Below are 72089 nucleotides of genomic sequence, written 5' to 3' on the forward strand. Positions count from 1 at the left end.
AGGGAAGAATGATTTTCGCTTTGCCTTATAAGAGAAGGACGATCATGAATAAAAGAATTGATATTTTTGTCAAACAGGATTTTGACCAAGACTTGACTTAGTCTAGGTCGGGTTTAGGTTCATGACTAGACTCGGTGTTCTCTATTCAAGAAGTTGATTCCCGAAGTTTGGAAAAAATATTCAAAACATGTTTTTATGAAATTTGGGACGTCTACAGATCTGCACCAGATCCAAGTCTAGTTGTCATCCCTATGACTGGAACTGGACAGACCTGGCTAAGTGTTCTTTTGAACCAAAAACCTTTGGTTTTGAAACCAGTTCACACAGAGGTGTTTTAAGCCCCCAAACTTGACAAAAACCCTGGATTTTGCTCAATAACCTTCCAAAATCCAAACTTAGCCCCACCAACCCACTAAATCTATCCTTCTAAGCTAGAACTTTAGCTAATCAGATTGTGACACCTAATTCTTCTGGCCGACCTGCCCCTCATAGTCCAACATTTATTATCTACAAAAAAAAATTATTATACTGTACGACAAAAATGATGCATTTTTCCAAAAAACCTATAATTTGCCAAAATCTACAAGTGTTCAAAATTACAAATGTTGGGCATTAAAATAACTATTTTAGTTTTTGCATGTGCAGACTTCTCGAGGATATGCATACTTCCTTTGTGATAGACTTTATTATTGATTTTTTGATTTAAAAATTGAAGGATGAGAAAGATGTATTCTATCAGAAAGAGAAAGTCTGTAAATATTTTACGCGAGGATGAGAAAGTCCGCATATATTTTATAAGGAAGAGAAAATACGCATATATTTTATGAGAAAGTCCACATTTTATGAGGATGAGAAAGTCCACATATATTTTATAAGAAAGTTCTCACATCCTCATCCTGTTCCTCTTCCTCATAAAATATATGCGAACTTTCACATCCATCAATTTCTAGATAAAAAATCAGTAGCAAAGTCTGTCATGGAGGAAATCTACATATCCTCAAGAGATTTGCACATGTGAAGGTTAAAATGATCATTTTAACACTCAATATTTACAATTTTGGACATCAATGAATTTTGGCAAATTGTAGAGTTTTTTTTTAAAAAATACATCATTTTTGTCATATAGTACAATCATTTTTTCATATTATTTAATTACCTCAACGCTCAGACTATCGGTTTGACGCTAGCCTAGTGCACCCATACTTTGTTGGAGTCTGCACCCAACCTAGATGTAGTTTTTTGTCTCACCCACTCTCCAGAACCTTTGCCTAGTCGAAGCTGTATATACCCATTCATCGTTGTGCTTGTCATTATCGTAGAAAAGTCTACCTAAACTAGAAGTGAAATTCATATCCTCCACATTGTTGTTATATTTTAATTATTATTTATTTAATTCAAGTGGCTTTTTCTAATGGATACCATGTTTGCTTTTTTTTTTAATCTTTTTGAGCCTTGATAGTGTCTCTGCAACAAGCTATTTTTTTCATATAATTGCATTCGAGGTATGTTGTGTTACATGCCAAAGCCAAAATTGAGGGGGCTAAAGTTCTTGACAAGGTTGTTCCCTCTTTAATGGAAGAGGAAAGATGATCATCTTACAAGCACGGATCCTACTTTTTCTTCAACAAATTTAGATCCAGTCCAAATCAAGTCTTCATCCAAAAACTCTTTGGACCCAAGTGTTTGCAAACAAAATCCTACCCATTAACAGACATAGGCCTCACTATCATCATCATCTAGATTGTGTTACATGCAACTTATGATTGGCTAAATCATCCTCTAGATCACTTGTAGGGCATTTGAGGATCTCAGATTTAAGGTGGCATGGGGTGAACACCAAGATCCAAGGTTTCTCAAAAACAAGATCTCATAACTAAGATTTGAGATCTCTCATATTAAAGGGATTGAGAGACAGTTCTTGAATCTGAGAACATATGAGGGGGTTATGTTCTCAGATTCTTGGATCTCAAATCAAAGGATAATCCAAGGAACTACGGTTGACAGCCTTGGATCTCATGTGAGGCTGCTAATATGGTGTGCGAAGCTGGAGCTCAGGCCTAGGTCTGAGGCATTCAAGCGGCCTTTGAGGGTCTAAGATCCATACTTTTAACAGAAATACAATTGTACTTAACTTTTTTTTGTCCAAATGACCCCGTGGATGTGATCTACATAGCATTTTTAGCAAGAACCTGCTTTTGAAACACCAGAATCTAACTTGTGTATACGTTATTCCAACCATGAAAAAATCAACGGGAAACGATATGCTGTTTTTTGCCATTAAAAAAACATATTTCATGAAAAAACATGGTGCAAGTGTTGTTTTCCACTAAATTGACCCCCACTAAATGGACCAAGCTGAACACATCTACAAAGTCAGATTCAGTCAAAACAACTTACATCATGAGATACATACAATCTACTGTATTATTATGACGGCATTGAATACATCTAGCATGAAGACGCTGCGGCGTAGATAAATCTTGAACAGTTTCTGTTCTTTATTTCTTACACCGCAAAGAGATGCATGGATTTATTTATTATGGGGTTCTATTCTTTTTATGGAGACCAGCAAGACTTTTCATATCTCCCCATCCCAGAATTCCTCAAGGGATTTGTACGGACCATTAGGGGATACAAAAAGCGAACATATTCTTTCATCGCACAGTCGACCCTGTGGAAGAGAGTGAATGGTGCCTATCTCTTCTTCATTCAGCTCCCAATCAAAAATACCAAGATTTTCCTTCATCCTCTCCTTGTTGAAGCTTTTCACTACCAAACTCACGCCTTGCTGAAATCCCCACCTCAAGCAAACCTGCAACAGCATCACAAGCATCAGTTTTAACTATTATCAATAAGAGAAAAGGATAGAGAGTTCGAAAAAGATGACTGAATTGATTAGTCATACTATTTTAACTGAGACATCTCAAGTTGGCATGAAAAGGCATTACAATCATCCAGTCCCGAAAGATGGCTCATGTTACTCTGTTTCTTACTGTGCTCGGCCTTCCAAATGATACCCTATGTCACAGGTATGGGTACGGATAGGAGAGTGGCAATGTGGCACTTTAAAAAAAACTTGGGTGCAGGAGTTCAGGGGTATATATAATATTTTTTTTATTAAAATAAAATTCATAAAAAAAACTGACCTAACTCAGAACCCAACCCAAGCTTGTGTTTGGTTCAAGTGAACCTAGGCTTGAGCTCTTTGGAGCAGGCTGGGTTCGGTTCTGCTGAAGAAAGAGAGGAGGAGAAGAAAGAAGAAAAAAGACAGGAAGAGGAGGAGAAGTAGAACGAAGAAGAAAGAAAAGAGGAGTAGGAGGCAGAGAAGGAAGAAGAAGAAAGAAAAAGAAAAAGGAAAAAGAAAGAGAGGAAGAAGAGCCAGAAGAGAAGGAACAAAAAGAGTGAAACGTACCATAGTCGCCGTCAGAAGAAGAGGATGCCATGTTCGTTGAAAGAGCAGAGTTGTCACCACCATCGAAAAAGGAGTCAATGAGGGAGGAGAGTCGGAGTCGAGGGGGAGGCGTCTCAGTAGAGGGGGGAGGGGATGAGAGGTGCCCTACCCCTAAATTTTTAATGGACCAAAATAAACTTGGTCAAAGTTGACCATGTTCATTTTTGACAAAAATAATCCTAAGTGCAGGTTGACTGCACCCAGGGCTATTGACCGCACCGAGTGCCACACCCACGTTGTGTTGCGTTAACACCTATTAGGCGAGTCCATGTGACATAGATGATACCTCATCATTTGGTCAGCCTATGTTCATTTACTCAATTAATGATATTCAAATGGACTTGAAAAAAGTTGCAACAAACCTTAATTGCATACTGTAATACAGAAGATTGCTCAGTTGGTTTTTAAGAGAAAAGAAAAAAATAGATTTTACAAATAGATAAAACAATAAAAACTTTCAAAGGTGACCACCAAAACAAAACCTATCTCAAAAGCAAGAAAAGCATAGGCAGCTAGATTGACACAAGGATTTTTCTTGTTCCCGGTGAATCATGTAAATCTCTTTCTTGTTTGTGGTTTTGAATTTTCACATTAGTTTGCATTGTTAGCAATCAGTTTGGTTTTAGGCTACATTTATGCATTATGGATCCAACCTTATTAGTACATAGAAAGTTCACACAAAATGAACAATTTATACTTCATCAACTGCCTTACATATTATAACTATTTCCTCATCCTTCTGCTTCATGAAATTAAAATATGGAATGTGAGAGGCCTAGGATGTGCCTCCGATAGGAAGGAAATTGAAAAGATGCATGAAAAACATAAAATTGATGTGGTGAGCATTGTATTAAAGTCATTGATAACTAGGAGCCAGCCAGATCTAGTGAATAGGGACGTGCCAGAATTTTTCAATAAATTTGTGGATTTTCGATGTAAATGGATTCCTAAAGAGTACATCTAGGTTCCATGTCATTTAGCTATGTTAGGAGTCCTGGGTTGTGACAGGGTGTGGAAGGACAAACCACCAGACTGGTTTTCTTTAGAGTGAATTGTGATTACTTCGTACTGGTGGGGGGTCTGCCCTAACACCAGCTTGCCAATCCAAAAAAAAGGAACTAGTATGATAGGGGGTGCCCACAATTTGCAGCTATCATCTTCCAACCCAAATTAGAGTTTTCCATAGTGGGCAGTACAAGGTGCTGATACTGGTATGTGAGGTTGAAAAAGTTTCTGTTGCATTTTTAGTTGAAAAGCATATTGATGCAGCTTCAAAAACTTCAGATAATGGTTTGTTATAAAAATTGTTATTGTTTTTAAAAGTTTCCTAAATTATTGATACACTTCTGTCCATATTTTCATGAAGATGCCCTTGCATTAAAATAATTTAATATGCATATTTAATCGGTCATTTATACATTTTAATTTCTTTAAAAATCATAATAGTTAGGTCTTAATTAAATATGGTGTCTTTGCAGTAATGACTTCGTTATTTGCTTGTAATTTTAATAGAAACGAGTTGATACTCAATAATAATGTAATAGAAGCAAGTTTCTATGAGAGATGATGCTAGTTTTTCAAATCATTGATACTTTAATTTATCATTTCTTAAGCTAGTTCTTTTATTGGTATTTGGTGCAGGTATGCCTGATACATAATAAGATATGGTATGAGTACCATTGCAATTCTACAGAATCACTTTTAGAGCAAGTTTGATGCGGTGGGCACAACAGTGTACTCGACTGTTGCATCCCAAAAGGCATGGGGTGACCATCAAACATGGAATAAATTTGGACGCTGCCAAATTGTCAAAACCTAAGGGGTCTGAAAATTTGTCCTGGATGCACTCTTCCAAGACAAGTTGTCTTGGAGGAGTATGTCCAGTAGGGTATTTTTTTCATAATTTCCCTCATCTTATGGGGCTATACACAAATCCACCTTAACTTTTTGCATAATAGTTAAATGATGGGATCCGTACTCGTCTCTGACTTGGTCTGATTGATATTTCCCCTCATAATTTGTTTCTTTTCTTGGATAAAACTAGGCATAGTAGAATAGCAACAGAATCATACTTCAATGTTACCTGAGCCACTGTCTTGCCTCTGTTTTGAGCTATGCCTTTGAGAGCTTGGTCGTCAAGAACCACATTTGAACCCCAAGGATTTCCTTTTCCCCCCAAGGGAGACCAAGCAGACACATGGACACCTTTGCTTGCGCAGAACTCCCTCAACTTAAGTTGTTGCCACATCGGATGCATTTCCACCTGTTTGGATGAGAAAAGAAAATCATTCATAAAGCTTAGTGCACAGTGACTACCTTCGTTTCTGTTTTGTCAAGTGAAACAACTAATGATGAACCTGATTCACGGCAGGAGGTATCTTGGCAGTGAGAAGCAAATCACTGAGCTTCTTGCTTGAGAAGTTACTAACGCCAATAGACTTGGTAAGGCCTAGCCTTTGGCACTCCTCCATGCCTGCCCATGTCCCACTCATATCCAATGGAAGCACGTCACTGCTGGCTTCAGATGTTATTTCTCCCCTCTTTCTTGCTGGGAAATGTATCAAGTAAAGGTCCAGATACTTCAACTGCAAATGCCTGAAAAAGAAAAAGAAAAAGAAGACTGCGTTCGCCATGAGTGGAATATATAAGTAACTATAGTGTGGCGCTTTTAGTTCCACATCCACAAACCATTTGTGGTTTTTCAAGTTTACATGTCAAAGAAAAATTACTAACATAAATTGCTATGGAAAAACCATATCATTTAAACATAACTTTGGCTTTGTTTCGTAGCTGGCAGCTGCCACCTCTAGGTGGTTGTAGTTATCAAATGTTGTTTTAAGTGCAAATACAATGAGTGAATGTCTCATCCATAATTACCAGAAAGCGAAATGGGTGCAAGAAGTGAATCTTAAAAAAGTAGATGCTCGAAGTGGGATAGTTTTTTCAAGTGACTATAGTATAGAAGCATATGAGAACCATACAAAGAAACATGAAGAGAGATAAAAACAAATAGGAAACAACATGGAAACAAATATGAAACAATAAAAAATCACTGGGGAAGGGGACATAAGACTTGTTATAACAAAAATTAATGTATTTTTTAATTACGTAGGAAACCACCCAGTAAGCATTAAGATTTAAACTCTAAACTTACTCATTGCATGCCAAACACTTCAAATATATTGCATTTATTAATTTATGATAAAAAGCCTATATGAGACAAGATGCCCACCCCTACAGTCACTGGCTTACCCCTCGCCCACAGGCAAACTTGGTCCAGCAAAAACATTTAAGTTCTCAAACCTTATGCTTGCTTCACGTCAATCACACATATATGTGCATAAAGAGGCCTGCAATCGAAACTTACTCCAATGTCTTCTTGAGGGCAGGGAGGACTCCATCAGGGTGAGCATCAGTGCACCAGAGCTTGGAGGTGATGAAGAATTGGTCCCTGCTGCCAATGTGGCTGTGTTCAAGTGCGTGGGTTATGGCTTTGCCCAAGGGGACTTCAGAACCATAGTTGGAAGCCGTGTCAAAGTGCCGGTAGCCGATCTCAATGGCATCAAGAATAGCTTTGTACACAACATCAGTTGGGGGGATAGGGTGCATGGCAGTGCCCATGCTTGCCAATGGCATCGGAAAGCCAGAGTTCAACATTACCTCTGGGATGCTGTGATGCTCCATTGCTTTCTAATTTTCTATACAGTTGAACTTTTCACTGACTTCCAGGAACACTTTCACTATTGAAGGCCAGCCAATGTGTGGTTGGTGATTGGGGGGGAGGTTAGATAAGATTCCTTGGATTATCTGAACTCAGAATAAAAAAAACTAGTGGTTGAATTATTTTAAGTAGGGGAAGTCTCATTTTAGAGTCCCACCTTACCCAATTTTTTTGTTGAAATTGTCAAGTAGATACTCATGAGGTGGAGTAACATCCGAGGGCTATGCATGTTAGAATTACTAAACTACCCTTGTCACATAATAAAATACAAAATGTACCTTTTAAAACCAAAGGTGATCCACTAAAACAATTTTGATATTTAGCGATGGTCAAAACTGTCGCTAAAATCCACAAAAGCCATTGGTGTAGCTCTAATGACCATCGCTATCACTTTCGTCACTAAAACATCTAACGACAGCAACTGACTGTCACTATCGTATAGCTTTAGTGATGGTACTTTTCATTGATATTATCTGTCACCTTTAGTGACAACATTAACTGTCACAAGATCCCTTTATTCAGTAGTGCTGGCTTAGACTGTCACTAAAGGTGTTTCATTAAGAAAAAATAAAGATCATTAGTGACAGCTTAATCCGTCACTAATAGACATATGCTAATCAATATATAAAATATTAGTTTATATATATAATATAATCTGTGAGATAGAGAAGGAGAAGCATTTCTCATAATGTGGGAATTGAAATGTGCAGCTTCATTTCCTCAAATCTCTGATTTAATCACCAGAGATCAATCTGGTATTCATGTGGCTGGTACTTAAAGCCCTCAAAGTAACTCAGCCAACCCAAAACTAAAAAAAGAAATCGGTAAGGTCAAGATGAAACATACAAAGGAAAAATCCCTGCAGCAGCGCCGGGGACAAACCACAAACAATTCAATCAAATCACAGAAATGCAGTTGGGATCCTCAATGATCTTTGGCAAAGTCTGCAGGAATGCAGCCAAATCAGCACCATATATTACTCGATGATGAGCAGTGACATTCAACTATAAAAAATGAAATAACTGTCACCTCAGCGTAACCAGTTAATTATTTTTCTCATGTCTGGTCAAGTTGCTGACAGACCAAGCAATTCCCAGTCCCAACTGGAAGCTAGTCCATGTGGGGCTTGAGCGATGGGGTCATGCTGAGCAGCTAACTGACTTGATGAAAAGGGATAGCTCATAGTCATATGGTATTGGGTGGAGTCCCCAATTAGTCTTTAGAGCTTAAAGACTACTATGTGGAGATATTCTATTGGAGAATTAACTCCATGCAATGAAGATTATCTCACCTACATCTGGCATTTCACACCAATCCGGCCATCCTTGGTTTGCAACAACAGCAGGCTCAGATGCTCTCCCACTGCCATGATTGCTCCCTGAAATCAATCAAATTCAGTTTACTGGTCAAAAATTCTAAAATATTACAAATGAATCATGTTAATGACTTAAGGCACGTTTGGTTGTGTTTTTGAATAGTGCAAATACTGTTCAAAAGAGATTCAATTTCAAAATCTCATGAGACCTCATAAGAAAGTAAATCTCACACAAACGAGATTCACTTTCTAAATCTCACTTTTGGGGTTCGTGCCAACTCAATTTTTATGAGGCTTGCTTTTGGGTTTCTATGCCACAAAAAAACTTATGTTTGATTGATTTTGGATACTATTTAAATGAGATTAACTTTCTACATCTCATGAGATTCCAAATCACATGAGATGCAACCAATCGCACCCTTAATGAACAGATAAGCAAGCAGAATTATGAAGGGCTTACAGTTCCAGGAGGCAATATTGCATCACAATGATCTACACCAAACATACCAAGGTTTGGGATAGTGAAAGTCCTTGCAAGAGCAGCAGAACATAATCATCAGCATAGTAGGCACATAGGTAGTTAAAGCTATTTGACAAAAAGAGCAATAATAAAGACTTAAAACAGAAAGGTCCATGGATCAGTAAGGTTCTCCATGTCTTCATTTCTGAATGGTTTGTTCACAAACAACTTATACTTCAGAAATCAAAACTCTTTCCTTGTTTTACTTCAGTAGCAGGTGAGTCAATTGTTAGTTAAGCAGTCGCAAAATTGAGTCCTTTGTCAAAAGTTGACCAAATCCAAGTAGGATTTAACAGGAAAACATATATCAACCTTGGCTTGTGCTCATTCTAATTCAGGTCAGACTGATAGGTCCCATATTAGCAATATATGAGACTTAGCCCATAAGTCTGCATTTATCCATGACACGATGTTTCCTGCCTTCACATTCTAAAACATCACCAAGATCTACAACATTGATTACTTTACGTACAAAAGAAAAGCAACAAATGTTTTTTTTCTAGAGAACAGATCCAGATTGTCTGTAAATGAAGGAAAGAGCACAAATAGTATCAGCTGAAACATCTTTTTTAAGAAAACCAAGAACAAGTCTATGAATCCTCAATGCAAGTGCACTTGAACCTAAGAATGGAAAAATACTTTGGATCATTGAAAGATCGGACAGAAGCCGAAACCTGCAGAAACATGCATAAATGAGGACCACTTTCAGCAAGGCTGGTATTGAACATTCTGAAACCACATCCAAGTCCTGCTGATGTTTATTTGCTGAGAATTTTCCTGATGATTTTCTCTCTGTATTATCTTCCTCTTGGTTAGGTGGCTACATCATGAATTGGATGCAAAGGAGGACATGATAATGTCGGTGGAAAGTTTTCCTAACAAAGGAATTTTAGAACATGATATAAATCGTACTACAGAAACCCTGAAAGCGTTCTCAAGCATCAACTGACATAGTTAGGAATGCCATGAGGCCAACAGCCAATTGCTTTACGATGCAACTTAACAATATAATAATTCATGCAGGTAGTTTTAGTCTAAGGGTGCAGCATTCATAAATTTGTTTCACAGGTTATTTTTTCTTTGAGAGCTTACAGAATTGTTTCATTGGATACTTCTCCCTTTTGAGTCTTTTATAACTCCACATTGAAACTTCTTGCTTTTTATGACATCCCACTTTCTAATAATTTACAAAAGCATTTTTCTCTTTTTTTTTCAAAATGTACAAAGTAAATAAGACTTTTCAATGTCAAGAAGCATGGATTGAAGATGCCAAGTCATTAGTACCAATTTTGACTTTACTATTCCAAGTGAGTTCACCTGCTTCAAGAAAGCTTCTAAAACATATGCCATCTTCTTGCCTCCACTATCCATTCCCATGGATCTCTCATATTATTGGAGGTTTGTTCTAAGTTCGAACAATTTCAATCAAACTCGATACTCATTGTCTTGAGAAAACAATTGGCTCAAGCCTCAACCAAAAAGACTCCTTTTACCCTAACCTTCTGTAAAAAAGGTTTTAGGTCGTATGATATTTCTTTAAGAAAATATAAACAACTAAAGTAATCAAAGATGAGAAATTCATATTTTTATTTTGAATCAAATATATGATGAATATATTTATTACAAAAAGAAAACCCATAAAGACCGAGATATGGTCATCAAAGAGTAAATAGTGAAATACAATAGTAGAAACCCAACAGCAAGCCATAAGGTAATGAACATGTAGAAAACTAAATATCATGAGGTCCACAAACTAATTAGAAAATCAAATCTGCTATACTGACAGAAAATTAAGAAGTCTATGTAATGAAAAGGGGGGCTGCAGAAGCACCAATAAAGCAAATCACTCTTTAAGAGTGATTCCAAGAGCCAAGAACACAAACACTAAAAGTGTATACAAAAACCCACTAAAGGGAAAAATGACCAAAAGTCATAAGTTGGATATTATAGAAGAAAGAAAGAAGAGGGTGAACAACCCTTACAATACAAGAGGAAGCCTCCTCTTTTTATAGAGGAGGAAGCCTTGAAGAAGGGACCACAAGGGGCTCCCATGTAGTCGTTGGGAGCCCCAACGGTCATAAATATGACCGTTGGGGCCCCAACGACTACATGAGTGGGGCCCTTGTGGTCTTACAAAAAGGTAAAAGAAAAAGAAAAAAGGAAAAAGAGAAGAAAGGAAAAATAAAAAAGGAAAAAGGGTTTACATGGAGATTTACTAAAATACCCCTATCGGGTATTTTGAGAATAAAAAGAAAGACTGTATATATATACATATATGTATATATATACTTATATATATACGTATGTATATATATATAAGTACATGTATATATATACATAATTTAACACGCCCCTTCAAACTTTACGGAGAGAAACCGAAAGTTTGCTAAGAAGAAACATAAATTGTGGAGTGGGGAGCGCTTTGGTGAAGAAGTCAGTCAGTTGATATTCTGAATGGTAATGTGATAGTTCCTCTGAGGTATTCATCTCGAACGTAGTGGCAATCCATCTCGATATGCTTGGTCCGTTCGTGAAACGTATGATTGCTTGCAATGTAGATCGCACTTTTGTTATCACAACAGAGCTTGGTGGAAGAGGAAATGAGGACACCCATGTCACCAAGTAGCCCTCTGAGCCACACAATTTCCATTGTTGTCATTGCCATAGCCCGATATTCAGCTTCAGTAGATGATAGTGAGACCTTTTGTTGCTTCTTGCATCTCCACGAGATGAGAGATTCACCTAAAAAAATGCAAAGACCAGTAGTTGAGATACGATCATTGAGATTTTCTCCCTAGTCAGCATCAGTAAAAGCAGTTAATTCAAGAGATGGGGAAGAAGATAAGAAGAGTCCCTTGGAGATGGTATTTTTGATGTATCGCACAATTCTCATCACAGCCGCCATATGAACTGTAGTAGGTGCATGCTGAAACTGGTTTGCAGCATGAACCGCATGAGCTATATTTGGACGAGTGATGGATAAATAGGTGAGAGATCCAATTAATTGACGATAGGGGGTTGGATCCTCAAGAAGAACACCATCTTCAAGTCTTAGTTTTGCCAATTTCATTTGAGATAAAATGTATCCTCGTGGGGAGTAAGCCACTTCAATTCCTAAAAAATATCTCAAGAATCCAAGGTCAGACATATCAAAAGTTTCTTTTAACACAGACTTCACATCCTTTACCCCCTTTTTGTCATTCCCGGTGATGATCATATCATCAACATATAACAGAAAAATAGCAATGAGATTACCTGTTTTCTTAACAAAAAGAGCAGTGTCAGTATAGCAAGAAGTAAATCCTAAATTGATTAATACATTATTAAACTTATCATACCAAGCTTTAGGAACTTGCTTAAGTCCATATAAGGCCTTTTTTAATTTCAAAATTTTACCATTTAAATTCATACCCGGTGGTGGTTCCATGTAAACTTCTTCATTTAAATTTCCATTTAAAAAGACATTTTTGACATCTACTTGAAAAATTGACCATTTTTTAGTAGAGGCTATTGCAATAAGAACTCGAACACTAGTCATTCGAGCAACAGGGGCAAAAAATTTATCATAATCTACCCCATACTCTTGGGCATATCCCTTGGCCACTAACCTGACCTTATATCTTTCTAAAGATCCATCGCTCCTAGTTTTTACTTTAAAAACCCATCGACATCCAATGGGTTTCTTGCCATTGGGTGGATCAACGATTTCCCAAGTTTGAGCCTTCTTAAGTGCATTAAGTTCCAGTTCCATTGCTTCATTCCAATGGGCATATTGTCTAGCATCATTATAATGAGACGGTTCATGAATTGAGTGAAGAGCAAGCAGACATGCCCGAAAATTTGGAGAAAAAGAATCATAAGATACATATATAATTGGTATTTTTGAAATACGATTTGATCTTCTATGAGAGGATTCTTCAGTTGACTCATTTTGAGAGAATTTTTCAAGGGCACAAGGAGGATTACTTTCATTTCTTCTAGAGTAGACTTGTATTTGCCTTTGTACATTTTCTTCTAAATTTTGGTCATCATTTAGAGATTCAATAAAATCATTTATGAGTGATTCGCTAGATTCAACATTATCATTGATGACCTTTTCTTGAGGTAACAAGTCAAATAAAAAGGAATAATCAATATCTTCATTTGATTTATGCGAAAAACCATTTTCTTCTTCTAAGAATGTGGCATCTTTTGAGATATAAAGTTTATTATTGAATATGTCAAAGCATCGATAACCTTTTTGTTTTTCGCCATATCCTAAGAAAATGCATTCAATAGCTCTAGAAGAAAGTTTATCATTTTTGTAAGTTAAAACAAAGCATTTACATCCGAAAATTCTTAGTCTTTTATAATCGGGAGACATATTGTAAAGTTTCTCAAATGGAGAAAAATTATTTAAAGAAGATGAAGGAGTTCTATTGATAAGATATGTTGAGGTTAGAACCGCTTCGGCCCAAAAGGATTTTGAAATATTTTTTGAGATTAACAAGGTTCTTGTGGTTTCTATTATGTGCCTATGCTTTCTTTCTGCAAGACCATTTTGTTGCGGAGTGTTTGGACAAGAACGTTGATGGCAAATTTTGTTTTCCTTTAAATAGTTTTGAAATTCATTTGACATGTATTCACCTCCCGAGTCGGACCTAAGAATTGATAGATTTCCCAAAAATTGATTTTTAACCATCGCATGGAATTCTTTAAAGAAGGAAAACACTTCGGATTTGCGACTTAAGAAGTAAATCCATGTAAATCGAGTGAAGTCATCAATAAAGACCGCATAGTACGAAAAACCTCCTTTGGACAAAATAGGGGAAGGTCCCCATACATCGGAATAAACAAGTTCAAAAGGCCGAGTGGTCAAGTAATTTCTTTGAGAAAATGAAGTAGCTTTAGATTTCCCAAAAATGCAATCTTTACAAGTCATGTGATTGTCTTTACAAGTATTGTTCAAAAAAGGAAAAAGAGACATTTTTACAAAATTTGGATGACCAAGTCTCTCATGCCAAATACCAATACTTTTGTCCTTTACAAGATTGCAAGATGACTTAGATGGAAGAGTCAAAAAGTCCATAAAATAGAGATCACCCCTTCTATGGCCTTGCCCAATCAGCTTCCCTGACTGGAGATCCTGCACGGTGCAATCTTTAGGTGAGAAAGAGACTTGGCATCCATGATCGGTGATTTGGGAAATGGAAAAAAAATTTAGATTAATTTTTGGAACGACTCTTACTTTAGGAACAAAGAAGGTTTGAGAAGTTTTAAAATCAAGTGTTCCAATACTCTCAATTTTTAAAGATGTCCCATCGGCCGTTGAAACATAAGAAGATGGGGTTCGGAAAGCACATTAGAAAGCGAGTTTTTATGTGATGTCATGTGAAAAGAAGCACCAGAGTCTAGTATCCACATACCTGGAGGTAATGAAGAGTAGGCGATGGCGGCTCCGGATGTTGAAGATGAAGAAGTCTTGAGAAGATGTTGGAGAACTTCGAAAATATGATTAAGAGTTTATTTGATATCTCCCTCTTTGACACTTTCTTCTTCCTTCTTTGGAGAATTCTCTCCAACCGCAGCCACTTTTCCTTTAAGCTTTGGGCAAACCGGTTTAATGTGACCCGGTTCATTACAATAGTGACAAATTACTCCCTTTCTATATCCATTATTTTTGTTAAAGTGGGGAGGTCTATATGCTTTTACATTTGATCCGAGCCTAGTAACGGCCAAAACTTCATCACTCTTGATACTTAGGCCAAGTCGAGTTTCTTCTTGGCATACTTCGGCAAGGGCGTCTTCAATGGGTAAGGCTTTACTTCTATGGAGAAGGGATGTCCTAACTTGTTCATATTCCGATCGTAGACCATGAAGAAATTGAAAAAAGTGCTCCTTTTCAATTTGTTCTCTTCTTAGGTCAATATCTTTCGGAGCCACCCATTTAGGCTCAAGAAGAGCGAGCTCATCCCAAAGAGGGGTTAAAGAGCTAAAGTAGTCACGGACACTCATATCCGCTTATCTAGTGGAACAAATTTTCTCTTGACAAAAAAATTGTCTAGCAAGATCTTTTTGGGTATACATACCCTTAAGAAAGAACCATGCCTCATTGGCTCTTCTAAATTTTGCAATATTTGCACAATTTTTGAGGTCCACATTGTTCATAAACCATGCCAAAATTTTGGCATGATTACTTTCCCAATCCTCAATTTTGGATTGATGGTCATTGATAGCTTTGATGTGTTCATCGCCATCCAAAGCTTTTTCAACCTCATTTTCAATTTTAGTGAGAACAAGAGAGGGTTCGGGAGTAATTCCCATAACAAAACCCCAAAGTTTCTTACCTCTTAGATGATTTTCCATGGCGGAGGCCCACATAAGATAATTGGATCCATTGAGCTTGAAAGAAAGCTCAACTTTAGAATCACGTTCCATCGGAGCCGAATGGTCTTCTTTCTTCAAAAGCTTGAGAGGCACGCGTCCCAAGACAACAAAGAAAAGGATAGAAGCCCGATAACCACCCTTGCTTTGATACCATGTAATGAAAAGGGGGGCTGCGGAAGCACCAATAAAGCAAATCACTCTTTAAGAGTGATTCCAAGAGCCAAGAACACAAACACTAAAAGTGTATACAAAAACCCACTAAAGAGAAAAATGACCAAAAGTCATAAGTTGGATATTATAGAAGAAAGAAAGAAGAGGGTGAACAACCCTTACAATACAAGAGGAAGCCTCCTCTTTTTATAGAGGAGGAAGCCTTGAAGAAGGGACCACAAGGGGCTCCCATGTAGTCGTTGGGAGCCCCAACGGTCATATGACCGTTGGGGCCCCAACGACTACATGAGTGGGGCCCTTGTGGTCTTACAAAAAGGTAAAAGAAAAAGAAAAAAAGAAAAAGGGAAAAAAGGAAAAAGAGAAGAAAGGAAAAATAAAAAAGGAAAAAGGGTTTACATGGGGATTTACTAAAATACCCCTATCGGGTATTTTGAGAATAAAAACAAAGACTGTATATATATACATATATGTATATATATACTTATATATATACGTATGTATATATATATATATACATAATTTAACAGTCTAGGCATTTCATAACACTTGCTCGGGTCAACCTTCATTAAGAACAAGTTTTAATTTCCTAATGGTGAAGGATATTAAAAAATACTCAATTCAGATGGGTATCACTTCAAAAAAGGACAAGTTCAATTATTTAGATGAAAATATTTGAAAGAACTGGTAAGTTCAAAAATTGATAATTCATCCTTTAATCAAAAAATAATTCTAGGATTTATCTACAATCACAAACATATTAAACCACAAAGGTTTCTAGGATTTTTAGCCAAAAAAATAATTATTATCTTTAGGTAAAGGCACAACCTTGCCAACTACAAGCACAAATTATCTCCCACCAAAACATACACAATGCTAGCAAAATTACAGCAACTTTTAGCGGCAAGATTATATTTCTAAAGTTAACTGAACATTTAAAGACAAGCCCCAAATATCATATCCACTAATTTAAATAAACTACTAGCAGAAAGCATGAAAGTGTGATTGGTAAAATAAATTCACGCATAACATATAGTTAAAAGGATCTACAGATACCATTGGATGTTGAAGGTGATGGATTAACTTTTTAAATATTGATTGACACATACAATACAGCCACATACTTATTTCACATAATTTATTATCACAGGTTTCATTGTTCTCCATGTGCAATTATATTAACTGCATGTGTTTCAATGAACCTCTCTAAAAACTAGCTACTGGATATGACTCATTTGTGTGTTGAAGTTGTCCATTGGAGAATGATATCAGCAAATCAAGAATATCAAAGTCAAAACTAAAAGACAAAGGAAAATAAGAGGAAAACAAATACAAGAGTGTTAAATTTTCAAATGCAAAAATTCATCTTCCAGATTGAAAACAGTGGAAACACCAAATAAAATCTGTGATTGTAAGTTCAAGCAAAGCAGCATGCTAAAGCAGAGCAAACTCACAAATTAATTTATAAACAAAATTTACTTGTAGCTCTAGCTTTTCCCCAGATTGTGTTTTCACAGAAATGGGGATAAAAATGAACATCTGATAATGGAAAGACAGAGACAAATTACTTATATCTCCACGTCCATAGATAAATATAGATTTTCACTGAAATCGGAAGCTTAATTTCTTTTTATTTCTAAAACTGTACAACAGCCCAAGAAATGTAGCAAATATATATGCAACCATAAAATTTTCAAACTCTGACAGAAAAAACTATGAGCAACATGAACATATAATCAAATCCATCACCTAACAAGAAATTCAATGAAGAAAAATCGACAGAATGTAAGTTTTAGAAAAGAATGACTGCATAACTCATGCATGTATATAGTCAACCATAATCTTGCAGAGCTTTAATGAAGTTTCTAAGAGAATTACTGCTGCAGTTTTAATTGTAGAATGATAGAATCAAATGCATATAGAATACCCAAATTCAGAGATAGGGGAAAATGTCATACCAGCAAGGACTTTGATTTAGGGCTGCATGCAAGCTAGATCAAGTCCAAGCATGAGTCAGGCTGTTGGAGCTCGGAGATGAGAGGGACGATAGACTTCATAACCATGGAATTCAACTACATATGCAGGAGGAGGATGTTGTGAAATCTGCAGATAACAACACCCACTACCATCACCCCTCCAATAATATCCCTCCCGACACTGGCTCCCAAACAGAGCCTTAGAGCCTAAAAGAGAACTGCAGCAACTTCTAGAGCTGGCCAGTTCAGTATCTCCCAATAACCTGGTTCCATGTGCACCAAGCTGGGCTTGAGCAGGATTAATGTGCATTGTGCACATAGCCAATTGATAATCTCAATGACAGAATTAACAACTCTCAGTGGTTGAAGTCATCACACGTAAGATATATATTTATTTATTTGTTCTTCATAAGCCAGGCTGGGGATAACTTAACTGGAAACCGGACACCCCTTTGTTTATCCAATGTCATACCTAGTCACACTATTGTTATGTCCCTCCATAAAAATTGATGGCCTACAGGAAATCCTTTAAATGTTTAAGGATCCAAAAATAGTGCAGTTAGCAGCAACCAATTCTGAATTAAGTATTCTGTTTCTCTTTCATTCAAGGATGGTTCTGTTTCCAGCATAAGAAAATGGCCATGCACATGAACACGTTTGCCTTTAGTATTTAGCTACTGAGATAATTCTTTCTATAAACAAAATATGCAAATGTAACAAATTGCAAATTCAATGAGCACATGATCAAACATGCACTAAATTTTGACCATTCGCAACAAGGACAAGTAATACATTGGTGCCTCCACCCATGCACAAAAACTCCATGAAATCTGTATTGCCATGAAGCATTTTCCTTCAATGGATCAATAAAGAAGTCTATCCAAAAAACATGACTCAGTAAGAAATGGGGGAGAAAGAAAGGAAAAACTAAACAGAAGATTATGAAAAAGAAACACTGGAAAATATCAGACAGATTAGAAAATGGCTAAAGTTGTGTAGAACAGTGAATTTTTAGGAAACGATCACAGCCAATAAAGTGAGAATATTTCAAAATGGTTAACATATACCAAAGATAAATTAATTATAAAATAAAATCAGAAATATATATAAACATCATTAACAAAAAGGTAGTAACAAGTTCAATACTAGTGAGCTGGAAAACAGAAAATGGAATGAATTGCAGCATCAAACACAACTTCATTTGTTGTAATAGCGTATAATGCACAAAACAACAACACCAGGATCTAACAAAATTTTCTTTTCTTCAAGTTACCAAATCGCATAAACTTACATCGTACTAATTACCAAACTTGAAAAATGAAAAAACAAATAATGAGAGGGGGTCAAATAAGATGGAAAGTTATTAGTATAAAAACATGAGAAAAAAGGGAGAATATTAAAAATACCAAATACATATTTTTCTAAGTTCTCATAAAATAAAAGGCAAAGAAAGGAAAAAGCATCAAAACAAGACATGAAACAGAATGGAACAAAAGACAAAGACTAGAACAGAAATCTATATGCAACAGTGATCACAGTTATTTCAACATAAACTAATTAAAAGTTCAAATAGAGGAGCACGAGAGAAGGAGATATGGACTTACATAAAAATCTGAGACAAAAAATGCAAACTCAACTTAATCTGGCCCCCAGACCCCCTAGATCAAACTCTAGGGGTTGATTCTACCAAAGTTACACGCAAAAAAAAGAGGAAACATCAAAATCAGCACAAAATCCCTCAAAATCAAACAAAAAAATAAGAAAATACTGTCGATCATGCAAGTATACAGGAACTCATGGTAAATTTCTACAAACAAAAAGGGAAGTAACACAAAGAAAAAGATAGAAAAAATCAAAATCAGTACAAAATCCCTCAAAAATAAAACAAAACAGGAAGAAAATGTTGTCTATCAAGCAACTATAACACAAAGAAAAAGATAGAAAAAATCAAAATCAGTACAAAATCCCTCAAAAAATAAAACAAAACAAGAAGAAAATGTTGTCTATCAAGCAACTATACAACTGACAGTGAATTTCTAGAAACAGAAAAGGGAAAACACGTCTGTTCATGCTTTTCTATAGGATTTCTATAAGTTTTATTACACGAAAAAGGGGGAAACAAAAAGGTGGGAAAATCCATCACAATTAAATGAAAAAATGAAGAAAAAGAAGAAGAAGACGATGCTCTTTGCCGAAAAACGTACCAAAAGACGATGCTCTTTGCCGAAAGACGACCCCTGATCTCTTGCTTCATTTGCTTTGTCAAAAGGGATATGCACAAGGTCTTCAAGGGATTCCACTCTGTAAGCTTCACCAAGGTATTGGTGTGTACATGTGTGAGGGGAAAGGGGGGGATGCAGCGGTGTTTTCAGCTGAGGCTTTTACAATTGTTTTTTTTTTTGTCCTTGCGGGAAACTCTCTTCACACGGTACCTGTTTGACGAAATGCCTCAAAGACTGCGACCAGTAAAAAAAACCATGGTTTTAAAACTCAGTGCCTTGTCACTGCGTGACTCGGCCATTAACTTTATATTTTATATACTATATATATATATATACATTATAGTATTATATCAATATATTATATATAATATAAATTATATGATATTTTTATAATATATTTAATATATATAATCTTATTTTTAGATATAATATACATAAAACACACACACATATATATATATATATATATATTATATGATGGCTGAGTCGCTCATGACTCGACTGACCCATACTTGGTCGGATCAACTCAGTGACTCGACCGAGCTTTGCTTGTTTTTTATCCAGTGATTGAGCAATCCGGGCCGAGTCACTGGGTTGACCTGAGAATGAGGATACATAAATTTTAAACTTTTCTTCTAGAGATTTATATCTGCATTTGATTTTGGGTATTCGGATGTTTTAGCATGACTGTATGATCAATCTGCCTCTACCATCTTTACTTGATGATGTATAAATTTTGTGCACCTTTTCATATGGGCTTTGTAGATGGGTAATATTTGCTTATAGTTTGATATTTCGTATCATTATCTCAGCTGCATTACCTACTACACACAATCATATGTATGGAGAAATAATTTTGGGTGCTGGTCAGCAACCATGTTGGTACTAAAGGTTTCCAGAAAGCCTCAGTCCAAGGGGAATAGATGATGGATAATAGTCATCTGGGGTTTTCAGATGGAAGCTACAATAATGAAGATATGAACATATCAATGCTGTAAAATCATTATATGTTATTGGAAAATTTTCAAATGCCCCAAAACGTTTCCCCCATATTCATACGTATAACAAACTTTTCAGAGTTTGCCAATGCCCACCAAAGTTTTTACGTGAGATCAAATGACCCCAATTCAATTATAATTTTTTTAAATGAGCATTTTAGCCAAATGTCTTGCTACCGGAAAGCCTAAGTTGTAAGAAACTTCCTTTTATTTTAGTAAATTTTCTTTTTCACTTGTCATAAATCGTGAGTCTCGCTCTTTGGTTTATTTGCTCTTCTTCTTATCCATTATCATTCCTACCCTGCCCCTAAGACTTTTTTTATTCATCATATTTGCATAAGGTTGAATTCCTTACAAATGCCTTTGACTCTCATATTTGCACATGTTTGACTTTCATGTATTTAGAGCCTGTAGTCACCATCATGGCAATAGTTAATTGATCTTGATTCTTGAAATAATAAAACTTTTGGTTCAAGATATTTTTGGGATCAACTATTGAGGAACCAAACGAAACCAGTTGTGCTATCAGTGGGCCTAGTGATTGTTGGGTTGATTGGCTTATTGTAATTTAAGATATATATATATATATATATATATATATATATATATATATATATATATATATATATATATATATATATATATATATATATATATATATATATATATATATATATATATATATATATATATATATATATATATAAAGAAACCCTAACAAATAAAAACTCACTCGTGGGTCTTCAATAGTCTTTTGCACGGTACCGATAGGAGAGAGAGACACAAGGAGAATGAGAAGAGAGAAAGAGACTCACTCTTGGGCCTCCGTCCTGTTAGAAAATGCTCAAGCAAGAAAACGAAGAAACAAGAACAATCAAATCATAAAGAAGAGAATCACACAAATTTACGTAGAAAAACTTTCCTCAAATTAGAGAGAGTAAAAAACCACGGCCACTCAAAGAGAAATCTTATTGCTTTTTTTTTATTGTTACAAGAGAGAAAAAAAAAAGAATTTATAAGGCAAGGGCGACAACCCTAAACCTAAACAAGTCAAATCTGATCCATAAGAAAATGGGTCTCAAACATAAGCCCCCCCCCCCCAAAAAAAAAAATTCTTTCGGGGGGGGGGGGCGCTGCCCCCCCCGCCAAGGGCGGCCCCCTTGAACCCCGCCTGTTGACCGCACAACGGGACCCACACCGGGGGAGCCCTGAGACCCCCTTCTTGCAAGGGCAAAAACATTGAATCAGGCTCCACAACTCATCACGTCCAACCATCTTTGGTATGTGATGACAAGTGTTGCGTGCATCATTTGAGTTCTACATCTGTGTGCAGTCAAGTTTCTCCAGTGGTTAGGCAGAATGTGCCTTGTCGATAGCAGTATAGTCAAATCAATGCAGTAGCGTGTAGATGACTGAGGTATACAAGAATCTTGGATTTGTTCATGAATAATAATGTATTGTATCGAAGGTGAACTTAATGAAAGACAATTCATTGTTGGCATGGATGTCTCACGTGGAGCTTGTGCAAACTTGCAAGTTTTAAGCTTATTTTCAAAAAAACCTTATCTGTTATTGATAGGAGGGCAAACATATTGTTCGCTTGTCAAGCCAAGGTGCAGTTGAAACTGCTCAAGTTAATTGAACCTCTTAAGCCTCGTTTGTTTTATCCATTTTACACATGAAACAAACATGTCAACTCCATTTTTTGGGAGGGCACAATAAGAGATGGAGCCAGAAATCCAAATTAGGGTGGGCACAAATCTTCACACACACACACACACACACACACATATATATATATATATATATATATATATATATATTCATTCATTTTACACATGAAACAAACATGTCAACTCCATTCTTTTTTAGGATACAATCAGAGACGAGAGCCAGAAATCCAAATTAGGGTGGGCACAAATGTGCACATATATATATATATTCATCCATTTTACACATCAAACAAACATGCTAACTCTATTTTTTTTTTGACACAATCAAATCCAAATTAAGGTGGGCACACACACTGTTCCCTTGCGACTTACAGTGTACAGTTGCGCTAGAGTCTGTTTTGCTTTTGTTGAGTCTGATGTAAGCTGCCCGGTTCAGGTGAATTAATACCCCGAAGGGGCAGCCCGTATACTTGAACTGTAATAGCCTGCGGGCAAAATTGTGAATGAATTAAATGCGTTGAGCTTTCTTTTGTTCACCCTCGTTGTGATTGCTTCTTGTGATTGCAACTTCTCTCCCTCTATTCTCTCTTGCTCTCTTGCACTCTGATCATAAGCTTCCGCGACCGGCAAGCGAGCTGACGAGTAGGCTTGCGGCGGTAAGGAAGGACCGTCGCGCCGCGCTGGCCCATTGAAGGAAATAGGCCCGTGACAAGTGGTACCAGAGCCCGTTCTCGTGCTGGGGAAGGGACTCCGGAGTCGGTGTCGACAGACACGCCGACAGGCTGCGATTTGTGAGCAAGACATCGTGGCGCCTTATCAACACTTGCGCAACACCAGAGGCAAGGCAGTTGCCGAAGCTGAGGAGATGGGTTCACCTCGGGGCCAAGAAGAGTTGGCTGCAACTGTTAACAAGTTGGTGGAAGATGTGACTTCGCATGATGAAGCGATTTCACGCGCATGTGAATCATTCAATGGATTGAATGATGTGGTGGCGAGCCTGCAAGAGCAGGTGAACTTACTAATGGGGCAGGTCACTTCGTTGACGACTACAGTGACCGATCTTGAGTTGAGGAACCGTACGTTGCAGCGGACGGTGACCCTGAATGGCGGAAATGGTGAGAGACCATCAAGGATTGATGTACCTAGACCCGCAAAATTCAATGGTTCTCGCGACAGCAAGGCCATTGAGAACTTCTTGTTCCAAGTAGAAGACTACTTGGATATCCAAAATGTGACCCTTGAAGATCTGAGGATCAAGGCTGCAGCGGCCTTACTTGATGGTGATGTGATCGCTTGGTGGAGGCGGAAGCGCAATGACATGGAGAGGGGTCAATGTGTGATAGACACCTTCGACGACTTCAAAGTAGAGTTGCGCAACTACTTCATGCCAAGAAATGCGCAGAGACAGGCTTACCGAATGGTTTGTGAACTCAAACATACTGGTTCGTTGCAGGACTATGTCCGAACGTTCCAGAAGCTTATGCTGGAGATACCTAACATGCCAGAAGACGACATGCTCAACTGGTTCATTGTGGGACTTCAACCATGGGCACAGTCCGAAGTGGAAAGGAGCAACCCCCGTATTTTGGAAGATGCATACGTGGCGGCTGAGCGCTTAGTTGATACTCAGCGCAAACCTTTCACCCCATCAACCAAAGTTGGGAAGAAGCCTGACCACGGAGGCAAGAAGGATGAGCAGCGCAACGATAAAGGTGAGGCGTCGACACGCCATCAATCCGAAAAGAAACAGAACTACACAAAGCATAACAACAGCAACAAGGGTGCGGTTGTGACATGTTGGTTCTGTGGTGATAGACATATCGCCCGGCAATGCCCAAAGCGCCTTGTAAAGGACGACGGGCAAGCCAATGCTGCACAGGAAGAATGCAGCGATACTGAAGGCAGTGACACTGAGACCATGCAACCGAGGATGGGCGCCATGCGATCGATTAACGCAGCTAGAAGTTGCGCAGCTAAGAACATGCAGGTCAGTAAGGAACTTATGTACGTAGAAGTCATTATGAATGAAAAGTCTACTTCGGCAATGGTAGACTCCGGGGCCACACACAACTTTGTCTCGCGGGAAGAGGCAGAGCGGTTGGGCTTGAAAACAGGGCCAAAGCAGAGGACTATCAAAACAGTAAACTCTGTGGCCAAACCCATTCTTGGTGAAGCAAGAGATGTGGCTACTCAAGTGGGGAGTTGGGTCGGCAAAGCGAACTTCTCTGTGGTGCCCCTGGACGATTTCAAGGTGATTCTGGGTATGGAGTTTCTGCGAAGCCAGAATGTGATGATGCTGCCAAAGTTTAACACGTTGACGATCATGGGATCGGACTTGTCCCACACAGTGCAGTGCCTTACGCAGAAATGCAAGTCTTCAGTGTTATCAGCAATGCAACTGAAGAAGGGTGTCAAGCATGGGGAGCAGACATTCTTAGTTGCAGTGCGTGCAGATGAAGGGAAGGTAGAAGCAGCAGTGCCGCCGACCCTAGCCCCTCTATTGGAGGAGTTTCGGGGGGTGATGCCTCCGGAATTGCCAAAGCGTCTTCCGCCAAGACGCGAGGTCGACCACAAGATTGAGTTGACCCCGGGAGCAAAGCCTCCCGCAATGGTTCCATACCGTATGGGGCCAGCAGAGTTGAAGGAGCTGCGCAGGCAGCTAGACGAGATGTTGGACGCAGGCATTGTTCGTCCATCAAAAGCCCCATTTGGTGCCCCGGTCCTTTTTCAGATGAAACATGATGGCTCTAAACGGTTATGTGTGGATTACCGGGCCTTGAACAAGGTCACGGTGAAGAACAAGTACCCATTGCCATTGATAGCAGACTTGTTCGATCAGCTAGGCAGTGCCCGTATCTTTTCCAAGCTAGATCTGCGATCGGGTTACTGGCAGGTGAGGATTGCCGAAGGTGATGAGCCAAAAACAACTTGTGTCACCCGCTATGGTGCTTACGAATTTCTAGTAATGCCATTCGGGTTGACAAATGCTCCAGCCACGTTCACGACTTTAATGAACCAGATTTTCTACCCTTACTTAGACAAGTTTGTGGTAGTCTATCTGGATGATATCGTGATCTACAGCAGTAACATGGAGGAACATGTCGGGCACTTGCGAACAGTGTTTCAGGTGCTGAAGGAGAATGACCTCTGTGTTAAACGAGAGAAGTGTCTCTTCGGGCAGGAGGAGATCAGCTTCCTTGGCCACGTTGTGGGGCGTGGTGTGCTGCGTATGGATGGGCAGAAGATAAGGGCCATCCAGGAATGGGTTCCGCCAAGCAAAGTGCCAGAATTGCGGTCATTCCTCGGCTTGGCAAATTATTATCGGCGTTTCATCAAAGGTTATTCCCTCATTGCTACGCCCCTCACAGATTTGTTGAAGAAGAATCGGGTATGGCTCTGGACAGGAGCGTGCCAAGATGCCTTCGAGGGCTTGAAGAAAGCCTTAGTGAGAGAGCCAGTGCTGCGACTGCCTGATCATTCGAGACCCTTCGAAGTCCACACTGATGCCTCAGACTTTGCCATTGGCGGGGTTATTATGCAAGACGGGCATCCGATCGCATATGAGAGTCGTAAGCTGAAGGATGCAGAGAGGCGGTACATAGTGCACGAACGTGAGATGACCGCCATTGTGTATTGCCTCAGGACCTGGCGGCACTACCTTTTGGGTGCCGAGTTCGTCGTCAAGACGGACAATGTGGCCACGAGCTATTTTCAGACGCAAAAGAAGTTGACGCCCAAGCAAGCTCGATGGCAGATGTTTTTGGCTGAGTTCGACTTTGCCTTAGAGTACAAGGTTGGAAAAACCAATGTTGTGGTGGATGCTTTGAGCCGTAGGGCTGAATTAGCTGCTGCGCGCGCAGAGCCTTCTGAAGTGCATTTGGAGGGTGCATTGCTGATTCGCATCCGCGAGGGTACACAGCAGGATCCGACCGCACAACATCTTGTTTCTCTGGCGCAGGCAGGGAAGACTCGACGATTTTGGCTACAGGATGGCATCCTGGTAACAAAAGGGGGACGCATCTTTGTACCACGGTGGGGAAGCCTTCGCCGAGAGCTACTCAAGGAGTGCCATGATACACTATGGGCCGGCCATCCTGGTCAGGAGCGGACCTTAGCACTCCTTGAGCGCGGCTACTATTGGCCGCAGATGAGAGACGATGTTGAGGGGTATGTGCGGACATGCCTCATCTGCCAGCAAGATAAGGGGACAAATCAGAAGGCTGCCGGTCTCTTTGAGCCTCTACCAATTCCAGAACGTCCTTGGGAAAGCATCTCTATGGACTTCATCGTTAGTCTGCCAAAGGTAGAGGGCCTCAGTTCCATTTTAGTCGTGGTGGATCGTTTCTCAAAGTATGCCACCTTCATCTCAGCTTCCAAGGAGTGCCCTGCAGAGAAGACTGCAGAGTTGTTCGTAAAGCATGTGGTGAAGCACTGGGGCATACCAAAGAGCATTGTGAGCGATCGCGATGCTCGCTTCACGGGCAAGTTCTGGCGTGAAGTATTTCGGTTACTTGGCTCTGATTTGCTGTTTTCAACAAGCTTCCATCCGCAGACAGATGGGCAGACAGAGCGCATCAACGGGATACTGGAGCAGTACCTTAGGCACTTTGTTAGTGCCAATCAGAAAAATTGGGTGAAGCTCCTTGATGTGGCACAGTTTTGCTATAATCTGCAGAAGAGCGAATCTTCAGGCCACAGCCCGTTTGAGATAGCCACGGGGCAGCAGCCACTGACCCCGCACACTCTTGCCGCACAAGAAAAATGAAGGCCATTCTTCGCCTATCAGTTTGTTCGCGACTGGCACGAGCAGAATGAGTTGGCGAAGGCATTCTTACACAAAGCGGCGAAGAGAATGAAGAAGTGGGCGGACAAACACCGTCGGCCCGCAGGGTTCTAAGTTGGGGACCAAGTGTTGGTGAAGTTATATCCTAGTCGCACAGGCATCTTCCGCGGGCGGCACCGCGGACTACTCAGAAAGTATGAGGGACCCTTCACCATTACAAAGAAGGTGGGCAAGCTGGCATATAAGCTGGAGTTGCCCCCAGACTTCAAGGTGCACCCGGTGTTCCACGTGTGCAACCTCAAGCAGTTCCATCCAGATGATGGAGACCCGGAACGCAATGTACCGCAACGCGCTCCCATCATGCAGAGGGCCCCGGCAGCACAACGGGCCGAGAAGCACCTCAGTCAGATCCTTCGCCACAAGGTCAACTACTTGGGACAAGCGAAGAAATACTTGGTGCAGTGGGAGGAAACAGCGGAACCAACGTGGGAGCCTGCATTTCGAATGAACAGCCGCTACCCGGCCGAAGTCAGGGCTTACCACGAAACAGATGGCGCCGAGGACGGCGCATGATTTGAAGGGGGGAGCATGTTCCCTTGCGACTTACAGTGTACAGTTGTGCTAGAGTCTGTTTTGCTTTTGTTGAGTCTGATGTAAGCTGCCCGGTTCAGGTGAATTAATACCCCGAAGGGGCAGCCCGTATACTTGAACTGTAATAGCCTGCGGGCAAAATTGTGAATGAATTAAATGCGTTGAGCTTTCTTTTGTTCACCCTCGTTGTGATTGCTTCTTGTGATTGCAACTTCTCTCCCTCTATTCTCTCTTGCTCTCTTGCACTCTGATCATAAGCTTCCGCGACCGGCAAGCGAGCTGACGAGTAGGCTTGCGGCGATAAGGAAGGACCGTCGCGCCGCGCTGGCCCATTGAAGGAAATAGGCCCGTGACACACACACACATATATATATATATATATATATATATATATATATATATATATATATATATATATATATATAAGAAGGAGAAAAAGAAAGATAAAGAGAGGTTAGGTTTTGAAGATGCACAATATTCGGGTTAGAGTGTTGGCACTGCCCACCCTGACACAAACCTCTTTATTGGGGATTTTAGGGTCATGCTCACCCTAGCCAATATGTGGCTCCCCCCACTAGGCACATTTCATGCGGGCCTGCACTAACGAGAAGGATTTCTTTACACATTAACCATGCATTTAACGAGAAGAAATCGAGAGAGCGGCTAAGTGCCATGGCCATTTGACACAATCAATCACATGACCACATTTCATGTGAGGCCTGCACTATATAACTGTGTGCCCCATGCAATGCAGTGATGTTATTGGCTAGTGTCACGTAGCCATGGCACTTAGCCACTCCTTTGATCTCAACTCGCATTTAACACGCAAATCCATTCCCACCACCACCCCAACTAATGGATTTATGTATGAATTTTTTCACACATGAGATATTCCCAACATGAGATGACTTTCCCATTAGAGGTCTCTTCTTGTTGATGGGAATAAAACAAACGGAGCCTAGTGAAATCCTCTATGCATCATCGAACAAATTATAGCATCTACTTCTCAACTCAACCCAGACCCAGTGATTAAATGGGCCAACCCTTATTCTGAGACTAGGTCAAGAGAAGCTCATCACAACTGGGATGGCTCAGATGCCATCCTTTTTAAGTCTTTGAAGATTGAAACTCTGCCATGAGTGAACACATGCAACAAGGGCATGAGCATCCAAGGCCTACCAACACCATCAAATATGGCAACAAATGCTTTGCCTATGCACCTGCGGCATACCTGGTCCATAAAATCTAGTAGTGAAATAAAAGAAAGCTATGAATTTGTAACTAAGCGAAGTGAATTCCATTATTAATCAAAGTTCACCATTCATTCCAACTTTCTTTACAATGAAGCTGAGTTGCACCAACAGCTCTAAAGCGAAAAAAGAAAATCATAACCACCCATTCAACTCAAACTTAACCATCAAAGGGCCAAAAAATAAATGTTGGATATGCACAAGGGCCTTTTCTCATCGGGTGCTAAGATAAGGATATGTTCAAGGTTGTTAGTAGTGATAGGCATTATCAGTTTTTTTAAAAACAAGGGTTATCTTTCCAAATGCATGTGTAACTCTTCCTGATATATAGTTGTACATGTGCTCCCCTATACTTAATAACAAGTGGGCTTTCATATGTCGATTTAGGTCTCTTATGGTCGAACCACATTATTGTTGTTTTTCTTTATCTCCCTCTATCTATGTCTGTCTCTTTCGATTTATGTTCTTAGATTTTTCATGATCAGAGCACACCTGGACATCTCTATCCGCCCAATGACAACAGTGGGTTCACTCTATAGCTGTAACCAGAGTCGTTTGTGAGCATCATTACGACTGTGATCAGGTTGCCGCCCAATGTGCGATACAGTGATCACCTCGTTGCGATTGTGACCATCTCTGCCTGCCCAGCTCCAACCATGTTACAGGCTGGAGTGACTTCTGGCATCAATCTCCCGCCATGTGTTGTTGTTCTCATGCACATTGCAATTCCTGCTGAGTGTGGCGTCGTCCCATCTACCTCTCTTATTTGCTCATGGCTACCAATGAAAAAGAGACCAACATCCCAACTGGATCTTAAGCCACCAAGACCCTTGCACAGGACCAGATCAACTCGAGCATAAAGATCACCTCCATTCCCTTGAATGACACCAACTATCTCTCATGGTCCAAATCTGCTTGGTTGTACCTGAAAGCTAGGTCATGTTAATAGAAAAAAATGAGCCCCTGCTACCTCGGATCCAACCTTTAAGGAATGGGTATCCTTAGACCATCTCGTCATGTCTTGGCTGTTAAACTCGATGGAGTGGAGAATCGCCGAGGGGTTCCTATTTTTGAACTCTGTCGCCATTGTTTGGTCCGCTGCCAAAGAAATCTACGGGGAGCAATACAATCTCACTAGATGATATCAACTCTCTCAGGACATCAACAATCATAAGAAACTTAATTGTCCGTTCAGTGAATACTTGGGCTCTCTCAGGGCTATGTGGGATGAGCTCTACTTGTACTCTCCCACCACCTATGATCTTGTTATGGTTCAAAAATGGTGTGAGTAGGAGAAGATGTTTCAGATGCTCGCAAGCCTCGATTGTGATTATGAGGTTGTGAGGAGTCAAATCCTTATGTCTGAGGAACCCCTATCTCTCAATGTTGTTTGCTCTACCATCCTGAGAGAAGAAGCCAACAGAAAGGTGATGAATGACACTAAGCCCAACTCCTAAGACCTCGGAGAAAAATTTGCCTTCACCGTCGAGAAAGAAGAGCAAGACCATCTGCTTGACAAGAATCATCCCAACATATCAAAGTTCAAAAACAAGAAAATTTCCTGCACCTACTGTAAAAAGGATGAGCACACCAGGGGTCAATGCTGAAAAATCATAGGCAGACCTGGGACGTCCAAAAATAACTCGGACAAGGGGACCCACATGGAAACCAACTCCCACAGAAGCTCGGTGACCATTGCTAATGGGTCTCATATTGTTGTTCATGGGGTTGGAAAAATCCAATTCTTTGATAAAGGCACAACTGGAGAAGTCCTCTACATGCCCTCTCTTGCTTCAAACCTCATGTCCATCAGCAAAATAACCAAATCCCATAATTGCAAGCCGATTTTCTCCCCTACTAACATGATTTTTCAAAATCGCTTGACGAGGAGGATGATTGGTGAAGGTAAGGAATCTCGTGGGCTCTATATCTTGGACCCAGGATATAGAGCACTCATTTCCAACAATGAATCTCTGGATGGAGATAAATGGCACAAACATCTTGGTCACCCATCAGATGGTGATTTGAAAACTCTATTTCCTAATGTTGTTTGTTATTCTAAGTCTTGTGATATATGTCGCTATGCTAAGATGACTCGCCCACCTTTTCCTTTATCAGAAAGAATCTCAGACTCTCCTTTTGAACTTGTCCATTCAGACGTGTGGGGTCTAAGCCCCTGATGACTCTTATTGGGTTTTAAATATTATATCACTTTCATAAACATTTTTTTCTAAAACTGCGTGAGTTTATTTCATGAAGTCCAAAGATGAGGTTTTAGCTCACTTCAGAGACTTTTATGTTGTGGTGGAAGTCCAATTCAATGCCAAGATAAAAGTTTTGCGGACCAATAATAGGACTGAATACCTCAATAGGGACTTTGATAGCTTTGAGAGAATTCACGAAATCACTCACCAAACCACTTGTGTCGGTACTCCTCAATAAAATGGAGTGTCTAAAAGAAAAAACATACACCTTATGGAGGTTTCACAGAGTCTTCTATTTCAAATGAATGTTCCTAGGGAATATTGAAATGAGGTCATGACTACAACCTACTATGTGATCAACCGGTTACCCAAAAAGAAACTCAAAAATAAATCTCCCTTAGAAGTTCTAAAAGGCAGAAAGATCTCTCTCGACCATCTAAAAAACCTTTGGGTGTGTAGCATATAAATGGGTCCTACCCCAAAATCGTGATAAGTTTAATCATAGGGCAATCAAATGCATATTTCTTGGCTACTCTAGTACTAAAAAGGGGTACAAATACTACAACATAAAAAGCAAGAAGTTGTATATATCTTGAGACGTTAATTTCAATGAAAAAACACCCTACTTCCCTAGCACATCCCCCACTCTCAGTCAGGAGGAGACTATTAAGGACTTCATCCTGCCAAACTTGAGCTCCGCAAATGATGTCACTACCCCAACTACATCCCAAAACCATGTCGTCACTGAGAGCACTAATATCACTTATGAGCATGAAGACAGGGACAATCATAGTCCCTCATCTAGTTCTCAAGAGCTTACTCTCAAAAGATCAAAAAGGACCTCAATACCCCCATCCAGATACGATGACTTCGCCATATATAGTGCCTATTGCCATCCCATAGAGGATTGGGTCACCGACGACCATTTGCCAAAACAGTTTGTGGCCTTCCTTTCCTCCATCTTAACTCACCAAGAGCCCAAAAGTTTTAAAGAGGCGTGTAACTCAACTGAATGGAACAAAGCCATGGATGAGGAGCTTCAAGCCCTGGACAAAAACTAAACATGGGAGATATGACCACTTTTCAGAGGAAAGAAACTCGTTAGATGCCGATGGACTTACAAAATAAAATACAAAAGCGATGGTTCTATAGAAGGCTAAGTTGTAGCAAAAGGGTTTACTCAAAACCAAGGGGTTGACTACCAAGAAACCTTGGCTCTTGTTGCCAAAATGAGCTCCCTTCGTATACTTCTCTCTATTGCCAATAATTATAATTGAAATCTCTCTCAGCTTGACGTTAAAAATGTCTTTCTATAGGGTGACCTTGAAGAGAAAATTTACATGAATTTGCCACCTGAGCATCCCCGAGAAGGTAACCTCAACCTCGTGTGCAAACTCAAGAAGGTTATCTATGGCTTGAATCAATCACCTCGGGCATGGTACTCAAAATTGCACTCTGCCCTCATCAAGAAAGGCTTTCAATGCTCTGTCGTTGAACTCCATCGACTCCAAAATATACATGCCGGTCTATGTGGATGACATCATGATAATAGCCAATGACCCTAAGAGAATTCAAGATATCAAATGTTATTTACATCAGGTATTCGACATCAAAGACCTTGGAAAACTTATATATTTCCTAATAATAGAGGTGGCTCACTCCAAGCAAGGTATATTTCTCTCCCAGAGAAAGCACGCCTTAGACCTCTTAAAAGAAATCGGGAAACTAGGGTCAAACCAACTAACACTCCTATAAAGGCAAACACTAAAATTGATGATGGAGGCGAAACTATCAAAGATGTCGAAAGGTATCAAAAACTTGTGAAAAAACTCATTTATCTCACTGTCACTATACCTGACATCACCTATGTTGTGAGCTTGGTTAGCCAATTTATGCACGCTCCCAAGAAACAACACCAACTGGCAGTCGATCAAAACTTAATATATATCAATAAGACTCTTGGGCAAGGAATCTGGATGAAAAGAAATGGGCATCATTGCATAGAGATACTCTGACGCTGATTGGGTAGGAAGTCATACTGATAGAAAATCCACCATGAGATTTTGTGTCCTTATTGGTAGCAACTTAATCTCTTAGAAAAGTAAAAAACAAAGCATTATTTCTAGATCCAGTGTCGAAGCAAAGTATCGGGCCATGGTCACCACTGCTAGCAAGCTCACTTGAAACAAATCTCTCCTTACTGAATTGGGCCTCACAGTGGACACTCCCATTAAGATGCACTGCGGCAACCAAGCTGCAATCCACATTGCTGCCAACTCTGTTTTTCATAAGAGAACAATGCACATCAAGCTAGACTATCAAGCTAGATTGTCACTTCATCAGGGGAAAGATTCAGCCCAAGGAGATATGAGTAAGCTTTCATTCATGGATGTAGGTCTCTTATGGCTTAACCACGATTAATGCTATCTCTTTTTATCTCCCTCTCTTCCTACTTCTCTCTATATCTATCTCCTTCGATTTATGTTCTAAGATTCTCCAAAAAGAGAGAATTGGAGGAGCAATCAAAATGAAGCCTCCATCAAGACGTTTTGCTTACAACTCAAGTCAGTTTTCCAACTCCACTAAACCGAGACAACAACTTAAACTAAATATGGAGAGTCACTACTATCTCTATCATCATTGGAAGTGCCATTAGTGCTACAACTACATACTTTCGTTACTTTCAGCTTGTCCCTGAAGTCATTTTAGGGAGCATTCTCTTCTCTGAAAAACCTCTCCAGCTTTGGGCGCATCTTCAAAGATTTTTTTTTTATGTTTTTTTTAATGACGAGGAACCCTCGTCGAATCAAGGAAAACCCGGGCGAGGCCCCAAGACCACCATGTCTTATGTGGCCCATCTCTGAAAACTTCCAACACAACCTTCATCATCCTCACAACCACCCTGTTGGACACACATGTTTAGAAGGTGTCATATCTATATAAGGCAGATAGTTACAAAATGTTTAAAATAGTAAGACATTCCATCTTTTCCCTTGTGAGAATTTGAAAATTTTCATATTTCATGATTTTTATGGGCAAAAACAACAACAACAACAACAACTACTATGCCTTCACCCCAAAACAATTAGGGTCGGCGATATGAACCAAAAAAGAAAATCATTCTGTGTCTTCCACATGAATCCTTCTCCTCCAATCATTTCTATCCAATGCCATGTCCTCGGTGAGGTTCAAAGCATTCATATCCTTTCCTATCACCTCCATCCATGTCTTCCTAGGCCTACCCCGACCTCTCTTAACTAATATATTTTCCCATTTCTCCATCCTTCTAACTGGAGCATCATTAGGCCTTTGCCGAATATGTCCAAACCACCGTAAACGATTCTTTCTCATCTTATTTTCAATGGGTGCAACGCCTACCTTCTTACGTATCTCCTCGTTCTGAATCTTATCTTTTATTGTATTTCCACATATCCATCTCAGCATACGCATCTCAGCTACACTAATTTTTTGAATATGATGTCTCTTGGCAGCCCAACATTCTATATCATATAGTAAATTGGGCCTAATAGTCATCCTATAAAACTTTCTCTTCAACCGCAATGACATTCTATGATCACACAACACTCCAGTTGCACTCTTCCATTTCATCCACCCAACCTTTATCCTATGATTTACATCTCCATCAATTTCTCTATACTTTTGAATGATAGATCTCAAATATTTGAAACAATCATCCACCGGTATTTCTTGCTCACCAAGCTTCACTACACTCCCATCACTACTTTGTTGCTTACTAAACCGACATTCCATGTATTCTGTCTTACTCTTACTCAACTTAAAACCTCTTGCTTCCAATGTCTGTCTTCATAATTCTAACTTAGCATTAACCCCAGCTTTAGACTCATAAATCAAAATAATATCATCAGCAAACAACATACACCATGGCACATTTTCTTGAATTGATCTCGTAAGCTCATCCATCACTATAGCAAATAGGAAAGGGCTTAAAGCAGATCCTTGATGTAACCCAACCATTATAGGAAAATTGGTTGTCACCCCTCCATAAGTGCGGACATTGGTTACTACTCCTTCATACATATCTTTAATTATACTAATGTACTTGAGAGGAACACCTTTCTTCATCATTGTCCACCAGAGAACGTCCCAAGGTACTCTATCGTATGCCTTCTCCAAATCAATAAAAACCATATGCAAATCTTTGTTCATCTCTCTATTTCTCTCAATATGTGCATATGCTATTGTCTGAAACTCGACTGCCCTTTGGTTTCTGATACTGACCCTGACCATGTTGCGGTCACTGCGGTTGTAGAGTGGAAAAAAAAATACAGTATATGTCGTGGTTGCATACTGTTGGCTCTGTCCAACACGTTGTTTGATGTGTACTGTTCCTCGTCTACCACTCCTAAGGGCCTATGGGATCAACTTGACACAAAGTATAATACCGAAGACCAAGGTCTTGAAAATTACTCAGTTGCCAAGTTTCTGAAATAACAGATGGTTCAGGGCAAGTCGGTCACTGAGCAGGCACACGAGTTTCTATTGTTTCTCCATAGTTTGGCTGAGGCTGATATGAAACTTCCTGAGAAGTTTCAAGTAATGACCATCGTGGAGAAATTTTCTAAGTCTTGGGTAGACTTCGATGTGTCTCTCAAGCACTGTAGATGGAAGATTTCCCTGAATGATCTTATGGTTGCCATTGCCATTGAAGAAGAGCATAAGAGCCAGAAACAAATCGTGATGCCAATCGAACAGCCTAAGGTGAACATGATGACCAGATCTTTTAAAGGAAAGGGACAAAAACCAAAATCTGCAATGAAAAACCAGTTTAAACCTAAGGCCAAAATCCAGAAAAATGCAAAGAACAAACTGTGTTGGAACTGTGGGCAGATTGGGCACTGAGCTAAGGAATGTCCTTCCAAGAAGGCCAAAGCTCATGGGACCACAAATGGAACGCCTCAAGTCAACATAGTGACTGAGGTCGTTGAGACTAGTACTGGGTACATTTCTGTTAACCCGCAAATCTTTCACGTTTATGAGCCAACTGAGTGACTGGTTGACACTAGGGCTAATGTGCACGTTTGTACTGATAAGTCTGTCTTTGTCTCATACCAGGTTGTTGCAGGCAGATCCGTGACTATGGGCAATTCAACAGTTGCAAAGGTGTTAGGGATTGGATGCGTAGATCTGAAGTTTCCTTCAGGACGAGTTCCAAAACAGACAACACTCCTATCGTTAATGACATCTAAGCTAGGTTTAACTTATCTTGTGAGTTTTGGCAATGTGACCGTTTGTCGCCCCTACTCTTTATCATCATAATGGAGGCTCTCACCTGCATGATTGACTCGACCATTGAGGGTGGTATGTTTCATGGTATGGACTTGCCAGACTATCCTAATTTCTCACATATTCTCTCTTCGTCGATGATGTCCTCATATTTGGCTGTGCAAGCGAGGCCAACATCATAAACTTATGGGTTTTGCTATGTTTTATGAGCTTTTTGGATTATCCATCAATGGCTTCAAAACCAACTTTGTCTCACTCAATGATGAAAGTCACATTGCATCAACTTTCTTTGGTTGCCAAATTAAAATTCTCTCACTCAAATACCTTGGTGTGCCCCTTCACCAAGGGATAACAAGAGACCGATTTTAGAAGAATGTTGAGGACAAAGTTTTATCAAAAATCAACTCTTGGACAGGCTCAACCTTGCCATCGTGGGTATGGTGACGCTAGTCGAGCTTGTTCTAGCTAGCTACCTACTATACTTTTGTGCAATTTTTTTTTTTGATTAAGACTGAACCTCAACCCATTTTTCCCTAATTCTCTAAGGCCAAACTATGCAAATGATGTTTAACTTTGAAAACACTCTTCTAATGATGAATTCAAAGTCAAATCGTGTTATCAGATGCTTGGTACACCATCTTGTGCTCTTCTAATGATGAATTTAGCGTCAGATCGTGTTATATATCTGATGCTTGGAGCACCATCTGTGCAATGGTTGATACTTTGTGGGATGCAACTTATCCTATTCAGGGATTCATTACTGTATGGTTGATACTTCAAAATAAGCTGTTGACACACCATATTTTAAAAAAAGCAGGGATTCTACGTTCCAAGCATGTGCCCCTTGTGTTGAAGAGCGGAGGAGTCGTCCCTTAGTGCGATAATGACTCGTAATAGTAGTTTGGCGTGACGCTGCCCAGAAATGTACTACATCGAATAACTTGGATGACATTATTTTCAGCAAAGGGACAAAAGGTTAGCTTTGATTGGTGGTGTTGCTTCATACTCGTCCCACACAGCAGGTTATATGTCCCCCCCCCCCCCGAACAGGGCAGTTAGCTACATCTCATGTTCGGGGGTCCCAAAGAGCACCACGTATGTAAGCATGTGTGTCTCGTATCCCCATGTTTTGTCAGCATTAATTAGCATTGGAGTTTGATGCGATTGCAAAGACTTAAGTACCCTCTCCTCCATTGGTGTCAAAAAAATAACGATTCTTGAAAAGGAATGGTTGTAAAGACTTAAGTGCCCCGAAGATGATTATTTAAGACCCAATCTCTGCACTGCAGGATTATCCGAGAAAGAAATCTCCCCTGGAAGAGGCCATGAACATCAACTCTCTCACTCTCTCACTCTCCCTTCTCTTTCTGCTTCTGTGCACATCCATTAGAAGATCATACATTGCTCCATCAAGCACCGACTGACCTGCACATTGACTGTTGTGGAGCCTGATTCAGAGTTTTTACCATTACAGGAGGAGGGTTTGGGGGCTCATCCCAGCGTGGGTAGCATCATTCAACTAAATAAGTTGTAGATCCTGATTCAGAGTTTTTACCCTTACAGAAGAGGGGTCTGGGGGCTCCTCCCAGTGTGGCTAGCATCATTCAACTTGAAGAGTTGTGGAGTCTGATTTAAAGTTTTTACCCTTACAGAAAGGGGGGTCTGAGAGCTCCTCCCAGTGTGGGTAGCATCATTCAACTTGAAGAGTTATGGAGTCTGATTCAGAGTTTTTACCCTTACAGAAGGGGGGTCTGAGGGCTCCTCCCAGCGTGTTCATGGCCTTTTGCCCTTACAGGAGGGGTGTTCGAAGGCTCATCAACCCTCTCACTCTCTCTCTCCCTTCTATTTCTGCTTCTGTGCACATCCATCAGAAGATCCTACATTGCTCCATCAAGCACCGACTGACCTGCACATTGACTGTTGTGGGTCCTTACTGATGAGTTGCCTCTAAATTTATTCGACTCTGGGTCCTTACTGCACTTGAAGTTGAGTCGTTGTATTTTTTGTTGTTCGGTGGGTGGTGAGGCCCTCCTCTACTCTCTCAAGACTCTTAGCTTGGGCAATCTTTCTTTTGATGATTGTGGTTGTAATGTATCGTTGAAGTTAAAATGGGGAATGAAATGACAATAGAAATCGCTGAAAATTTTCAGAAATAAACTAGACTCAATAACGAAGACACCACTTTTTACAGATTTGGAATATGACCTCCGGTTAGGGAGATATGACCCTGACAAGTTGGTCCTAATTCGGGTAGCGTTTTACAACGATTTGCTTACTGAATAACACTACAAATCGCTATAGCGATTTGCGGAAGACACTACAAATCGCTATAGCCCTGTTCGTGGGAGAACGTATAAGATGCAGACCGGCATGTATCCCCATGTGTGTCCGCATCATATTGCATCGTAATTTGGTGCCGCAGCAAAGACTTAAGTATTCTTTACTGCCATTCGCTTTCTCTTCCTCGAACGGACATAAATGCCCTCCTTCTAGAAAACTGAATCGTCGGTTCGTGAAAAGGACAAAACTACCCTCCATCGTTATCGCGCCAAAACGTTCCGCAAAGTTTGCGTATGTAGCAAGCCTTATGTTGTAGGATTTAAATAGTTCAAAACAATCCATTCTCGCTCTAAGCAGAAAACTCTACCGGAGCATACTCTGCTTTCATCAGTTGTCGCCGGAGCATCATTTCCTTTGTTCCAGAGCATCCGTTTCCGTCTTACGCGCAGTCACAACATCGTTGCCACCTTCTGTTGCATATTAGTTGTTACTGTTGCTTAGTCTACAGTTGAAATATCCAAAATCCCATCGTTTCGGTGAGTTTCGTGTAAGGTTTCGTTATTCAATCTGTAGGTTTCTTCTTATACAAGGACTTCTGAACCCAAATGTTGCGATGATTTGTAATCATGATGATCATTTAATTTGTTGTGCAGGTTAACAATGTCTGCTCCTCATCAGAGAAGAGATGCCCCGTCGTTCTATGGTTTGTGTATTAGAGAAGTGATCCGCCAGTCTCATCTATCCAAGGTTCTTGAGAGGTACCAAAATATACTTAACATTGAGAACGACGAAGACAGGGAGAAAGCCTTGGAATTGTATTATGCGGAGAATTATCCCTCAGATATCGAGGCTGCGGACCAAAGGAATAATGCTGAAGAACGAAAGATGCAGAAGAAGGATAACGAAGAGAAGGCAAAGCAAAGAAATACGGAGGATAATGAAAAGAGAAGGCGGAGGAAGATGGCAGAGCTTAGGGAAAGGCAAAGAAAGAATGAGGAGGAGATAGAAAGGTATTTTAACCAGGTAATGATGGAGGCTAGGGCAGAATTGGATAAGGGGATCTTGGAGAATAAAGCAAGGCGAAACAAGGCAAAGCTACTGAAGGAGGCAGAAGAGAGGCAAAGACAAATGAATAAGGAGGAATTGCAACGGAAGGAGAAGGAGGATGAGGAGAAGAAGGAAACGCAACGGAAGGAGAAGGAGGTTCAAAAGCAAAGAGAAAGGAAGAAGCAGAAAGAGGAAGTGCTGGAAAGAATAAAACACTATTTGGAAGCGGAAGAAAGCCGACTGAAGGAGAAGGAGGAGGAGGAACAGAAGCAAAGGAAAAGGAAAAAGCAGGAGGAAGAAAGGCGGCATGCGGAAGAAAGACGGCGGAAGGAGAAGGAGGAGAAGGAAGAAAGGCAGCGGAAGGAGAAGGAGGAGCAGGAAGAAAAGGAAAGTGAAAGGAAGAAGCAGTTGGAAGAAAGGCGGCATGCGGAAGAAAGGCGCTGGAAGGAGAAGGAGAAGGAGGAAGAAAGGCGCTGGAAGGAGAAGGAGAAGGAGGAGGAGGAGGAGGAAGAAAAGGAAAGAGAAAGGAAGAAGCAGGAGGAAGTGCGACGTAAGGAGGCAGACGAGAAAAAGGAGAGAGAAAGGAAGGAGAAGGCGCAGAAGGCGAGAGAAAGGAAGGAGAAGGAGGCGAGAGAAAGGAAGGAGGAGGAGGAGGAGGAGGAGAGAAAGCAGAGAGAAAGGAAGGAGAGGGAGCACGAGAAAAGAAAGGAGAGAATAAGGAAGAAGAAGGAGGACGAGGAAAGGAAGGAGAAGGAGCTGGAGAAAAGGAAGGAGAGAATAATGAAGGAGAAGAAGGACAAGGAAAGGAAGGAGAGAGAAAGGAAGGCGACGGTGGAGCCGGAAGTGAAGGAAAGGGAAAGGCAGTTGGAGGCAGTGGACCCACCAGAAAGGCCTAGGTTGGAGAGAGAACAAGAGAACAGAGTGACCAAGGTAAATAAATCTGGCCTGTCTTTGAAGATTTAATAATATGTTAAGCGATTTTGGTACAACGATTACTGTGTTAGGTATTAATATCTATAGCGATTACTGCGATAGTCTGTGTGCAAACAATATTATTTATAGCAGTTAGTAGAATAGTATTTATAAGTACAAATGGAACTAATTGACAATTGGTATGAATAATATGTTATTTTTTGTTATAGGGAGGTCACAGGAGAAGGAGAGCACCTGGTGAAAAGCTCGGAGGCCGGTGTCAATGGCCTGTAGTTCTGTCATGGTATGGTCAGCTGAGTGCATATCAGAAGGACCGATTACGAAATATGCACTTCGGTGCCCTTTTGGACCAGCAATATTTTGAAACTTGCTGGAATACCATGACCCACCTGGTAAATAAGTGGAATGATAAGACTAACACATTCCAGTTTGATTCTTTTGAGATGACCATGACTCTAGAAGATGTGGCGAGAATAACTGGCCTTAAGTGCGATGGCAGTGTTGTCCTATTACGGCATTCAAACTATAACGCAAGGGAAGAATGCACGGCCCTTTTGGGAATGTCGACGGGCAAATATAGTCAATGTATTTCTGGTGGAATGAAGTCCACATCAATGAAAGTGTCATTTATCCGTAATAAATGGGAAGGTCGCTCAGCTACTTGTGCATCTGAAACAGCTGACCAAGAGTTGCGCGGCTTCCTTCTTTATTTTTTTGCTCTTACATTATTTTCTGATTGTTCTGGTTCGAGAATAAGTTCCATGTGGCTGCAATACCTGGCAGACTTAGACGAAGTCGACAACTATGCCTGGGGTGCCGCTATGCTCGCACACTTGTATAGTCAACTCTACCGTGCGAGTAATGGTACGAAAACAGTTGGGGGATTTTGGCCATTTATTCAGGTATTTGTTGATTGCATAGTTAGTAATTGTAGGCTAATTTCATTGAAGGTTGTAGTGTTACTAATAATATTGTTTTTGTTAGGCTTGGGCGTGGGAACATATTATCCCATTGCATCCACGTGCTGCCACTGCGAGTTGTGGTTTTCCAAAGATCAGTCGGTGGGCTAGAATAAACGTCACAGTGCATAATGCTAAGTCCATTTTAGATGGGTTGCAACTGAATGAGGTAGACATTCTAAAATTGTGTACTTATCATTGAGTATTATAAATCGTTGTAATGTTTAACTTTCTTAAGTAATCATCGTTGCAGGAATGTTTTCCGTAGTATATATTGTTGTCGCCATATCATGCTTAAGTAAATTGTAATATATTTGTCACTCGTTATTTTAAAAGAATTAGCAATGTACAGGTTTTGTGGAGACCTTATGGAGATGGGGAGGCCGATGACCAAGACGTTGTTGCAGAGGCTGCTAGATTGTCTGACCGCGATTTATGGCTGTTTTGTAATTATGAAGCCGAGTTGCAGCATGGTAGTCGAGTTATCCTACAATTTGGCTTAGGGCAGTCCATACCAAATATGCCTTTGGAAGTGAGAAGGAAGTTGAATAGTGGTGGGTGCAGGAACGTGGATTGGCGCGAACTCTACAGGGATGAATTATTCATTTGGAACTCGGGTGGTGTCCCTGCCGTATCGTATGATTCTAACGGACGACAATTTGATCCCTTCTATTTCGAACGCTATTGGGAACCAATGCACCGAAATCTGTCCATTGATAAAATTGGGAACCCATGCATCCCAACTGCCCCCTCTCATGTTCCAGCCCAGCCTCTACAACGAAAACATCGTTTCTCTTCTGTTACAACAACGATGCCCTTACCAACAAATGGCGATGAGGAGCGAACAATTGCTACAAAAGAGCACATTGTCTCTGCCTCAAGGTTCGATCTTATGGAGAGGGAGAATAAGAAATTAAGGACAAAAGTTAGCAATATGGGGATACAATTGAACTCAGTTGTGGAGATGATGACCAGCTTTTTTAGTATGATGCACGCAACCCAGAGGCCACCCAGGATAGAGGGTCCACCAATAAAAACAGAGAGACAAGTGTATGATATTTCATCTGATTCGTCAAGTACCTAGTAATAAACCGTGGGCATTCTTTTTTATCACGATAGCTATTTGTTGTAATTGTATAATTAATTGTCGTAACTTGACATTCTTTTATTGTTTAATACTTTATTATTATATGTAACAAACACGTTTCGTCTGTGGCTGTCGTAAATAAATAAATTTTAATCGAAGATAGATGTCTGTCCGACGAAATCGCGTGGCATTGAATTGAATAAGGTCGCCATCGTTATGATAGAGCATTTCTGCCCAACAATCGCTGTATTTGTCTGAAAAAAAAAATTAACGAGTTCTTACGTTGTAATTGACATCAGTGAATAACGATCAGAGAAGATCGATGCGACAAAATCTCTACTGATGATCATAAGTAAACTGTAAGTAGATTGCAATCGCGCAATAGTATGCCAGCCAAACAAAACAAAAACGCTACGATATTGTTCTCTGCCAGAAGTCGCTCATTTGCGAGGATTTCAATTCATGAGGTTAACAACACAAACGACAATGGCTTGTCCCTTTGTAAACGTTGTAAGTCAACAAGGATTTGCTGTGTTAAATGATACTATTATAAAGCCACAATGAACGTTTTTAAAAAACCGACTACGGCTACGATAATTGGCATGAATATATCGTTGTATCCATGTTTGATAATCAATTGAGTAATCGTCAAAGATTATTCATACCTGGAAAATGGGTTTGTTCGGGTCGGGTCAATCTCCCATTGAACCATTGCTATAATATGAAGTCGAAATGACGATTTTTTAATTATTTAAAACCCAATCATTTAAGTTGGGGGTTGTCTTCGATAAATTTTGATCATGTTGGTTGAGCAGTAGAACTTTTTGGTCATAAATAGTCGCATAAGTACTCGACGGTGTGATTATCTTCAACTTCGTGAATCAGCAACAATCAAACCGATGGTTCCTTCATAAACCTGGAATCCACCCCCCCCCCCCCCCCCCGAACATAAAAAATTGTGGTTGGTGAGGCAGACGAAGACAACTACACGACCAACAATGGCGAATCATGCGTATATTGCGTAAATTGTGGTTTGTGTTGTGTACTATGTAATGTAATTTCCATATCGTTCATTGCAATGTCCTTATTCATTTCAGTAGTACATCCACCGACGAAGTTGGGCGAAAACTTAGTCAATCACTCGCGGAGGACATCAAACGAATGCGCAAAGAATTCTCAGAATGCAACATGATCAGTAATTTTGTACATATGAAACTTGTAGGAGTTGTCTATATACTTAAGCCATGTGTACGTGCGTTAACAACACCATATTTGTTTCAAACAGATTATATCCGATTTCGTCAGTTATATTAAAAACAACGCACCAAGCCAGACTATAAGCATCGTCAGCCCGTATTTCATGGTATATCGGTTGTATTTTACATTGCTTTTGGTTATTGATTAAGTCCGATTGATTCGTATGTTAACCTTGCTGTTAGCAATGTTTCGGTATGCAGACAATCTTACGGCGGTTGCCATATTCCAGTGGATTTAAAGACGACCTACCTTATTGAGTTAACGATAATCATTGCATAGACCTTTTATCAAGTGAAAAGGTAAGCAAACAAACCTAGAATGCAAGGTTACAGCATGACAGTGCTAACATCATTTTTTCGATCCATTTGCAGATATTGATTCCTACACTCTGGCAATCAGAAAAGCATTGGGTCTTATACGTGATGAATTTACACAAAAAACAACTCTGGTGTTACAATTCTTTGGAAGTTGACAGTGGTTTACGGCTAGACATTTCCCATCTCGTAAGATTCCATCTTTATGAGTACCGTGTCCTGTACTGGGGTCATGAATTTACTTTGTGTCGCATTCATCTTAGATCGGTTTCGTCAAAGCCATTTTGGGAGTCTATGTTAGCGAGTGGATCTATCCCACGACATACCATGCTCCATTACAAGAAAATGGCGTTGATTGCGGGTTATTTGTAATGAAGTACATTGAAGCGATATACAATGGTGCATAACCCCGTTTCGACGCTGTATGCCATTTCTTGTCCTATGTTATTAGTAATTAAATGCATGTCTATTGGTTCCACATTACAATTTTTATTTTGCAGGTTAATATACCTGGATTCCGTGAAGAACTCTGCCAAATATTGACGACCTTCCTAATTGCGGAGGCGAAATTAGCAGAGACGCCACGAGGATGTAAAAGGCAGCGACCAACGGTGCCCAACACGCATGATTGACAGTCGCAGAAATAGATAGCGATGTATGCAATGAACGAAGACTTGTAATGTTCAAAATGATAATAGTCAACATCGTTATGAAATGTTTGATGTGTAAACATGGCGTTATTGCTGACACGCACAGAATGAAAATCGCAGAAGAGACTCGAGATGAATGCGGTGAAGCCAAAAATGTCGATTTGTTGTTCACAAATGGTGGTCTAACGTCAGCTACACTACTACTACCATGAAATGTTGTGTAATAATTTGTAAATATTTTTAATTTCAAATGACTATTTACTTTAATTATGATATTGCATACATATGAAAAAGGTCTACATCGATACAACAACCGCGTCGCTTTTGCATGAATTGTCTTTTTGTGGGTTCTTTATTCGCGAAGCAAATTGAAACACATCCTTAACCTGTGCGATGTGTCATTCATATATTAATGAAACGTCCTATCACCCTACGTCAGTTTTCAAATTAATACGCCTGTTTTAATAAACAATTACCAAATCTCATATAAAATACACTCCGCGTTAATGAATTTGAACAATGGCATGTCAGAGAGCTATTCTCAAAACTAATCAATGCGATGGGACCTGGTAGTTCAAATCACGGTAGCACGTAGCGGTTACTAGAAATCGCGGTTACTAGAAATCGCAGTAATCCATTTCCACACATTTCGTTCACGAGTTGCGATCTATACAACGATTTCGGAACAACAACAAAATATCACTAGCTGTACATTATTTTTAATTACCGAAGAAAAGCATTACATTTAGGAATCGCGGTAATCCATTTCCACACAATTAAGTGCCCGCGACTGCACCGCTGGCAGTTCCACGTCAACCAACTCCACCTACGCCGACCGCTCCTCACCATGTTGCGACTGCACAACCGTAGTTGGGCGACAACGGTGATGGCGGTGCTCGTTAGGTAATACAAAGCGAGCAATCAATAGGTTTCACATTACATATTTTATCTCCCGATCTTTTTGAACTCAATCAAATTTCCGCATATTTCCAGGCGTAAATCCGGTATATCTTCCTGCAACAAAAATATGTAATATGAAACCAATATATAACAGGAATCCTCAATATCAGCGGATGCAAAGTTCATACAGCGATGAAAACAGCTTCTTCTCCTTTGTATATTGCTTCAATGTGCTTCATTACGAATATGCCACAATCGATCCCATTAGTTTGTACAGGAGCATCGTCAGCACAGAGCAACATCCACTCGGAAATGTCGACACCCAAATAGTCCTTCAGGAATCCCGCATGTGATAAAGGGAAAATATAGTACAGTCCGGTCCATCAGAAATAGCTACGCTTCACCTATGGGCAGAAGCTTACTAAATGCATAGCGTCACGTTCTACACCACTGTAGCAGTCCAATGAGTTGTAGCACCATAGTTGTTTTTCCACAAAATTCATCTCGTATAAGACCCAATATTTTGGAGTTTGCCACAGCGTAGGAAGTAAAATCTGCGAATTGATACAATAATTTATAATTCTATAGTCAGATCCTAATGGGGATGTAACGACTAAACCTTGGAGAAGAGGTTTGTTAACTTACCTTATCAAAATTCGCAAAGTCTACGAACTCTTCACCGTTGTTCCAACAAGGTAGTGCATCTGCGAATCCACTGGTGTATGGTTTTCGCCGGACGTACATCTGTTGCACGAAATAATAAGGTTTAACCAGCAAGAAATTTGAGTAAGTCATAAAAGCAAATAAAACAATGGCAGACCACACATACCATGAAATAAGAGGTGATGATGCATACTGTATTGCTCGTTGCGTTGCTTTGAATATAATTGACAAAATCACACATAGTCTGGTTGCAAAAATGTACAAACTTCAAAACATAAAAACCGAAGACCTAGTAAATGATAGTGGTTGCGTACGTACAAAATTACTGATAGTGTTCCCGTCTGCAAATTCATCTTGCATCTGCTCGATGTCATCTAGGACATCGTTAGGGAATTGCCGCCCACCTTTATCTATGGATGTTGCACTGAGTGCACCATTAGCGTAGTATTCAGAATTCGCCGTTCAAATTATTTTCTACAGTAAACAACAAAAGACGAAATACGACATGAAAAGGCAAAATTATACGTCTTAAGCGGTAAAGCTGGTACTGTGGGAGTGGTTGTCTTCTTCGTCGGCGCCGTGGCTGGTCGTATTGCTCCCATCGTGCTCTCTTTTGGCGCCATGACTGGTCATATTGCTCCAATCGTCCTCTCCTTTGGCGCCATGACTAGTCGTACTGCTCCCATCGTCCTCTTCTTCGGCGCCATGCCTGGTCGTGCTGCTCCCATCGTCCTTTTCTTCGGCGCCATGCCTGGTCGTATTGCTGCCATAGTCCTCTTTGGCGCCATGCCTAGACGACGATATCGATGCCACCTTTGCAACGCAGATACAGAATCAACGTCGTCAGTCAAATATAAAGGAAACGTCCTTTAACATGCCACCCTTTTGCAAACTAGATGATTGCGTTTTAAATAATTAATAACGTCGTCAGTCAAATTCGTCTTTCGCCATGCCGCCCTTTTTCAAAAAAAACCCGCTAATTAGATGATTGCGTTTTAAATAATTAAAAACCATCGTTTCGAATACCGCCCTTTATCGAAGACAACCCGCAACTTAAATGATTGGGTTTTAAATAATTAAAAAACCATCGTTTCAACTTTATATTATAGCAATGGTTCAATGGGAGATTGACCCGACCCAAACAAACCCGTTTTCCAGGTATGAATAATCTTTGACGATTACTCAATTGATTATCAAACATGGATACAGCGATATATTCATGCCAAATATCGTAGCCGTAGTCGGTTTTTTAAAAACGTTCATTGTGGTTTTATAATAGTATCATTTAACACAACAAATCCTTGTTGACTTACAACGTTTACAAAGGGACAAGCCATTGCCGTTTGCGTCGTTGACCTGATGAATTGAAAATCTCGCAAATGAGCGACTTCTGGCAGAGAACAATATCGTAGCGATTTTGGTTGGCCAGCATACTATTGCGCGATTGCAATCTACTTACAGTTTACTTTTGATCATCAGTAGCGATTTCGTCGCATCGATCTTCTCTGATGGCGATAGCTTTTCTACTTACGCTATTCACTGATGTCAATTACGACGTCAGAACTCGTTAAATTATTGTTCACGACCTACATCGCGGTAGCACATAGCGGTGTTAGTCAACACCGAGTTGCGGTGTTAAACGATACTAGTATAAAGTGATAATCAACGTTTGTTGATAAAAACCAGAGGGATCTGAACGAACCCACGTTTAGAACTCCAAAGTGATTATGACAAATTATGGAGTACCCCTCACACTTGCACATCCACTGTTAAAGCGAACAAAGCTCACTCTGTAATAGACAAAGATGTTTACTTACCAATTAAGAAATGAAGTGAGGAAGAGAAACGACACATTGATTAGCCTTTTATTTACAACATATGGCTATAAGTTTTCACAAGATAACAATTGGAGGTGTTAGGAAAACGAAAGAATTGTTGCAGAAAAAGTTGAATCGACGCCTTTTATTTACAATCATAGCTTTACCAACTAACGTTGATAAATTGACCAGATTTCAACATTGTCGGATTTGTTACGAGTTTATAGTGATCTGTCATCGACCACCTGCGGCCCGTGCTTGTATTTTTTGCTTTAATCGCTAAATAGCGATTTTTTTGCTTTAATCGCTAAATAGCGATTTCTGGCTTCTGCTGGTTCATGACATAACTTAATGGCGATTTTTTGGTTATCGTCGAGTAGCGATATTTGGCACCGCAGCATAATGATTTGGGGGTATTGTTCGACTGTCACTCAAAGCGTTATCTGAGGGGTTGTTCAAGTAAGCATTTTTGGGGCATTGATCATGGTTGCGTTTCATTTCATGATCTAAGTAAGAATTCATTTGCGTAGTGATAGCAAACTCAGATCATAAAATGAATCGCAACCTTGATCAATGCCCCATAAAAACTTACTTGAACAACCTTTCTCAGCCCGCTTAGATTGACATTCTAACAATACCCACACATCACTATGCTAAGATGACACAGATTGTTATTCAACGATAACCACAAATCGAAAAAACACAAGCACAAAACGCAAGTTGTCGATGACAAATCACTATAAACTCGTAGCAAATCCGACAATGTTGCAATCGGGTTATGCAAAGAGGCATGACAACTAAACTAATAGCCCACACGAGATTCCTGCGTCCCATACCCATCTGTCGAATGCATCAGAGCCTGTCATGATAGAGAAAATATAAGACAGTGCATTAAGTTTCACAAGAAATGCATACCTCCCACCACATTGATTACATACCAATAGACTTGTAAAACTGAAGCGATCCTTTCCGGAAATATGGTCGGGAGGAATGGAGGTTTCAACGTTTGCTGGTACTTCTGTAGGGTATTGCTGCATGTTGGACATTACACGAGTTAGATATTGACAAGCTTCACGTAATGAGAAGCAATATAATGTCAAAAATACCTGTTCATTTGAAGGGCTTTGTTGTTTTTTATTACAGGTTGGTTGTTTCTTAGTCCTTTTCTTGCCAACCAATTCCAGTGCACCCTTTGACCTCCGACGACTGCGATCAGAGGCAGGTTTCCTTTTGATACCCGTCGCTTCATGAATATGTCCATCATAATCAACAACGTTCACTACTGACTTGTTGAAGATAATGTTTACGCTTCGACGCAACTTCTTTGGAGTGTCAAGCGAAACATGATTTTCACCTGCGGTGTTAGATCCCATTATCTTCTGCTGGTATTCATTCGCTGCAACGGACTTAAGGTGATTTGCCTCCACGTTTTCAAGTAACTCCATTGCAGCCTTTCTCACAGATACATAGCATTCTTCACTTCTCGATGCCAAATCAGCAACATGCATGAATGACCTACATAGTTGTTGGTAACGAGAGGCTATGTGGCGCTTCTGGTCAACACCAGATTTACTCGCATTGTCCATAACAAGCATTTCAATCTTTGCGCGTCTCTTCCATCTTCGCATTAGGTAAGACTCAGGTATTTCTTGTATCTTCTCTTGATTGAGTGCCTTTAATGCATGACAGCATAAAATACCTTTGAATTCATACATTTTGCACGAACATTCTACTCTTCCGTTGTCAACATTGTACGTGACATGTGCTTCTTGCCTTTCCTGATGCTTTTCGCCCTGACAAAAAATATGGTATTTGTGCATATTATCGGTTTGCACAAGTCCTTCTATTTTGCAATTCATGACATGCAACACCTCTTTCTTGATCCATTCAAATACAGTTAGTGTATATAGAGCTGCAGGTCGCATCAATATTTGCATGCCAAAAGTTAGAGGTCGTGTATTGAAGCATTTCACGTCTTGTTCAAGCTCATTTTGTCTTAGACCGTCTACAAATAATTCATATTGTTCCATGAAATGAAACATTGTTACACATGAATACAGGGTTTTCTTAAGGGTGGCATGCATAGATTCGGCTCTTTGTGTGCTTATCATACCTGCACAAAAGTATTGTCTTCCATATGCCAATGCCCACTTCTCTTTTTCTGCATATAAATTTTGTAACCACAGACAGTCAGTAAGGTCGTATGTCTTAATCATTTTGTCCCAATCTGACTTAAAAGTGACCTCGTCTACGCTATGAAGTACACACCTTGTAAACGTTTTGTCAAACCCTGTATTCTGATTAAATATGTGTCCTATGTTCTTTGCTGCATTTTGAAAGATATGCCACAAACATAGGCAATGATGTGCATCTGGCCACACATGAAGCACTGCAGCCACAATTGCGTAATCACCATCTGTAAGTACAGTTCAGGATGTTTCCCGTTCATTGCCTATGTAAATACTCTGAACAACTACTCAAAGCTTTCCTTGGTCTGGTCATACACAAAAGCACCGCCTAATATACAACTCTGTACGTGATGGTTCACTCCCACAAACTGCGCAAATGGCCAATGTTGAGTATTAATCTTTACTGTAGTATCAAACACAAGCACATCATTGAAGCATTCATAATCTACTCTAGACTTTGAATCTGCCAAAAACATATTCAGAGCATATCCATCTTCGTCCACTTGCATTGCACTAAAGAAACCATGTTCATTGCTTGATTTATTCTGTAAGTAACGAACCAAAGAACATATTTCTCCGTTCTTCATGTTATATGTTCTCTTCCTTCTCAAGTGGTTTCTTAGATCCAAAGGTGTGAATGACACATTTTCGCGACCACCATCTATGCGGGTAAACAAATTGTATGTCTTCCTTGGTGCAATGCCGACGCTATTGGCTATTTCAGCCATTGCAGCATGCACTACAGTTACTTTACGATGTGACCTTAGCATAGGAGTCATAAATGATGCAGATAAATCATGATTATGCTCACTGATTAAAGTACGCATGACAAATTTCTCATTCAGATGTCTTCTCAAAACCAATCTCGCATGACATCCACATCTTGATTCTGGCATGCTCCTTGTTGGATTTCCCATTGATTTCTTCCAACCTTGCTTGGAACAGACATATGTCTTTCTAACCAAGACACCCTATGCATTTTTTGACCAAGAAAACCTTCTCACACTGAAGCCAACTTTTAAGGCATACTCATTGTAAAATTTATATGCATCTTCCTCGTTATTAAATTGCATTCCTTCTACAGGAACATAGTCAAGTGTAATTCCATGTACATTCCCAGTTCCTCCGGTTTTATTAAGTGTACTGACATCAAAATCTACCTCATTACTGAATTGCATTTCTTCTCCTGGAACATTCAAGTCAAGTGTACTTCCGTGTACATTCCCGGTGCCTACACCTTTATTATGTGCACTGTCATGGTAGTCTACCTCATCATTGAATTGCATTTCTTCCACTGGAACATTCAAGTCAAGAGTGGGTCTAATGCCTGCACCCTTCTTTTCATGTGAGTCATAAGTATAGATATTCAATTCTCCAGATCTTTCGATTGATTGAGCTACATTATCTTTATTACAACCTGATGATAAGCTCAACAATGTTTTAAGCAATATATCAATTTCTGTTTGCAACTTTTTACCCTTACAAATCGATATTAACTAACAAAAATGTATCTCACAAAAACAGGAGTCTGTTACTAATACAACGGTTTGAGATACAATGCATATGATGAGTTAATGTAGGATACCTGATGGGGTAGAGGCCCTTCCTAGCATTTGTAAACAAGCATTCTTGTCAACAGGTCTCAGCGTCTTACAAATATCGATAAGTTTCCAACCATCGTAAGGACATGATCTACCTGTAATAACCAAACAATGCCTTAATGGCACACAAGACGACATGCCTTCTTCATCGATAGCATGATGAGATGAAAAGCTACTCACGCTGCCTTAATGGCACTGGTTTGAATGTTTGTGCATCACTGCTTTCTTCCATAATGCCTAACAACAACGATAAATAAAAGAAGACAGTGGAATGTTTTGTAAGCAATATATCAATTTGCGTTAGCAAGCGACATAGGTTTACTACGATTTAATCAGGATGCATATAACAATAGATACCACTAGGGTTAAGCAAGTCAAAACAGTGATTTAATGAATGAAAGTATCAAAGCAAGTGCGGTTTGATGTTTGCTTATACTGAGCATCGACTTGTCGCTTACCATGCCAATAAAATACACATGTCCTACATGTGTGTTGACGATAACGCGAGACTCTAAAGCGAGTTCAATAGAAGTCGCTGAGATAGCAGCGATATGCATGCGAAAATCACCCCGGCAGGCGTGTAACGATGTGTTTCTGCATCCACACGTTTTCAAAGTCTGTGTACAAATATCTTACAAATACATATTACAAAACATATAATATCTTACAAAACGATATGTATAGCAATTTGTAAGATATTGAAAATCGATACGGAAGTTCAGCATAATAACTTAAAACTCGACGATAAAAAACCATACTATCTAATAAATATATCGCACAATAAATTACAAATCGATATTAACTAACAAAAATGTATCTCACAAAAATGGGAGTCTGTTACTAATACAGCGGTTTGAGATACAATGCATATGCTGAGTTAATGTAGGATACCTGATGGGGTAGAGGCCCTTCCTAGCATTTGTAAACAAGCATTCTTGTCAACAGGTCCCAGCGTCTTACAAATATCGATAAGTTTCCAATCATCGTAAGGACATGATCTACCTGCAATAACCAAACAATGCCTTAATGGCACACAAGACGACATGTCTTCTTCATTGATAGCATGATGAGATGAAAAGCTACTCACGCTGCCTTAATGGCACTGGTTTGAATGTTTGTGCATCATTGCTTTCTTCCATAATGCCTAACAACAACGACAAATAAAAGAAGATAGTGGAATGTTTTGTAACACAAGGCAGGCACGAGAAGGCGACAATGTCTTGTACAACAGGATAAAAAACAAGGCGGAAAGCTCGACTGGAGACGAAGGCAAAGTTTGGGTTGATAATGGGAGCAACTGTTACAGCAGATGGCGCAAGAGTTTAATGACTAGGGAACGTCTCCACTTTAAATGGTTAACATCAAACTTTCTGGATGGAAGACTTTTTTGTCCTTTTATCGACCCGTCGTTTCACAACTTTTGAATGGAGGATATTTTTGTCATTTCCTCGAACCGCCATTTCAGGGCAAGAAAAGCAAGTAAGGGTGATTAAGTCTTTGCAACAGCACCACAGTCCGATGCAAAGTATGTCAACATACACGGGAATACGAGCCCCATGTGCATGAATACGTGGCGCTCATTCGATCCCCCGAACACAGACGTGGGATTCAGTGAATCATCGGGGGCGAACATACACCACCCTCCCCTCGTCCCATGGCCTCCGAGAAATCAAATATTGCATGCTGAAGGACATCATCATCATCATAGCATTATCTCCAAGACATCATACCGAGAAATGCTTACTAGATGTAAATTTAAATGGTTAGATTTCAACGCTCAGTTCTTACACATGATCTAATCTAATTAATCTCTTTTGAGTGACACCTCGTCACTCCATGCTGCAATTCTTCCCACTTATGAATACAAAATCATATTTTCCCTTAAAAAAAATAAAAATTAGGTCGGTGAATGCCCATTTGTCGTTCATGAGTTTAGAAAGTTCTCTGGCCACGACCCAATTTCTTCCACTGCTCCTTCACCCTTCTTTTCTTTTCTTTTCTTTCCTCTCTCATGAGCCCTCTAGGTGAGAATCACCCTTCTTTTTCTACTATGACTCTCTTGTATGCTTTCTTTTCCTTTACCTCTCATCACCTGTTTTTGATGATGAAGTTTCTCGCCGAAACGGGTAATATCCTGTTGGGGTTATTGACACCCAAGGTCTTTACAGAGCTTACCAATTAAAGGCACCTGCACGCCTGGTGGGAGTCAAACCTGAAACCTGTGACAAAGGAGTCAGCACCTTCTTCCCAAGCCCGCTACCACTCAGGCGACCAGGGGTGTGTGTGTGATCTCTAATCACCTCTACTTTCTTGCTTGGTGGAGGTGCAGTAGAAACAACCTTGCATTTGCTTTGGTATTGCTTTTTTATTCTACTACGTATTTGGTATGTCCTCGAATCTTTGCTAGCCTTAGGTACGGGAGTCTTCTTTTTCTCTCCATCTCCTTTTGGGGTCCCATTTCTTCAATTGAGGTAAACGATGGTGCCATGTGTGGAGATGTTAGGTTGCTGATAACATGGTGGTGGTATTAGGGGGGTGTCAACAACCAGACTTGGATCAGATTTTTAGGTATGATATTGGGTCTGGATTCTTCAAGTTTAATCGGGTCCACTATAAGAAAAAACATACCTGGACACCCGATAAGAACTACATGAACCGAACCTGGTAAAATCATATTTTTTATCATTTTTATATTGAAAACTGTGGGTCTTAATCAGAACTTTGGGTCGAGTCCAGGCCTGGTATAAAATTTTACAAACTATACCTGAGTCCATGTATTAATCAGACCATCGAATCCGGACTCGAATTTTAATGGGTTCTTCTTATTTATCACCATACCCTGACTGTGATCATCGCAAAAATTTTCCTCTCGTAATATTCTCTCTCTTCCTTCTCTTTTCCTTTTCTAACCTCTATTTTCCTCCTTTTTGAAGGGAGTAAAATAAAAGAAAGGAAAGAGAAAAGAGAAGAGAAAAGAAAGAAAGAAAAAGAGAAGAGAAACTCTTTTGCGCGGTCTCACTTGACCTTGATTTGAAAAGATTTAAAAGATTACTCGCCTCCATTTTTGAAAATGTGCGGGAAAAATGGAGAGACGGGATTCGCTCGTCGGTACGAGGTTCGACCGTTCCTGGCGCCTTTACCAGGGGTAATCGAACCAAGGATCGAATCTATGCCCTTTTGCTTTGCCTAAATATAATCTAAGAATTTATTCTATCTAAAAATGCACAAAGAATCATGCTTGTGCAAATGCAAGAATGTATGCTCCTTTTGAAAGAGGTTTTGAAAATTTCCAAGTTTTTCTGAGATGAATCTGATAAAAGAGTGAAGAAATGACTTAAATCTAACTTAGAACTTAAGATAGATCAGAGGAGTTCTAAGTTTTTGAAGTAAATCAGGATTGGAAGAATAAATGAGAAAGAATGACTTTGAAGTTTTGAAATGAAAGAGAATGAAGTTTCAAAGTCAAAAATGAACTTCGAATTTGAATTTTGAATTTGAATTTGAATTTAGGAAAGGAAATGAATACTTGAGATGGAATTGAATTTGGATTTCTGAAGTTTGGAATGGATCTGAGATAATCAAATGGTAAAAAATAGAAATGGATTTAAGAGATTCAGACTAGATCCAAAAATGGAATTAGAATCTAGAATTGGAATTGGATTCCGGATCCTAAACAGAAGGGGATTCGAGATTTGAAATTCAAGATGGACTTGGATTTTGGATCCTAAAATGGAGTGGATCTGAAGTCTGAGGTCCAATATGAGTGTTGAATCCTGGATCCTAAAATGAATTTGGAGTTGAATTCAGAAGATGAATCAAGAACTCCCAAGTTCAATTTAAACTTGGAAAATGAATTTTAGAAATTGAATCTTGAATATACAAATGAATTTCAAAGTCAAATTAGACCTTGAATTTGAAATTTAGAAGATGAATCAAAAATCTCAAAGTTAAATTGAACTTGGAGATTGGTTTGGAGTTTGGAATGAATTTGGAATTTTAAAGTCAAATTTGATTTTGAAATCTGATTTGAATCTGAAAAATGAACTTGAAATCTTAAAGTTAAATTGGACTTTAAGATTGAACATAGAATTTTGAAAAATGAAAGGATGAATCGGATTTGATAAGGATTGAAGATAGATTGAGGAAGATATTTACATTTACTTGGAGTTTTTGGAAAATGAATTTTGGAAAGCATGATGTAATTCTATCCTAAATGATGAATGAATTTGAAGAATTTTGAAATTGGATTTGAAAAGCTATTTCATTCTTTAGATGAAAAAAAATAAGATTGAAGATATAATACATCCTTGACTATGGTCATTGGATGTATTATATAATAATCTATATTTAGATTCAAGTGAAGAATGAAACACATTTGGTGATTTTATAGAATTTAAGATGAAATTAATTCTCAATATACCCTGACTATGGCCATTGGTATATATTTTGAATTAATTTTAAGTTAAATTCTGATAAAAGAAGAAAATATTTAAGGAAAATATGATGAATTTTGAAAACGGATCCAGTGCGGATCCAATGTTATTTCATAAAAGATAAAAATACTAAGTTTTGTCCACATCCTGACTATGGCCATTGATGTTGATCATCAACTTAGGATCAATTACCTCTTATGAAATGGTGCACGTGCCATTCGTGTTGCCATTTGTGAGAATTTGAGAAATAAAGGCAAAAATGTATGAAAACAAGCAATTCATGATATTTACAATGCTCATTCATTCTATCTAAAGCAAGAAATGTAACGAATTCTCATTAATCACCTAACTATTACAGGTTTTACTAGGTTCGAATTTATAAAGTTTCTAATTCTCATGGGAAATAGACATATCTCCCCCATTTCCTGCAAAATTCAAGTTAACAATGTCCAAAATATAAAAAGGACACATCATACTAAGGTACTAACATATACACACCTATCTAAGGGCTAGCTGAAGATATGCATAGTTGGAATGCATGAATGACACCCTAGCTCTATGAAAAATTGGCTATGACAACATATACCAAACCAGTAGGAGATTTGTATATTATGATACCTATGATGGTGCTAAAGCCTACTATGTAAATGCCAAGGATAGAACATATACTAGAACCAGTGTTAATGTGTGCTATAAAAGGCTGAAATTGCTACTATATATACTTGGTAAGGCAATATTTAGGGAAAACATTAAGGAACAACCAGACATTTTATGGTGAAAAATCGACAATTAGAAAGGGCGCTGGGAATTAATACCTAACAGCAGGCGAAGGCACATCAACACTCCCTAAAACCTGGTTACAAGACTTAGATATACAATTTAAAAGGAGAAACAGTAGCTATGACGCACTATTTGACACATTATTCTAACACATTGCTAACTATATACACTGCACTGCCTAATACATTGCTAACATAGACCAACCACCTGATGGTCAACACATTACATTACTCATATGGTTTTAGCTTATGTACTGTCAACCCAGGTCCAATAACACACTCTCACTGCCAAGGTATTAACATACACTAACTATTAATACATATGCCAACATATCAACACAATCTATACAAGCTAACTAACTCATTGCTCAGGCTAAATGACACTTCGATCTAACTTAGCCAGGTGTGTGTCAATTCACACACCGATGTCAATTTACCCAACGCTTAACACACTATTGACACAGAGTTACTGACACGCTTACACTAATAAAGACTGACACATGCACAACACTAACGATGTATATATACTACAAAGGCTGCTAACCAGAACTATTCCAGTCTGCTAACTTCTATTATACTAACCCAGGTTGCTAGCACTTGTTATTAACGCACTTTGTTGATTTTTTAATACCCAGCACTAACACAGGTTCATTCACTGCTCAGGTACCATCGTACCCTAGCTATTAGTGCCTATGCTGACCACCAACATACTAACACAGCCTATACTAATCTTTCAGACTAACGGCACTAATAGCCACATGGTTACCATTGAACACACACACAACTATTGACTAATCACACAAGGATGTTATAACACTCAATGTTAAACACTAGTGTGAAGGATTTACAAAGAACTAATGTTAAACACCTAAATGCACTAATTGTTTTAAACCGACTGAGTCAACCCACCTATGACTAAGAGTTGTTAATAGCTAAGACTAAATAGTTAAGGATCACTTAAAATAACAGAGAATCATAAACTAACATAATGACAATATGAAATCACAGCAGGAATTGAATAATAAATCAGGAAAAGTTGTTATGATGTAAGTGCCACATGATGGGTATTGATAATATAGGGAAACAATGAAACAATGGGTGAGTGTAATGATGAAATGCAAACAGTGGATCGGGCTATCAAGCTAACCCATAAGAGATACGAAGGTATCTGATAAAACATACCTTATTGGAAGATGATGACACCGATTACCAGAGTTACTCAACTGCTGGGCAGCATACAGATGAGAGAACGCTGGGTATGATAATGAGGCTATCCCTGCAAAAACCAAAGGCGTGTCAATCTCAAATCTGGATATGCAATTGATCAATGGTTGGCCGTAAATTGACTGCTAACAGACTGGCGAAGGTGGTTGTTGAAGCAATCATCCTGAACTCCACTGGATACGTCAAACTGACTGGAAGTCTGGATACTTAGATTCAGAATTTCTTTTTGTTTTGAACAGTAAAAACCCGAAGGCCCATAAACTCTTCAGATAAACTTTCACGAAGTTCTATAAAAGAATTTCTTATAACCAAACACTGACCTGGTCACCATTTTACGTTCAGAATTAGGATCCACTGTTGTCGGTTCTTGATATGAAAAGAATTGAATGTAGACCTTCCTTCCCCTGATGTTTGACTGAATAATTGCATAATGCACTGATAGCAGAAGAAGTAGAGCCTGGGGTTGGAATTATCAATAACTCGGTTCCAGGAGCTGGAACCCTGCCCTTTACTTAGTGATTTTTTTTATTGATACGACATCATCCATTCTCATAGTTCAAAAATTATTTTGCAGAAACTGAACCGAAAAGAATTACAGAAGAGTGAAACTTAAGTCTCCTGTCTGCTCACATAGGTTTGACAGTATCAACTTGACAACCTTTTAATCCTTCTTCAAAAGACACACGGATCCCGTGTGATTAAAAATACCATTTAAAGCAAATCCTTATAGGTAACCAAACAAGTAAAATTTATGATAAACCCAGAGGCACCTTAATTCTACAGCTGGGTATTAAATTCAGATGCCACAGTAACGTGAAAACTAAAAAAAAAGAGACAGATTAATAATTGCAATAATGGATAGAGTCTGTTGTTACGAAGATTAACAAGTGCTCAATACCAGAAGCAAGACATTCGAGGCATGCGGCATAATCAAATTCTGCCTTGAAGGCAACGTAAGTGTACATGGACTCGATGTCTGATTTGAACTGGACATCTCATTTGCTAACAAATACACAGATCTTCAATATTTTCCCTTTCATTTTTTTTTTGGTGGTGCTGTGAAACAAGAACGTGAATTACAAAACAATTGCTGGATATTCAACTATGTGATACTCCAAAATGATGACAACAAGTGTAAGTAATGGGGAGATAACGACAAATCTACAGCCGAAGAAAGAGAATGATTATCAAACATCATTAAGACAAGGAATCAAATATGTGAGAAATCAAAATCGAAATAAAAGAAAAAAAAAGGCTCTGAATACAGGGAAATATTGAAACAATTGATATTCAGCTTATTGGAAATAAGGAAGTTTCAAAACAAAATGTTGGAATTAGATTGTCCCTTTCATTTTGCATGGGGATAGACCGGCGTTGCTATAGGCAACACGATGCCATCGATGATGCCTTTGATGAGGTAGATGACAAGCATTGGTAAAACGAATGGGAAAATGGGGAAACTATGAATCATGAAACGAAATGAATATAGGAGATCAGAGAGGCAAAATAGACGATTGAAAAAGAAAAAAAAAACATGAGATCAGAGGTGAGCAGGTATTTCAAAACCTGCGAAAATTAGAGGGATTCATGAATGATGAACCAGTTTTTCTCCCCCTCCCCCTTTTTTTTTTTAGGTAAACAAATAAAAAGAAATGCTGAAGATTTTAAATAAACTGAAGAAAACGAAACCTCAGCAAAAGAAAGAAAGGATGTTGGGATCGGAGGATCCCCTTTGATGTCGCACGCAGGCAGATCAATATTGCTATAGGCAATACGATACTACCCATGGTGCTTTCAAATGGGGTCGATCAAACAGAAAAATTGAAAGAAAAATAGGGAAAAACCGAAATCACATGGAGAAGAGGGGAAAGGGTTCTTACCAGATTGCTTGAAGCTCCTATAATCGGATCAACTTCTTTCCATCGATGGTGAAACAGGCCAGGGAAGATCGGATGGGGTGATGCTCCTTCCTGATCTGCTTGCTGAAGGTGCGGAGGTCTTCCCCAATCCGCCAGGGGAAGAAGGGTGGCTCCACAGAGGTTCTAAAGGAGGAAGGGGATTCTGAGGAAAGGAATCGAGGTCTCTTTGATGGATTTGGGGGGAGAAGAAAGAAGGGGAGATCGGAGAGGAGATAATGTGTTGTGATGGTAGGGTGAAGGCGGATGAAAAAAATGGGCTTCCTGCGGGCTCTTTTTAAAGAGGAGAAGGGGAAAGTTCGGGAAGATGAGGAGTCCGTTGAAGATGGACGGGAGGAGAGCGGGAGTAGGTGATGAAGGGCTTGGAAAGAGGGCGTGGCCATGGAGGTTGGTTGTGAAGGCTGAGCCGAGAGAAGAAGAAGGCGGCTGGGCGATGAGGGTTTCGAGCGTGAACGAGAGGGGGGCGATTAGGGTTCATTTGTAAAAACTTTTTTGGTTTTTCCAAAAAGAGGCTCCCTTAACAAAATTTTCATAAAAAAATGGTTTAAAAATGATTTTTTTAGCAAAATCGACTTTAAAAAGTTTAAACTCATTCATTTTTCTTTGAAATTTTCCATTTTTTTTGGTTTTTGTTTTATTTTTCTATTTTTTTGTATAAAAATCCTAAGATTTACGAGAAATAAAGATTTTAAAACTGATTTTTTGTAGTTTTGCAAAAACATTTACAAAAGAGTCTTTTGAGAATTCGGGTTCTTATTTTTTGAAATTTTTCTCAAAGAGGGAGATCGGATTCGATTTGGATCAAAATTGGGTCAGAGCTAAGACTTTGGGTCCGAATTCTAACGAATCCAAGGGATGAATGGAATTTTTGGTTAAAAATTTACCCGATTATTCAGAGGACGGAGGTCAGGGGCAAAAAGATCATTTTTGGATTTTTTGGAAAATTTGGGGTGTTCACACTGACCCTATAGGATTTTGTGCAGGTCGGGTTCGGGTAAACCAGGCCCGTTGACACCCCTAGGTGGTATGGCGTGAACACAATGTCCACAATATTTTTTCTGGTAATTTGTCTACGTTATCCGGTATGGAAATGCATTCTAACTGACGTGTTTCACATGGTCGCCTTGAAGTAGTCCTGATCCAATGCTGCCCTGCTTATGGCCGATCACTTATTAGCCAAGCATTGATGTAGCTTAATTTTTAATCTAATTGTTTCTTTTCTCTCCCAAAAAAGAAAAAAAGCATGCTTACAAGTCAAATCATTTGTGTAGGTGGACATGTTATATACCTGCAGTTAGGGATGGCAATTGATCAGGGGGAAACAGGGTCACGCCCCGCCTCACCCCATTTGGAACAGGGATGGAGCAACAACAACAACTACACCTTCATCCCAAAACAATTAGGGTCGGCGATATGAACCAAAAAAGAAAATCATTCTATGTCTTCCACATGAATCCTTCTCCTCCAATCATTTCTATCCAATGCCATGTCCTCGGTGAGGTTCAAAGCATTCATATCCTTTCCTATCACCTCCATCCATGTCTTCCTAGGCCTACCCCGACCTCTTTTAACTAATATATTTTCCCATTTCTCCATCCTTCTAACTGGAGCATCATTAGGCCTTCGCCGAATATGTCCAAACCACCGTAAATGATTCTTTCTCATCTTATTTTCAATGGGTGCAACGCCTACCTTCTTACGTATCTCCTTGTTCTGAATCTTATCTTTTATTGTATTTCCACATATCCATCTCAGCATATGCATCTCAGCTACACTCATTTTTTGAATATGATGTTTCTTGGCAGCCCAACATTCTATACCATATAGTAAATTGGGCCTATTAGTCATTCTATAAAACTTTCTCTTCAACCGCAATGACATTCTATGATCGCACAACACTCCAGTTGCACTCTTCCATTTCATCCACCCAACCTTTATCCTATGATTTACATCTCTATCAATTTCTCTATACTTTTGAATAATAGATCCCAAATATTTGAAACAATCATCTACTGGTATTTCTTGCTCACCAAGCTTCACTACACTCCCATCAATACTTTGTTGCTTACTAAACTGACATTCCATGTATTCTGTCTTACTCTTACTCAACTTAAAACCTCTTGCTTCCAATGTTTGTCTCTATAATTCTAACTTAGCATTAACCCCAACTCTAGACTCATTAATCAAAACAATATCATCAACAAACAACATACACCACGACACATTTTCTTGAATTGATCTCGTAAGCTCATCCATCACTATAGCAAATAGGAAAGGGCTTAAAGCAGATCCTTGATGTAACCCAACCATTATAGGAAAATTGGTTGTCACCCCTCCACAAGTGCGGACATTGGTTACCACTCCTTCATACATATCTTTAATTATACTAATGTACTTAAGAGAAACACCTTTCTTCATCATTGTCCACCAAAGAACGTCTCTAGGTACTCTATCGTATGCTTTCTCCAAATCAATAAAAACCATATGCAAATCTTTGTTCCTCTCTCTATTTCTCTCAATAAGTTGTCTAAGAAGATGTATAGCTTCCATAGTTGATCTTTCAGGCATAAAACCAAATTGATTCTCCAATATCATGACAACCTTCCTCAACCTAGACTCAATCACCCTCTCCCAAAGTTTCATAGTATGACTCATGAGTTTTATACCACGATAGTTTGTACAATCTTGTATATCACCCTTATTCTTATATAAAGGCACCAAAGTACTCTTCCTCCACTCATTAGGCATCTTATTTGTCCGCCAAATCTTGTTAAAAAGATTTGCCAACCATTCTAAACCTTTCTCTCCCAAGCATTTTCAAGCCTCGATAGGTATACCATCTGGGCCAACTGCCCTTCTTGATTTCATTTTATTCAAAGCCTCTGCAATTTCTTTTTTTTGAATCTTGCGCATAAAGTCACGATTCATCTCATGAAAAGAAATAGAGAAGTCTCCAAGATCCTGAGCATGACTTTCATTAAATAACTTATCAAAATAATCTTTCCATCTCTCCTTAATCTCCTCATCTTTGACTAAAAACCCTTTGCGTTTCATCTTTGATACATCTAACCATACCCAGATCCCTCGATTTTTTGTCTCTCATCTTTGCAAGCCTATAAATATCCTTCTCGCCCTCTTTGGTATCCAACTTGTTATAAACCTCCTTATATACCTTATCCCTCGCGTTCTGAACTACTTTTTTAACTTCCTTTTTTGCTATCATATACTTCTCCAAATTCTCATTATCACGACTCTTACTTAGATTTCTATAACACTCTCTTTTAACCTTAATAGCTAATTTGACATCCTCGTTCCACCACGATGTATCCTTACCTAGCGGTGCACCGCCTTTAGACTCACCCAATACCTTCTTAGCCACCTTTCTCATGCCACCCGCTATCTTATTCCACATTGATTCTGAATCCTCCTCGAGACACCAATCAACTTCCTTAACTACCTGCTCTACAAACATTCCTTGTTTAGCTCATTTCAGTGCCCACCACTTAATTCTAGGATCTATCCTATGTCTATCCCTTTTGCGACATTGTCTAATTCTAAGATCTAAAATTAAGACTCTATGTTGTGTAGCTACACTTTCTCCCGATATATCCTTACAATCGATGCAACAACCCCTATCTCTCTTTCTAAGTAGGAAAAAATCTATCTGACTCGTATTAACCCCACTTTTAAATGTTACTAGGTGAGACTCTCTCTTCCTAAACCAAGTGTTTGCTAAGATCATATCATAGGACAAACCAAAATCTAAAATCCTTTCTCCACTTTCGTTTCTTACTCCTATACCATAGCCTCCGTGGATACTCTCAAATCCATCCCTACTAATGCCTACATGCCCATTAAGGTCACCGCCGATGAAAAGCCTTTCTCCATAAGATATCTCTTATACTACTCCATCTAAATCTTCCCAAAATTGACGCTTAATGAAATCATCTAAACCTACTTGAGGTGCATAAACACTAATAATATTAATAATATACGTACCTAATACTAATTTAATAAGTAAAATCCTATCACCCTTCCTAAGGACCTCAACTACATTATCTATAAACTCACGACTCATAACAATCCCTACCCCATTCCTATTCCTATTTATTCCTGTATACCAAATCTTATATCCCCAAGGTTCTATCACTTTTGCTTTCTCACGTACTCATTTGGTCTCTTGTAGACATAAAATATCAATCTTTCTCTTACACATAGCATCTACTAACTCTACCAACTTACTAGTTAAAGACCCTATGTTCCAAGTGGCTAACCTAATTTTATGGTCTTGGACTAACTTCTTTACCCCCACCTGTCCAACAAAGTGAGAGAACCCTTGCCTATTTGACACCACACCCGGGCACCGGTGTGACGCGTCGCTTTCGGGCGACGACCTGGCAACCCTTGCACATTTATCACTGCTTTCGGGCCTATAGAGTACAGCGCGTCGCTCAGTAGGGAACGCCCCAATGAAATTCTCATATTGGTTCATATTCATAGGGTATGACTAAGTTTTTATGCTGGCTGTCACAGACCTACCATAACCCTCCTCCTTTATCTCGGCTTGGGACCGGCAGTGTATAACTAAACAGTTATAAACATGGATGGAGGTTAAAATAAAAATCTGTGTTGGGATGAAGGCGAGGATGGACTTATGCTTTTCTCTGCCCTGCCCCATCCCTGTCTTGCCCCGCCTCGCCCTGCCCTGCCTCGCCCCGCCCCATCCCCAATCCTTCTTTAGGGATGGCAATGGACTGAGAGGAAACAGGCCCCACCCCTCGTCGCCCCATTTGGACCGAGAATAGAGGACATGAAACAAGCACGAAGGTTAAAATCAAAACCCGTGCAAGGATGGAGGCAGGAATGGAAGGCAAGATTTTGAGACAGGGCAGGCGTGGAGACCTTGTCCCCCGCCTCCACCCCAGTTCACTGCCATCCCTACCTGCGGTCCAAGGAGACAGCTGGATGGTGAGGCCACACTATCAGTCCATATACCCTGAATCGTTGGGCCACCTATTCAGCTGTATGGGCCCAAAAATAATAAAAAATATTACGTGTCAATCATAACGTGACACGTTAAAATTATTAAAATATTAATTTAAAATAATGTTTGGTATTTTTCTATATTTATTAAAAAATAGCTGATTCAAGATGCCAGCGTATCAAAATTCTGCCGATACTGATAACATTGAACTATCATAACCAAAGATCAAAATTCTGCCGACGTTGAACTATCATAACCAAAGGGTCTCGAGTTCAAATCTCACGAGGTCTATCCCTCAGTTAATTTGCCTATAAAAAACACATTATATAGCTTGGCAGTAGGAATATAAGGGCACGTTTGAATCTGACCTCTAGATCGGATCTAAGCATTGCCAACTCCAACTTGATCAGATCTAGCATAATTAGATCTCAATTTAGATAGGGATCAACCAAAATCAAATCTTGATCTGACTTGCTTAAAATCTGACATTTACTCGTGTTCGGATTCAGGTTTTTCATTAGCTTGCTCGGGTTTGGACTTGGATTTGGGTCAAACTTCTGGCAGTTCTATAAATACGGATGTACTGAATTCAACTATCTATTAATAAAGCTTTAAATTTTCTTTTAGATTGGCATTTCCTTGTGGTTTCAAGGGTTCAAGGTTGTCTTCTGGATTCAAGGTACCATTTTTCCAAAAAGCAGATTTTTCTTTTCTTGTTTCTTTGGCTTTCTGCTATATTAGCCATTAGGGGATCAAGCTAAAGCATAAAAACGAAAAAGAAAATAAATCAACTGAAATTTAGAAAGTGAAAATTTGAAAGGATTCAACAAGATGCTTCAGGTTTGGATATCCATAACCAGGTCCACTATTTTAAGTATACCAAGTACTTTGATAGCATTTCTCAAATGAACCGGTGAATGAATGAAATATATATAAAATGTGTCACCAAAGGTTGCACATCCATATCTGTAATCATACCTCTAACAAGTATGAGATCTAACACATTTGGTCCCTTGTTTGATTATAGTATGGAGCAAGTGTGGCCGTTGGGTCTAACACAGAAAACCCATAAGTCAAACATAAATTCAAGTATTAGATCTCAAATATGAATCTAAGTATTAGATTCATAATAGTGAGTTAGGAATCTAATGACCCACTTACATATTGAGTTAAACGGTTACCCAGGGAAAGATAAGTATCCCAGCTCATGCCTCTGCATGATTATGAGAGCTATATAATTTCATCGAGAAATCTCCCTTGAAGTAGGCTATTTATAAGAAATCTTTCATCCTTCTTTCTTCTTTCCTCTTTGCTGCTCCTTCTTTGGGCACACCACGATCCAGAACCTTCAATCTAACCTTCTGCTGGTCCAAACCATGCACTAATTTTTTTTTAACATGCCAACCCGAATTAACCGAATTAATTATTTGGTTCAAGCAGCCTAATATCATATGGTTATATGATTATTAAACCGGTATGTTCTGTCAAAAAAAAAAGATTATTTAACTGGTATGTTGGAAAAATTAGAGACCATCATGGCATGCCCAATCGGATTCCCAAATATTTTATGAACTAATGTGAGTGTACCCAACATCAACATATCATATGAAGCATGCAGAGCTTAGTACTGTTGCTCCTGTCTACCGTTTTCAAGCTTTAATCACTCTTTGAGATGGATGCTTTCTGCTCCACCACTGATGTTTCAGTTGTCTGATGCCCTGCAGGCTTTCCACCAACCATGCACATGATTTAGTAACCATTTTCTTTCTTCTGGCTTTAAAAGCTTAGAAAACCCATATATTTGACCTTTATATATGTCCCCATTGGATGTTCCCCTATATGAGCCAATACTTACAAATTTTCTGTGGCTCTTGGTAACACCTAGATCCCTCATATCAGAATTGAATAAGCATGAATTTTAAAGTTCTAAATCCTTTGGTTAATTAAGTGGTATGGTTTTATGTTAACCCAATATTCATGCCTTGAAATTATAAATACAAAACAAAAGAGAAAAGAATTAAAGGGATTATTAAAAGAGGCCAGGTCCCTGCTGTATCTTGTTTCAGCTGGTCACTGAAAATGGAAGGTATGATATGAAGCTCAGTTGGAAAGACACATACAGATGGGATAAAATGGTAGCCCACAAGACTAAAGCTTCCTTGGGGTACAAGCAGTGTTGTTAAAAGCACGCTGGGCCTCAAGGCGCTAGCCTAAGATGTGAAGAAAGAAGAAGAAAAAGTGTGTATTTGTGCGGAAAACAGATATACATTATATTTTTTTAAAGCTATATAATTTGTTTCTAAGTTATATAATTAGTTTCTTAATTATATAATTAGTTTTTCAGTTATATAATCAGTTTTTTAGTTACTTTTATATACTAATCTCATATTTTTTAGTATTTATTTGAGATTTTATATTTCTTATTGGTTGTTGCTTCATCATTTTATTTATTTATTTATATTTTAGATATTTTTATAGTTTTTTTTTGTAAGTTTTCAAAAAAAAAATTTGAGGCTTATATCAATTTTTGGTGGAGCGCCTCGCTGTGCTCAACGCTTTTCACAACATTGGGTATAAGAATGTGAAATAACCAACTGCAGGCTCCACATGTCTGATAGGAGCAGCATGTACTGGGACGTTTCAGGTTCAAAACCCAATGGTGTAGTTGTATAACTGGGTAGGGGTCTGCCTAACCCCATCTTACCTATAAAAAAAAAATAATCGAGATATACAAGTTCTTACACTCTACACAGTCGAATTCATGAACTTGGTCATCTTTTACTTGATACGTACCATAGTTTCACGAACTTTCTTTTTCTTATATTTATCTGAAGAAACCCCAAGTTCAGGTGGTGGAACCCAGGATTTCTGATCAGGATAGCGACTTTGATCATTACTCTATGAAAATGGCTTCATATATAGTGTTTGAGATGCAAATGCACAAAGATTTGAATGCAAGATATTTCCAACACATACATGACGCTGAATAAGAATTACTTATCTGGATAATTTTTAAAAAGTTAGTGACTCGTTTTTCACCAACATAACACCCTAGTGTAAGCTATAAAGTTGATGTGGGACCCACCAAGGTGGCATACCCATCATTCCCCCACGTAAGATGTATCATTTTGTCTACAGGTAAAAGGGAACCACCACCTTTCTTTTCTTCATTGGTTTTTCTTTATCTCCAAGTGTTGGGCACTATCTGCCATGATTATATGCATGAAGGCAAAGCAGGTTCTGTCAACAAGGGGGCCAGGGCTTAATGGATACCAAACACTAGGATGACAGTGGATCTGGAGAAAACGGAGCCACGCCCTACCTTGTTCCGTTTGGATCCAGAGATTGAAGACATGAAACAGGGATAGAGGCGGGGATGAAGGTTAAAATCAAAACCCGTGCAGGGATGGACTTAGGCTTTCCTCCGCCCCACCCCGTCTCCATCCCGATCTCCGCCTTGCCTCGCCCCGCCTCACCCCATTTGGACCGGGAATGGAGGACATGAAATGGGGATGGAGGTTAAAATCCAAAGCCTTGCAGGGATGGAAGTCCAGATTTTGAGGCCGAGAGGGAGTGGAGACCTTGTCCCCTGCCCCGGTCAACTGCCATCCCTACCATACCATTGTTTAGTTACTCTCCTACATAACTTTCTTTTGTTAGCTCTAATTTTTCAACTTTTAGCTTTACTTTTATCCTCACTCTCTATCTAATTTACGTGCATCTCACGTGCAACCTTGCTAGTGACTTATTAGACAAAAGGCAAAGGATGTCTGCTGTCGATTATGCAAGATCTGACCTGCTAGTGATTTTCACTTTTTTTTTATTTATTCATATGATATTTATCGAAAATATTTTATTATAATTAAATTTTAGAGTATTTTACATATATGTATCTAATATAAGTCAAATTTACAACTAGCTGTCTTAGTGTGAAACTATTCAAGATCAATGCTCGTTTTTTAAGAATTTGTTCTTAACTTCTTTTTCTTTTTGAAAGGCAAGCTGGGGTTAGGCAGACCCGTAACAGTTATACAACTATCCCATTGGGTTTTGAACCTACGCCATCCCAACACAAGGTGACGTGCACTAGCTGCTCCTACCAGACAAGCTGAGCCCCGTTGCTACTTGCACTTAACTACAAATATAAAAGTGTCATTAAAATAATATAAGAAAAAAAGGTTGTGAATGCTATTTTAATTAAGGAGTAAATTAAAGCTAGATGATATAAAAAGAAAACAACTGCCAAATTTCTTAAAAAGGTAGGCATTTGTCTTAAATATTTGAATAACTGAAACAGCTAAACCTGTAAACCCCACATATTTTATGTGCTTATATTAAATTATCCTAAAACTTGTGTCCTTTTCTCACAAAAAAAAAATCAAAATTTTTTCTACACTTTATGATATCACCAAGGACTAGAATTGGCTAGTCGAGATTCAAGCACGCACACACATAGAGCTGGCTAATGGGCCGGTTTGACCCCTTTAACCGGATCAGAACCGGCCGTTGGAACCCGGACTGGCACATTCCAAAAACTACAGTAACGGTCCGGGCCCAACGCGTGAACCGTGTAGTGGAACGTGCCGGTTTCACCCTCCCCCGGCCCAAAAACCGTTACGACCTGAACCTATTTAACCCGTGAACTGGACCAGACCAACTCACAAACCAGCCTCAACCCGTCTAACAATCCGTCCAGTGAACCTTATCCATCTGAGGAAGAAGACAAGTAGTCTTATTTTTTTTTTTAGTTGTAACATTTATAGTTTTAGTTTTTTTCTTTCTAATTTTAATTTGTAATCTATTTATAATTTTTTTCCCTTTGGGGTTTTCCACGTAAAATCATTGTGTCTATTTTTTTGAAAAAAGCTATGAAATATTTTTCCTTAAAAAAAAAAGGTCACCGGAGTGGTAGCACTCCCGGGGAGAAGGTGTTGACCCCTTCGTCCTAAGTTCAACTTCTACAGGGTGTGAGGGCACCTTTCACTGATGGGCAAGGCTTGAGTGTCGGTGACCCTACTCAAAGATTAACTGCTTCGGTGGAGAATTCGTATATTTTTGTTACTTTTGTAAAATCCAGTAATTGGTGCAAGTATGAATTTGATTTCAATAGATTCGACGTTCGAGCATATACATATGATAATGGATTAAAATTCACAAAAGATAATATGAGAAAGTGGAACAATACAACATGGGCGTGTCATGATTCAAATCCATTGGTGCCTCCAATTTTTAAAATGCTTAAAGAATGTCAATGTCAACCCAAAGCTTGACCGCCCCATGATTAAAGCTTAAGGGGTTGCTCGCATCGAAGATGACAAGTGAGAAGCACATTTACAAATATTGGCCATTTTTTTAAAATTTGGTGATTTTACCAAGAGATTTTCAAAAACTGATATAATCTTGAAAAAAAAAATCAATATTTTTTAAAATATCACTTATTTTGAGTATATTTATATATATTATATAATTTTAATTAGATCTAAATATTGAATTTTTAAAATATTTTTCTCAAAAAACAATTTTTTATTTATTGTTAAATTTTTCTTTGCTGAGAAAATCCCAATAACCAGATTTGTAACTATGTGAAAACTAGGCCATGTCTAAACTTGAGTTTTGATACAAACAAAAAAAACGCCCTTCTTTTTCCATCTCTTATGGATTAGGAATTAGGACCTGATCACAAGGTTCATTTTCATTATATATTTATCCGATTAATATGGTGAGAAGGTGGCTTGGATCTGGATCAAATGTCATCGGTTCCGATCCATTTTGAGTGCCGGTTGCTTGAGAAGAAATTGAACGAACAGATCAAGCGATATGCCAATTTGGCATGGTCACGGTTCGTCCTGTTGATGCCGTTTGTATCGCCATGGTGGGCCCTACAGCTTGATGGAGGTGAATGGAGACATGGACGGTGAGGATGCGAAATCACCCATGATCGGTGATTTTGCCAGATCACCTGATTTGTTCTTAGAGATGGTTGTACCACAATTCATAATATAAAAATCAATAATCTATAGGGGAGCTGGAGCATCGTGATCTGTTGATTGCTCACCGTCATCATTGAGATGCATACTTAGTGTAAGGACCCATGCTTAGAGTTAGGTTCCGGACTCCAAATGGGTCACAGCCTCAAGGGTGACCCATTCAAAAAATATGCAACAAAAATTTGTACACCATTGTTAGATCAGGACCATAGTTATCGGAAGCTTCTTGCTATATGGGGAAGTTTGCTTCTTCGGAAGGGCGCTTTGGAAGTGAGAATTTTCTTGCTTACTGAAAATATAGGAAATATATTTCCTTTTAGAGAGAAGCTTGCTTATTTCCATGCTTCTAGTTCGATTCTCCCTCATTTCTTTAGGGTTTCCCTCATTTATTGTCACTTCTCCCTCACTTTTTATATTTTTCTGCTAAAAAAAGTATTATTTATAACAAGCTTGCATATTAATTTTATATCATTTCCTACTTGTTTTCATATTGTTTCTTGTTAGCTTGTGCTCCCACTTCATATTGCTTTCTATGTGTTTATTTTTACATTTCTCATGTGCTTCTA

The 72089-nt window shown here is 39.3% G+C and overlaps 1 protein-coding gene across 2 annotated transcripts; it reads right to left on the reverse strand.

Moving 5' to 3' along the window:
* Nucleotides 1–2406: 2406 nt before the first annotated feature.
* Nucleotides 2407–19886, reverse strand: LOC149846596 (non-functional NADPH-dependent codeinone reductase 2-like). Of its 2 annotated transcripts, XM_089996443.1 has the most exons (7): nucleotides 19722–19886; nucleotides 17500–17644; nucleotides 8948–9017; nucleotides 8468–8550; nucleotides 5809–6046; nucleotides 5535–5714; nucleotides 2407–2812 (listed from the first exon to the last, which is right to left on the reverse strand). In XM_089996443.1, exons 3-7 carry the CDS (start codon nucleotides 8990–8992, stop codon nucleotides 2579–2581), a joined length of 780 nt encoding a protein of 259 aa, XP_089852569.1. In that variant the 5' UTR covers nucleotides 8993–9017; nucleotides 17500–17644; nucleotides 19722–19886; the 3' UTR covers nucleotides 2407–2578. The 2 variants fall into 2 exon arrangements, with proteins under 2 accessions (XP_089852569.1, XP_089852568.1); XM_089996442.1 differs by lacking the exons at nucleotides 8468–8550; nucleotides 8948–9017; nucleotides 17500–17644; nucleotides 19722–19886 and adding an exon at nucleotides 6819–7236.
* Nucleotides 19887–72089: the final 52203 nt, after the last annotated feature.

Source organism: Nuphar pumila, chromosome 2 (assembly GCF_984573655.1).
Source record: "Nuphar pumila chromosome 2, dmNupPumi1.hap1.1, whole genome shotgun sequence".
Taxonomy (NCBI): domain Eukaryota; kingdom Viridiplantae; phylum Streptophyta; class Magnoliopsida; order Nymphaeales; family Nymphaeaceae; genus Nuphar; species Nuphar pumila.

Excerpts from the sequence above, each read along its gene's own strand:
- LOC149846596 (XM_089996442.1), bottom strand. The coding sequence starts at position 7,135 with ATGGAGCATCACAGCATCCCAGAGGTAATGTTGAACTCTGGCTTTCCG. Across the intron at positions 5,715-5,808 it reads TACCTCCTGCCGTGAATCAG|GTGGAAATGCATCCGATGTG; the intron begins GTTCATCATTAG and ends TCATCCAAACAG. Across the intron at positions 2,813-5,534 it reads GAGGCAAGACAGTGGCTCAG|GTTTGCTTGAGGTGGGGATT; the intron begins GTAACATTGAAG and ends ATGCTGTTGCAG.